The following is a 72,089-nucleotide window of genomic DNA, read 5'->3' as shown; positions in this document are numbered from 1 at the left end:
TTCTTCCTCAGCTGGGATCATTTAGAGCCCTTTTAAGCTGCATTTCAACTGCATTTTAGAAATTCAAACTCGGGGGCACCATAGAATTCTTTTATATCATCCTGAAATGTTTTCCTCAAAAAACACCATTCCTTTACGACTGAAGAAAGACAGACATAAACATCTTGGATGACAAGGGGGTGAGTACATTATCTGTAAATTTTTGTTTTGAAAGTGAACTACTCCTTTAATTACTGATTGTGCCCCCTGTTGTGTTTAATCAGGTTAATCATCTGAACGTGCTCCTCCCTTTGTTAATAAAACATCATATGTGTACTATTGATTTTCAAATATCGTCAATACCGGTATATTGCGACAACCCTATTTCCAATAAGTCCAAAATGAATGTGATAAAAAGTTGACATTTGCATTTGGTTTGCGAATAACTATGCAACAGCTATGCACAATAATGTCCAGGCCATACTGGAAATTAAACAAAATTAAAAAAAATAAAGTATTGTTTTGTAATGACATGTTTTATAATTTTAAAATATATTCTAAGATCATTACAATTTATATACATTAAAAATGTTAATTTGTGTGGGAGTAATTTTCTCTCAGAAATTTCTAGTAAATTTCAGAATCATTTATAAATTAATAAAAAAATTTAAATATAAAGACTGAAATAGTATTTTCTTCCAATAATCTTTTTTTTTTTTTTTTTTTTTTACAACTTTAAAATAAATAAATAAAAATACAGTGAAAAACTAATATGAAATATATAAGGTTTTAGACTGTTTTAAAGTCATTGTATGGCCTTGCTATTAAGGTTATAAAACAAACTTTGTCATCATTTACTCAATTTAAAAAAAAATTTAATTAAATGACACATTTCTTTCACCCCAAATACTAATTAGTTGTAATTTGATCTAAATTTTGACATTTTATTCTCCAAAAACTTATGTGAAACTTTAAAAGTAGACACTTTTCTTACATTTAATTACATTTGCTTTCTATGGACATAAAATCACTTTGTAAATTTTCATTTGACATGGACATCTATCCCCCCCCTCCCACAATGTTGTTTGTACAATCATTGACTTTCAAAATATCTTCTTTTGTTTTTCATGAGAAATAATGATTACAGATTTTTCGTTTTTTCTGGGTGAACTATTCCTTCAAGTGTTTTAACATACTCTGAATACCTTTTAACATGGCAAACTTTGTCAGAACCATTATTTCATCCCCTACAGCACTCACCAGCATCTAATAAACGACTTTTTCACACATGCATGCTAACACATTCACTCTTATTCTGAATCTATTTAACACTGTTTCTTGATGGGAGGTGTGTTTCCTGAAACAAGGGGAGGTTTATTCAGTTCCATCTCAAAGTCAAAAGCATTCTCCAGATCTGCTCACGTTCACGCATCCCGGAGCAGTTCAATGTCCCTTTTGGGAATTCAGAACTGATTCAAACTCGAGTTGGATCCCTCTCTTGAGAGCCAAAACTGCCAGTATCTGAGTAATTGGATGCAGGTGTGAAGATATAACGCAGTTCTGTGTATTTTTGGCGGAGGAACCTGCGTAAGAGAGACCCCAAGAGGAAAACGTCCAAACTTAGAATTTAAAAAAGTCAGAAACAAACTCAGAAAAGGCCGTGGGCTGTGTGAGTTCTCCTGGAGAAACACTAAGTGTCATAGAGTGTTAAACTGGTTTTTCTCCATGCTTTAATAATGCGAACAGAACAGCAATGTCTCTCTCACACACACCACATGCAAATACACAAAGTGCAATCATGAGAATCTAAATCTATGATGGGTTAGTAATGATGTCTACAGAGAGCTGAAAACTCAATCAGAGCCTCAGCATGTGCGTGTGTGTGTATATTTGCATGTATAGTCTTTGCAAATGCGACCAGGTCTGTCTGCCTGCGTTTTTCTCCATCATTAGCAGCTCTCAGGGGGGCAGTGGCCCGCGGGGTGTGTGTGCTGATGACATAGCACCCCTTGCGCTTACTCCTAATAGCATACTTTCCTCATAACTCATTAAATCTCTCTTCGTCTCTGTGAGTTCTGTAAACTAGCCTTTGAAACCTCTATAATATTGCATTAATTTTCAACTATAATCTACACAAATCAGTATGTACTTCTAAATGATCTTTGTGACATTTCACTCACTATCTATAATGAAACCATAGACCGGGTTAGTGCTGTATTTATTTTTTGACAGGAATGAAAATGAGGTTGTGAGAAATGGAAACACAGTGCATTCTTGTTTATCAACATACTAAGGTTCAGCTGAGGAAACGTATTTCTGAAAAAAAAAAAAACTCCAAACTCCACGGACAGAAACTCATAAAACAGTTTTGAGAGTTTTGAGAAAATTGCGTGAGCTAGGACCTTTATACATTGCGTGTCATTGTAAATAGCCTACTGTAGGTCTATCCCTCACACATCCTTTTTTCATTCACCCACATTAAATTCATTGATGTCTATTCTATAAGGTCAGCTGTGTTTATTTCACAGCAAACAAACAAAAAAAGAGGCCTAAATAGGAAAGTTTGTGAAACACGCTGTACAGTCATGGCCAAAAGTTTTGAGAATTACATAAATACTGGAAATTGGAAAAGTTGCTGCTTAAGTTTTTATAATAGCAATTTGCATATACTCCAGAATGTTATGAAGAGTGATCAGATGAATTGCATAGTCCTTCTTTGCCATGAAAATTAACTTAATCCCGAAAAAAACTTTCCACTGCATTGTTAAGGCGGCTTCAGGGCGTCCAAGAAAGTCCAGCAAGCGCCAGGATCGTCTCCTAAAGAGGATTCAGCTGCGGGATCGGAGTGCCACCAGTGCAGAGCTTGCTCAGGAATGGCAGCAGGCAGGTGTGGGCGCATCTGCACGCACAGTGAGGCCAAGACTTTTGGAAGATGGCCTGGTGTCAAGAAGGGCAGCAAAGAAAAAAAACCATCAGGGACAGATTGATCTTCTGCAAAAAGTATGGCGAATGGACTGCTTAGGACTGGGGCAAAGTCATATTCTCCGATGAAGCCTCTTTCCGATTGTTTGGGGCATCTGGAAAAAGGCTTGTCCGGAGAAGAAAAGGTGAGCGCTACCATCAGTCCTGTGTCATGCCAACAGTAAAGCATCCTGAGACCATTCATGTGTGGGGTTGCTTCTCATCCAAGGGAGTAGGCTCACTCACAATTTTGCCCAAAAACACAGCCATGAATAAAGAATGGTACCAAAACACCCTCCAACAGCAACTTCTTCCAACAATCCAACAACAGTTTGGTGAAGAACAATGCATTTTCCAGCACGATGGAGCACCGTGCCATAAGGCAAAAGTTATAACTAAGTGGCTCGGGGACCAAAACGTTGACATTTTGGGTTCATGGCCTGGAAACTCCCCAGATCTTAATCCCATTGAGAACTTGTGGTCAATCCTCAAGAGGCGGGTGGACAAACAAAAACCCACTAATTCTGACAAACTCCAAGAAGTGATTATGAAAGAATGGGTTGCTATCAGTCAGGATTTGGCCTAGAAGTTGATTGAGAGCATGCCCAGTCGAATTGCAGAGGTCCTGAAAAAGAAGGGCCAACACTGCAAATACTGACTCTTTGCATAAATGTCATGTAATTGTCGATAAAAGCCTTTGAAACGTATGAAGTGCTTGTAATTATATTTCAGTACATCACAGAAACAACTGAAACAAAGATCTAAAAGCAGTTTAGCACCGGCTTGTAAGAGACATTTGTTTGGAAAACAGGAAACGCTGGTTAAGCTGTGTTTTGAATCACCAGAATCGGCTTATAGGAGTCATTTGTTCGGAAATCGGACTGCAATTTTAGTAAACTGATCACTAAAAATAACCAGCTCACATAATTATTTGGAAAATCAGGCTAAACTGGTTGCGTTGCATGTTATGATTTACTAAAATAATCTGCTCATAAGCGTTATTTGGTCAGGAAACCGACTGAATCAGGTTGCACTGTGATGATTCACCTAGTGAATCGACTCGTCAATAAGAACAATTAAATACACAAAGTGTAATCGTGAGAATCTAAATCTATGATGGGTTAGTAATGATACAGAGAACTGAAAACTAAAAAGAACCAGCTCACATAATTATTTGGAAAATCAGCCTAAACCAGTTGCGTTGTGTGTTATGATTCACTAAAAGAATCTGCTCATAGGAGTTATTTGGTCAAGAAACCGATTGAATCTGGTTGCACTGTGATATATGATTCACCTAGCGAATCAACTCCTAAATAAGAAAGATTCGTTCGGTAATCAAGCACTTGTCATACTGTATGTTTCTGATTCACTAAAAATAACAAAATAAAGAGTCATTTGTTCAGTAATTGAACTACACTGGTTTGATGTGTAGCTTATTTTTGATTCCATGAAAAGAACTGGCTCATAAAAGTAATTTGTTCGTGAAACGGGTTGCGTTGTAGCCTATTTTGTTTGGAAGTGGTGCTGGTCGTGAGAACAACACATGCTTCTTGGCATTATTTCAGTGTAGGCTATAGAATGTTTTCATTACATTATATGCAAAACATCATTCACAACTCGGGTAAAATATGATTTGTTTAGCTGGGGCACCAAAGATTCCCTGCTACTGAAATGCTGATTTAAATAGGCTTCTGTGACATAGATTAGCATCATAACTCAATAATATAGGCTATCTGCTAAAAGCATTGTGATTGATGCTATAAAAATGACACATAAATCTGCTTTTCTTTCATTTGCTTTCTACAATACCTCTGGTCTGTCCATCTATGGTATTTCTCCAGCATATCAAGACTCGGTTCAAGTCTTGTCAAATGAAACATGTCCATTAGCAGTATTTACATATCATTTGCATAACCATTATCACAGCTGACTTGAAAAGCATTGTGGGTATTAGACAGCAGCAGCGCCAGGCTGGAGATCCTCATTTCTGCACAGTATGTGTTTAACTGATAAAGAGAGAAAGAGGAATGGCTTTGGTGTGTGTTTAACCGATAAAAATTAAGTTGATTTTTGCAGGGTTTCACTGAAATAATGACTTCTCGATTTGCAGTAATAATGTTCTCCCTGAATCAATTACTGACGTAGCCAGTGAAACCCCTTTCTGACACAATATGCATTAACACACACAATTAAATTTTTATGTGAAATCTTGAATACACAATTAATGTGATTTCAAAATAATTTCAGCCTATAAAACATACTGTTTTAGCATTGTATATCGAATACCTGAACTGAATATAACATCAAATGCACATTGTTCAACACACACACTTACTTGATCTCAATATATGAAGCCAATCACAGACCAACAAGAGGCTTATCCTGGATCTGTCTGAAGATGATTGTCTCTGATCGCTACAGTGATGAGTGGGTTGGGGTTGCTGGTGAAACGCATTATGGGAGCAGATAGAGATCAGGCAGGACGTGCCTCATGACTTTATCTAAAGGAGCACAAAGATGAGATCATCAGATATTCTTTCTCCTCACACTTATCATCATTATCTTCCTCTATGCCTTTTTTCTCAAGGCCTCGGACAGTGATGTGAGGCGCTGCTGTGCTTGACCTTGACAGGATTATGGGATCCAGCAAAGAGGCTGAAGAAGGTAATAGAGGTGAACATCTCCACCAGGGCACACTGAGAGTTTTATAAGCCAACCACAAACGAATGACAAAGAGGGAAAACAGAATCTGGTGACTTCCAACTTTTGGTTGATGAATGGTGTTCATCTCAGTTGGAAATGGCATGTTTTTCCCAATAAGCCTATTTTGGAAATATATTTAACTTTAAAAAATATTGAGAGTGAGATGAAGATGGGATTAACCCTTGTATTATGTTGGATGTCTATTTGACCTGAATTGATGGGGTTTTTGGAAACTCTGGTAAAATGAGAAAAGTCGCAAGGTATCAAGAAAAAAAATCTTTATCTTGACAGCTGAAGTCAGAAGTTTACATAAACCTTGCAGAATCTGCAAAATGTTAACTATTTTACCAAAATAAGAGGGTTCATACAAAATGCATGTTATTTTTTATTTAGTACTTTTGCATAAGATTCAGGTCCCACAAATTCTTTGGTTTTACAGCATTTTTGTGTATTTGAACCCTTTCCAACTGTATGATTTTGAGATTCATCTTTTCACACAGAGGACAACTGAGGGACTCATATGCAACTATTACAGAAGGTTCAAATGCTCACTTATGTTTCAGAAGGACAAATGATGCATTAAGAGCCAGGGGTGTAAACTTTTGAACAGAGGGTTTGAACCTTCTGTAATAGTTGCATATGAGTCCCTCAGTTGTCCTTAGTGGGAAAAGATAGATCTTAAAATCATACAGTCATTGTTGGAAAGGGAATGCACAGAAATGCTGAAAAACCAAAGAATTTGTGGGACCTGAAGGATTTTTCTGAAGAACAGCGGACAACTGATCAGGACAAACAAGAGACTCATGAACAACTATCACTAAACAAAAAACACAGCTGTGTATGATTCAGGTAACAACACAATATTAAGAATCAAGTGTATGTAAACTTTTGAATGGGGTCATTTATTTATTTATTCTCAGTTATTTTCTTTTTTCTGGACTATATGTAAATGTCTTTTATGTGAAATATCTTATTCAGGTCAGTACTAAATAAAAAAATAACATGCATTTTGTATGATCCCTCTTATTTTGGCAAAATAATATAAATTTTGCCGTTTGTTTGAGTTTGAAAGTTAAAATGTAATTTTTTAAAAATGTTTTAAAATAGTTGCAATTCTGTTTATAAAATGTACAGCTTGTAAAAAATAGTTTAAAAATAGTTGTTGAATTTAGCTTTAAAAATCTCACTGGTCTCTTTTTTGTGTAATAGCCAGTAATGTTAAATGTTTGCTGTTTTACATAATTTTTCAATAGCATAATTTTTGGTCAATTATATTGACTGCAATTAGGATACCATTAAATTGTACCCAAAAATTAAACATGAATTAAGCAAATAAAGGACAGACCAAAAGAAGGCAACATTTACGTAAACAAGTGTCACGTTGATGTCACGTTCTCCTGAAGGGTGAAAAAGAGGCAGACGAGGATAGGTGTGGAAGATAAATGATAAATAAATAATCGTGGAAGAGGAAAAAGGTGGGAGGGAATGGAGGGTGAGGGATGAGGTTCCTCTGTTCAGTCTCCATTGTTGTGCTGTCTGTGTGAAGGAGGCCATTACCCTCACAAAACAGACAAAGACCTTTAATTCAGGCATTCAAGCAGACAATGCAACCACTGCTGCAGGAGCCTGCTGATAGAACGCCTCTTTAACCCTGAAGCCTCCCACACACACACACACACACACACACACACACACACACACACACATACATATGTAATCAAAACATACAAACAAAATAATTGGATATGCACACATACAAACTATAAGCATTAGCAAACATACAAATAAATAACATCACCAACTCATATTTCATACCATCATGTCTTATACATGATCAATATTTGATTCCAGAAAGTATGTATTTGTGTGAGTAGGCTACCACATGCTAATCATCCTTTTTATCGTCTGAAGCCATGAATAAAACCATCATCTTTCACAACAAAAAGATGCTTGTGGCTGCTGATTAGAAAACACTTTACCTGTACTTTCACGGTCACTGATGCACACACACACAAACAGATTGTGCTGAAAGATCATCTGGCTGATAATGTTTGACAGACCTAAATATGTGACTAATGTGTGATTCATTTCATAAAGTCAGCCATGACTCAAAATGAGAAGAATATTGAGCAGAACTGTTTACTGTGTGTGTGTGTGTGTGTGTTTGCTTGCTACAGAGTCATTTATCTTAGATATTTATTGATTAAAGTATTAAGCTTCTGAGGGGAAACAGGGTCAGTTTAATGTGTGGTAAGATAGATTAAAGATCTCTCGACCTGCACACACACAGCTCATTAAATGCAATTAAACTTTAGCACTGCAATAAGAGCAATTAGCCTTCAATGGAGTTTGGAAACAAAGTTTTCTAAAAGTGCCCCGGGTGGGACATGAAAGAGATAAAGTGATACAAAGACCAGGGGTGGGCTGGCCATCGGGAGAACCGGGACAATTCCCGGTGGCCTGGCAGCCAATTTGGCCCGCTGCCATTTTTTTATTTATATTTTATTTTCATATATATTGTTGTTTTTGTTTCTGTTGCATGCCGAATGTACTAAAGTGATTATTTCCAACTTCGCCATTCAATAATAATACTCTAATAAATCGTAATCCGGTTCGTCTTGACTGAACAGAATGCAAGACTCAAGAATGGAGCGCCCAGGTGGAGCAGAGAGTCGTTCACATTGTTTTATACCACGTTTAGAGGGAGCTAAGGCTAACAACAATACAACCCTTACAAAAATTAACCATGTTTTCACTAAAAAACAAAAACCATTGTTACTATACTGCCCTCCAAAGGCAAATAGCAGTAACTACGCCAACACTTAAACTGAGAAAAATGCCTTTAAAGTTTTTACAACAGCTAGTCAAACATGTTGATGCTCTTGTTTCTCTGAAATGGGACAAAACAGAACCAGGAGACTTTGCCACAAGACAAAACAGTTGTCATGCACAAAGTCCATTTTATGCCTTAACTCAATTTTGACCAAATGTGTAGTTACTGCGCTTTGCCTTTGGAGGGCAGTATAGTTAAACTATGGTAACCACAAATTAACAGGTTTTGCTACACTTTATGGTATTTGTAGTAAAACTCTGGTTATACAAATTGTAATCAAAATGCCAAAAAAAAAAAACCACACACACACACACACACAAAAAAAAAAAAACACGGTTACTACTATACTTTTACCATCTGCCTAATTAATCCATGGTTAATTTTCCTAAGGACAAAACAAGACCCATGATCAGTATTAGGTTTTTACTAAAGATATATTCAAGATGTAGCTATTATTGTATGCCAACAGTTTTGACATTTAGGCAAGATAAAACAATAGCACATGGTCCTAATGTAATACTTACATTTTTTATAAAAAGGTAAATGGAAGTTCAATAGATAATCTTTAATTATTTTGCTTGGCACCAGCCAATGGATTATACATTTTTTATGTGATAATAATAATGGCTTTACAAAAAAAATATATATATATATTGTACATGGTTTCAGAATTTGTTGTGGGTTTTTGGGATGGCCTGGATGAGTGTGAGATTTCCTGGCCTGAAATTTTGTCCCAGTCCGCCCCTGACAAAGACATATTATATACAAAATGAAAGAGAGGTGTGCATGTTTGCAGAGTTGGAAATGTAAACTAAATAAATTATTCAGAAAAACATAACACTTTTAATTGCTCATTAAAAGTGTATAAGAGACGAAACGATCGTTTTTTGCGAGAAACCGAACAGTATTTACATAATTTTTTACCTTCGTTAAACAGCCACGTCCAATTGACCTGAGCACGAGCTCATCATTCTGCACGTTACCTGTGTACGCGCTCCGGCGTACTGTAGTATACGCAAACGCCGTAAGGGGAAATCTGTGAAGTCAACAGTCCCGGATGAGTTTGCGCAAGCAAACGTAATATTTTAGCTTAAAATCGGTTTGAACAATCAGGATAAGCGCAAGTAATTACCATTTTGAATAGCCGCTATACCCACAACTGTGAAAACAATGAGTGTCGTATACATGCGACAGATCGCTTCCGGCGTTTGCGTATACTACGCCAGAGCGTGTACATGTAACGAGCCAAATGCTGAGCACGCCCTCGGGACCTGTGTATCAAAGGTAAAAAATTATATAAATACTGTTCAGTTTCTCGCAAAAGCAGATTGTTTCGTGTCTTAGGACATCAATGTATCGTCACGAGTCGCAGGGTGTAATTTGGATTTGTCTGTGCATGTTTTTTGTTACTTTTAAAGGTTTGGTACCCATCCACTGCCATTATATGACTAACAGACTGCACCGTGTTGAGTTATAAATCTTTGTTTGTGTTCTACTGAGGAAACAAAGTCACCTACATCTTGGGGTAAGCAGATAAACATCAAATTTTCATTTTTGGGTGAACTATCCCTTTAATTAAGATATTAGCCTAATATTTCACCTACCTGACTGGAAATGATAAGATCAAGCATGAATGTTATCAAGATTCTTGCCCTGGAAATCCTGGTTCAGTTTGGCCAACCACAAACACCTTTCCTCAGTTTTGTGCTCTCTTCTCCTTGTTTTGTTATAACTTTTGGTAGTCTATAGTACTCCAAATGCTTTTCAGGGTCTGACCAATTAGTACAGCCCAAAACAACAATAACTGACCATTTTCAGCAGCAATAGTCAGCGAAATATGTCAGTTTCGTTCGGTTCAGTGGCATTGTTTACGTTCAGTGCCGCCATTATGGCCAAATAATGACTGCCGTGAAAACCCTCTATTCATGAAACAGTATATAAACAATACCCATTTACCTGCTTCATTTTGTGCATAAAGTATGAAAATTCGGGCACCACTTCAACCTGTTTAAAATATCGCTACATCCAAAATATCTCTATATTCTGAAAAGTCAATAGAAACAAGTGTCCTAAGAAGTCAAACCTGCCTTTCACTCGTGTGTTAGCCAATCAGAAGACTTGATGCCGAATTTCTACCCATGACGCGATGTTAGAGGCGGGGCTACATGTTTACCTGTCCTGTACAATGGCAGTATTTGTGGAAACCTGATGTGGTTTAGCAGAAATCGCTTTAAAATGCTATCTCCTACGATTACAGTAAGACTCGTCTCGTAGTGTCTGGCATTTTGTTTAATTTCTTATTTAAAGACAGTGGCTAATTACATGACCTTTAAGTTAAGCACTGGACGTTCTGCTATGTTTTGGTTACTGTTAGCATTATCGGCCAACTTTAAACTTTAAAACGTTTTTCTCTCTTCCTACCCTTTTTAACCGTCATGCAGTTTATTTATAGATATTTATAAGAAGTAATCTAAGTGTGACTTGGAGTTCGCTCATGAATATTAATCCTGCAGTGCTGACGTTACTTGATAACTTTCCTGAAGCGTCCAGTCACGTAAACTAATTAAAATTCATGAGGCAAGCAGGAGCAGAAAGAAGTCATCTTGCAAAAAAAGCGATCGTGAGCTTGCAGAGGTGGTCAACACTTCCCTCTAGGGGTCAAAAGGCTAATAGCACTCTATTCAAATCTATTGACTCTGTCAGTCATCCACTGCAATTTCACCCAGTGCAATCTTACAGTGGCAGCTGCCATTTAGAACACATTCTTTATTTAGAATAATAGTTCTGTCCTCCTAAAGCACCTGGGGTTAAGTACCTTGCTTAAGGGCACAAAGGTAGCCTAGTATTGCTGGATTTTGATCTTAGTTACTCTGTCATAATGACCAGTGACTGGACCTTCACCCATTAATGATTTGGCAACACACAACTCAGTCATCTGCTTTTACAAAGTTCATATTTACAAAACTTTGCACCCTTTGCTCTTTTGTTTTCTGTGTCTCTCACACTCTCATTGGCTTTTTAACACACAGCTCATTACCCACCTGTCGACTATGACAGTGTTGTTCTAACAGTCCAATTACATCTCTTTCTCGCTATATCTCATACTGAGAGAAAACAGCAGGATATGGATCTTTCTGGAATTAAAGAACTTCTGGTTTAAACACATTAATCAGCTCCCATCACCCACAGTGATAACCCATTAGAAATCTGGATTAGACACACACATACGCAGAGGTGACCTCAAACAAGGACAGATGTTAGCTAGTGGCCATTGAACACATTACACACAAAAAAATCTATCAGTGTGATTTGAGAGCTAATAGATCATTGACAGATTTTGACTGACAAGCATTAATGTCTTGAAATCATATAAAATATGATTATAACATCATCCATTTGTGTCAACATATGGCTTGAGGCTTTGGAGGCCCCTGGCAATGCAAAGTACAAAGCCCACAAGGCCCAGTCTATACTCCAGCTTGTGTCTTAGTTAGAAAGCTATCGGAAAGTATCACAAAGCATGATTCACGCAGCAAAAACAGTGTCAGTATAATATGCTATAACTCATCCAAATCTATTACAGACAATACTTTAATTAATCTACATGCTGCTGTTTTTATGACTGATTTTAACATAAAGTCTTTCTTATCTATATCATTTTGTGAACATCACAAAATCTGACGGCAATTTGCGTACTGTGTACACTATCAGTCAAAAGTTTTTGAACAGTAAGATTTTTAATGTTTTTTAAATAATTATCTTCTGCCCACCAAGCCTGCATTTATGTGATCTAAAATACAGCAAAAGCAGTAATATTTTGAAATATTTTTACTATTTAAAATAGCTGCTTTCTATTTGAATATATTTATTCCTGTGATCTAAGATGAAATTTCAGCATCATTACTGCAGTCTTCAGTGTCACATGATCTTTCAGAAATCATTCTAATATGCTGATTTGCTGTTCAAGAAACATATTATTATTATCAGTATTTAAAACAGTTGAGTACAGTTTTAGGAAAGTTTTAGAAAGATCCAAAGATCATAATCTGACATAAAAACCTTTTTTTTTTTTTTTTTTGCGAAAGAAATTATAGAAATGAATACTTTTATTTAGCAATGATGCTTTGAATTGATCCAAAGTGATGATAAAAACATTTTTAATGTTACAAAAGATTTCTATTTCAGATAAATGCTGTTTTAAAATATATTCAAATAGAAAACAGTTATTTTAAATAGTAAAAATATTTTTGCTGTACTTTAGATCAAGTAAATGCGGGCTTGGTGAGCAAAAGAAACTTTAAACAAAACTTTTGACTTATAGTGTATTTGGCTGCATTCATGCATACTTATAATTTATCCTACGAAGATGATGTCTTTCCCTTAATGCATGTTGCTACTTGCATTGTTAAAAACACAATCCACGTGTTATTAATGTTTATATTGAACTATAACGTCTCTTTTGCACAACTTAACTAGCTGCGTGAGAAAACAAAAACTTCCACCCCGCCCTGAGTCCCGAGTCCCGACACACACACAGTCCGTGGGGGGAGAGAACTCATTGTAAACAGTTGCAATGTGACATTTGGATGAATACTGGAGTTCAGACGGGAATGCAGCACCTTTCCAGCTGACAGAGAAATAAATGAAATCATGAAGCTTACACGGTGAGAACTTTTTCTTCAGTAATAGTATATAGATTCCACATAAGTGCAGACGTCTGTTCTCCAACAAACTTTCGTTATAACCAGCTTAAAATTAATTATTATCCATGAAGTATTTAGTCAGCGTGGGAACCAATCCTTTCAGTGGGGGTCGAGAATTTCGGTCAGTATTTATAGCTGAAATTGTCTTTTTTGCCGATAATTGCACGTCAACTATTTTAACATCACCCGCTTAAAACAAAACGTTTTGTAATATAGTTTGCTATATAAAAATGTGATAAATCATCAAGTTATAAACAATGACATTACCCAGTACCAATGTTTTGTAACGTCCGATATGGAATCTAACTGAAAGCGGTATTGTTGCTATGGTTACCTTGAAGAATATTTATCGCGATCTGAATAACTTAATCTAACATATCTTGCTGAACACACCTAATAAACCCCCACTTGGCAGAATCTTACATGAATTAATTCCATTGTATTAAACTAACTTAATGAAATATTTGAACATTTTGTTTAATCTTAATGGTTAAAATGTTGAATTTGGTGATGTAGTTTAAATATAATGCCTTTGTACGCAGTGTTATTGTGATCTTGGCCCAGTGCATATGGCCCTTGTGGACTCAAGTCATCCACCTCACGGACATGTATGGCACCATCAAGTCTCCAAACTTTCCTGAATCCTATCCCAAAGAGATAGAGCTACAGTGGAATATAACTGTGCCAGATGGATATCAAATCCGACTCTATTTTATGCATTTCGACATAGAGCCGTCATACTTATGTGAGTATGACTACTTGAAGGTAAGTCAATATTTACAAATGTTTCAATATTCTTTTTAACAAACTCACCTCCACCATTTCTTGTTTGATATCTTGTATGATATGTCCATGCACTAAACAGTAGTTTATGAGGCATTCTACAGAACTGGTCCAAAGTCACAGTTGGAAACATCTTGAAAAAATGTGTATGTCTGCAAATTGTACAATATACAAGCTACACATTTCTAGTAATTGTGCAGTTTATTCTCATGTTGTATTTTCAGAAAGTTCTGGAATATTGTCCTCTCCCCAATTTCGTCACTACCGAAACACAATAATAATAATTTAATTAAAAGGGTTATATTTACCTATTAAGATTTTGCTTACATCTACATTTGTAAATATATATTTTTGCTATTTTATTACATTTTTTTCATAGGTAAATCAATAACAATTACATTTTTAACAATATTTCAAGTGTAATTTAGAGATTTGTTGTATTTTAAATCCAATTCTTCTTTGTAAAAGGCAAAAAGGTGATCATACTGATTTCAAAGTTAAGGATTCATTAGTTTGAATATACATTGAACCAAATAATATCATAAAATCTTAGTGTTACGTTCATGTCTGTTTTCCACTTGGTTTCTTCCAGTTTGTTTCCCCCTGTAGAGCTGTGTCATTTGGTTTTACCCTCGTTATTGTCATTCCCTGCACCTGTCTTTGATTATTCCCGTCACCTGTGTTTAATGATTAGTTGGTCTTTAAAAGTCTGTCTTTGAGTTCAGTGTATTGTTGGTCCTTAATGTTGTCTGAAGTGTGTGAAGATCTCTGTTCCTGCCTTGTTCCTCTTGAAGATTGATATTAAATATAGTTGTTTGTTTGAATACCGTCTATCGTCTCGTCCTGCACACACCCGTAACAGAAGGACCGACCGAAACCGTTCACGGCGTCTTCCCCTGCGTTTCTTTTCCGTTTTTTGTAACAGTGTTTTATTTATTTTTTTTCCCTCATGGATGACCCCAACGTCCTCATTATCCTCCTGGAGCAGGGGAACCGCTCTCTCGAGGACCACACAAGAGACTTTGTGTTCCTCGCACCGCTGACACATTACCCGGACAGCTGTCTGTCCACGTTCTACCGTAAGGGACTTAACACCACCACCAAAGCGCAGCTGTCCGGGGAGGGTCCTCGAGAGCGCATCGCCGAATACATCGAGTGGGTGCTGGCGTCCTGTAGATCTTCCTGGACTGTCGGCTTCATCGAGGAGGACGTCAGCCCCACTCTTGACCCAGAGAGCAGCAAACCACCACCCCGACACGCAGAGCACGAACCCGAGCACACCGCGGAAGAGGGACTAGAGCCGCGAGCGACAGAGCCAGAGCCCTCTCCGACTGATCAGGTGCGTGAGCCGGATTCTACATCTGCGACGGTGGATTGCGACGTGGAGCAGGTGAGGGAAATGGAGAGCCCTGCCCACTGCAACACCGCTGGGGGTGAGCTGGAAGACATCTCTGGGGACATAATTGACTTCTTCTCCGAAGTTATGGAGTATAACACGCCTGATTTAATAGACTTTTTCTCTGAGTCACTGGCTGGCATGAACTTCCCTCCCACCCGCCCTCTTCTGTCTGAATCTGCCTGGTCCCCGCTGGTTCCGCCCAGCCGTCCTGAGTCCCCGCTGGTTCCGCCCAGCTGTCCAGAGTCCCGGAGTTCATCAGCCAGTCCCCTTGCTCACCCTCAGCCCACCATCCATGCAGTGGGCTCGCCGCAGGGCTGCCATTCAACATCGGTGGCAGGGCTGGAGGATCCCTCATCTCCACCTCCAGCCTCGCAACCCAGATCTCCACCTCGGACCTCCGACCCTGTGGCTCCACCACGGCTCTCTACGCCCTCAGCTTCACCGTCGCCCGTCGGCCCACCAGCTCCACCGGGCTCCATCGTCCTTCCGGCTCCGCCTTGGACAGTCGTCGACCATCCGCCGCCTCGGGACTCCACTCCTCTGGCTTCGCCTCGTCCCTCCGGCTCTGTCAGGCTCCTCCCTCCCTTCAGCGTCGCCTTCGTCCTCTGTCGCTCCGGCTCCGCCGCGGACCTCCGGATCTCCGCCTCCGCCTCGGCCGCCAGAGCCTCCTGTTCCGCCTTGGCCCTCCGGATCCGCGGTGTCACCCTGGTCCCTCAGCTCTCCATCTCCGCCTCGGGTTCCTTCACCAACTGCTCTGCCTCTGTTGGTCGGCCCCCTGGAGTCGGCGGTCCTCCCTCCACCATGGCTCCTCCCTCCGTTGGCTCCACCGTGGGCTGTCATCCTGGCTGCGATCTGGGTCCTGCTTCAGGTCCCTCCTGTGTCTTCCCTGCTCCTGCCTCTGTCGTCGCCCCCTTGGACTATGTTGACTTTTGTTTTGGTCCCCCTCCCGGGGTTGCGTCCTCAACCCAAGCCTCCTCCTTTATTGACTCTGTTATCCTGTTTTGTCGTCCCTCTCGTCTGTTTTGTTTTCTGTCTACGGCGCGAGGACGCGCCTATGCGGAGGGGGCGTAATGTTACGTTCATGTCTGTTTTCCACTTGGTTTCTTCCAGTTTGTTTCCCCCTGTAGAGCTGTGTCATTTGGTTTTACCCTCGTTATTGTCATTCCCTGCACCTGTCTTTGATTATTCCCGTCACCTGTGTTTAATGATTAGTTGGTCTTTAAAAGTCTGTCTTTGAGTTCAGTGTATTGTCGGTCCTTAATGTTGTCTGAAGTGTGTGAAGATCTCTGTTCCTGCCTTGTTCCTCTTGAAGATTGATATTAAATATAGTTCTTTGTTTGAATATCGTCTCGTCCTGCACACACCCGTAACACTTAGTTGATGATTTAGTATACTTTATTTTTTACAAAATATTCGGTGTTTCTGTAGTGACTGCACATTTTCGGTAGTGACAGTAATGCTTTGGTAGCGACCACGCCACATTACAGAATTTTAACTTGCATACTAAAACACTATTAAAACATACTAAAATATGAAAAATTTGCATAACTGTACTACAATTTAGTTTATTTCCCCCAGTTATGAGGATTATGTGTTTCTTGGTTATCTAGCACATTTCAAAAGGTGTTCATTAGTGACGTTTCTTAAAGTTACACAGATTTTTCATACTATTGAACACATTTAGCTCAAAATTATGGGGCTTATCTACTTACCATGTAACTACGAGAGAGAGTGACACATGCATATTTCCTCATCTTAATTTACAAAAAAATAAATAAATAGATTTTTTGAACTTTACTTTTTCAAAGCATCAAAAAGATACTTTTAAAAACAACAATGGAAAAAAATACAAAAATGAAATGAAAATTTCATTTTCATAAGTTGAAATTTAGAGGTTAGGGTGTGGGATAGCCACCTCCCAATTGAAAGTACCCAAGAAATGATGATTTTATATATATTAAGCTTACTAATATTTTAAATATTATTGTTGGTTTCAATAGATAATAGAATGATCTTAGTAAACATCTAAGATTTGAATACTTTAATGCTTTTTAAATGTATTTTTGGTTGTAGGATAGCAGTTTGGACCAAATCTGTATAATGCCCTTATATATGCTAGTGTTTCTAAACTATAAATGACCCTTTTATCACCTTTACTTGGTTTCGAGTTCAAAAGCTCTTCATTTCCAACAGTTAAAGAGCAACTCGATCTGTCTAGACATTCTCACAGGCCTTTTGTAACTTTTATTATAAGCATCTTATTTCCAGTCTCAGGATCTCATTGTTTAAATGGGCGAGAATAGCGCTTGACGGACAGGTCTGTGGCAGATGCCCTGGTACCCCGGGCGAATGGAGTTAACAGCATTTATTTCACAGGAGCCAATGTGTTGCCCACACCACAGGGGGGCATATTCATATTCAAATACCCCCAGTGGGTGCCACAGCAACCTGCTATGGTAACAAGCCACGGCAGCGAACCAAAAACTGGGTGGCAGACAAAAAACATAGAGCACAGAGATAATGACCGTTGCACACACATAGATATAAATGCATTTGGGGATTTAATGTATAGGGTTTCCATGCATTCTGAGTGATGTTGCAGCGAAATGCAGCTTGTCCTGAACTTGAACTCTTTTGTTCTTTTTATATGTGTTTTTAACCTACCTGCTTGTGCAACCATTTTGCTTGAGGTGTGTCTGGTGGAATAGTTGAGCAATTAGGATTCTTGCATTGGCATAAGCACGTCTTCCACACATATTTGATTTTAATTGCTGTATCTATCAAGTTCTTTGTGTGTTTGTGAGGATGTTTGTCTGTGTATTGTGCTCAGGAATTAATTGCCTACGGACATCTTTGGTAACCGTAGGTTACCCTCCGTTCACTGACACGGGTAAAGTAAACACTCAAGCTGGGAGCCAGATAAGAGACACATTTATGGCTGTTTGTGTGTATGTGTGTTTCTAGAAGCACAATGAAGATTTAGCTGTGGTCTCGGTCTGCGGTGTTTGTGTATGACTTTGGTTTGATTGACAGTTTGGCTGTCTGCTGAGTGTAATTGTGTTCATGTAGATGCCAGTTTTTGTGCTTGTGCAGATATTTCTTAAATTGAGGGTTTGGCAGCATTCTTTAGGGTAATTTGTGTGGGTACGTTCAAAGCAAAAAGCTGGGAGTGTTTGAATTGTGTGGCTTTTTATATGTTCATGCAGGTATATTTAGAAAATGAGAACATTTTCAGTCGTCTGGTTGTGTCATTTACACACCCTGATGTTGTTCTTAATCTGTTTGACTTACTTTCTTACTGTAGAAACATGGGAAATGTGTAAAAAGCAGCATGAACATTCTGTACAATCATGACGTTCCAAACCCGTAAGACCTTTGTTTATCTTCAGAACACAAATTAAGATACTTAGGGGTTCAGGTGCGTAGCCCTGAAACTCTATTGTAATTGTTAGAATGGCCAAGGATCAGCAATCTCCACATAAAACTGTTTGAACGGACCAAACCGTAAGTCATGAATTTGAAACTTGGAGGGATGGTAGTACTCACACCTTCTACAACGTCACCAAGGCTCGTCCCAATCGGCCTGATGGGGCAATACATGATCAAAAGTGCGAAATCGCTTGTAACTCCTAAACCGTCACAGGTTGAAGTGTCTTAAGTCATTGGAATCCTTGGTTCACATTAGACAAAATGCACGCCTCAGATTTGTCCATCAGCATGGCAAATTTTTAGGATTTTTTTTTTTAAAAACCTACTTTTGTAAACTAGTCCTAGGTTTTTCACCCGATCAGAACCAAACCAGTGCAGTAAGATTCTCTGAAGAATGAATATCAATAATTATTTAAAAAGTGTGAACTTTTGACTCTGTTACATAGGGATATAACTTTTGAATGGAGTGAGGTATCCCAGCCAAACTCACAACACGTAGGTAAGAGCTGCATCTAGGGTTGCCACCCGTCCCTTAAAATACGGAATCGTCCCGTATTTGAGAATGAAATTGCGCGTCCCGTTTTGAATCAATACGGGACGGGTTTTGTCCCGTATTTTTTATATTTTTTTTTAAAGCAGAGTCTCATGCAAATAATCACTGCGGTAAAGCCAGCCGCGGTTCAGAAAAACACGGTCAAGCCAGCCGCGATTGATTTTAAGAGTGCGCGCATATTACAGTGATTACGGTAGTTTCAGAAACAACACAGAGAGAACGCGCTTGCAGAGCGCTTTTCATTTAGACGCCCAGGACTGAGAGATAATACTACAAAATGCTCGTGAATTTTTACTTACTTATTTATTTGCATTTCTGCTTTAATATCCGTTTTATTTATTGGTGTACTTGACGGTTCTTTTCTGAGAAATGGGACATTATTAGACTTTAGAGTCTAATAAGTAGAAAAAAAAACCAATGATCAGTTCTTATTCAGGACGTCCCATATTATATGCAAAACTCATATGAAACCTTTTTACTGCAGCATTTTTGAGATATGGGACATGATTACATTTTAACGGGGTATATAGACCCCATTTCTAAAAAGTAGAAAAAAACAATGATCAGTTCTTATTCAGGACGTCCCATATTATATGCACAACTCATATGAAACCTTTTTACTGCAGCATTTTTGAGATGACCCTCCCCCCCCCCCCCCCAGACGGTTCTTTTCTGAGAAATGGGACATTATTAGACTTTAGAGTCTAATAAGTAGAAAAAAAAACAATGATCAGTTCTTATTCAGGACGTCCCATATTATATGCAAAACTCATATGAAACCTTTTTACTGCAGCATTTTTGAGATATGCAGTGGCGGTTCTAGACAAATTTGACTAGGGGGGCCAAGAAGGGGCCAGTGTTTAACCAGAGGGGCACATTAAAAAATGACAACAAGTGATATTTAAAGATTATAAACTTTATTTTACTTTAAAATCATACAAACATTTTAGGGATGCTCATATTGACCGTTCACTGTTAACCGACAGTAAGAATTTTAACCGATTTTTACTATAAGTTAAACGGTTTAATTTTTTTTTTACGTTTGCTGCATGGTGAAAAAAATAATGTTTACTCACGGGCGCGTGTTGACACGTGCGCACTGCGACTGTTTAGACATATTTTGATGAGTAAGCACCTGCTTTACCTTCTCTTAGTTTGTGTAACTGATGTAGTAGCCTATGTGCTGCACGATAGCAATGGCGATGTTGCGTTATCAGAGAGTGAATCCGTGAATAAATGTATTCAAATTCTGAATTAATTATAGTCTTAAAAGTGCGCGCTCCCCTTACAATCACTGGAAAGCTGTCACTCATACATTACTGTAGTTCATCGCAATCTCTCAAAGTTAATAAAAGGTAATAAAATCACATTTACACAGTACAATTAATCTCTTATTTACATCATGTCTACACTTTCTTTGTTTTAATGAGAGAGTTCTCAGAGGTGTAGAATTTCAGCAGAACTGAACCGGCACTTTAAGTGGTGAGTGGATCGTAACATAGCTGCCTCTGATTGGCCACTGCGATAATGACATCAACAGAAATGTCTGTGATTGGCTATTGAACGCTGTGAGAACACGTTTATCCACATATGACCAGTGGATGAAAAGACCCCAACCGCAAATTGAAATGATTTTTGTGATGTGTTTTTGTCGCGGATCTAAGAGTTAACTGACAGCGTCCCAGTCTATCTGTACAGCATGTCAAAATAAGTAAAAACTAGGTACACTGAGGGATAGGCTGGCCTGCTATATATTTTTATGTCCAACGAGAAGAATAAGAACGGTACCGTTCTTCAAAGTGCATAGAAAGATTCAGTGTGTTTTAGTTTTGTCATCCTAATTAGGTAGTTATTTAATTTATAAATATTTAGTGTAGGCCTGTTTAAATTATTCTTTTTTTTTCATTCTGATTTTCTCTGTTCTCAGAAGCGCAGCTGATGCGTATCATTTGAGTATATGAATGCAGTTTTTGTTGCTGCTCTGTATGCTGCTGTTTGCACGTTAAAATAAAACATTTGCTTGTATTTTTTATGTATCATCACAGATAATCGTGCATTCTATTTTTTATTTTAAACAAGTTTATTATTCTAATTGTATCAGTTAAGGTTAATGTTCGGATAATGAGCAGCGGTCGACGGTCAGGAAAATTAACTGAAATGAGCATCCCTAAAACATTTATTAAATGATAAATACAGTACAGGGTACAAATACAGTGTGTCAATTCAATGTGAACAAAACTCCAGGGTACAACAAAGGGTACAACATTCTTGTTTACTGGGACAAAAAAGGACGCTATGTCCCTTCCTCGTTTCATGATAACTATTAGAAGAAGAAGAAATTTAGGAGCATGCATTGCCTTTCGTTTTTTGCTTAGATATGATTTTCAGATTTTCTGTAAAGTTTTTGGTAACACATTACAATAAGGTTCGTTAGTCAACATTAGTTAACTACATTAGTTCACATGAACTAATAATGAACAGCACGTATACAGCATTTATTACTCTTTGTTAATGTTAATTTCAACATTTACTAATACTTTATTAAATTCTTGTTAACATTAGTTCATGCACTGTGAACTAACATGAACTAACAATGAACAGCTGTATATTTTTATTAACTAACGTTAACAGATTTTACAAAGCCATTTACAAACTTGATTTAATTATCAGTGTGAAAAACAAAAGTAACACGGTTATGTGCAAGAACAACAAGTCACTCAAGAAATGAAATTGTTTTGCTTACCTTCGACTCTTGCAACAGGAGAAATAAATCGTAGCTCCTCTATCCAAGAGTAGTTCTAATTGTTGCTGCAGTGTTTGTGTGCGCCGCTCTAATTTACCCATGTAAGTAGAACGATGCGTCGCATTAGTTCCGCTTTTGGCGCTCGTGTGTAAAACCATAATTAATTATTTTTTTTATTTGGTCAGCACGGGGGGGCCACAGGGGTGGCCAAGGACATGTCTACAGGGGCACGGGCCTCCCTTGGCCTCCGTGTAGAACCGCCACTGGAGATATGGGACATGATTACATTTTAACGGGGTATATAGACCCCATTTCTAAAAAGTAGAAAAAAACAATGATCAGTTCTTATTCAGGACGTCCCATATTATATGCACAACTCATATGAAACCTTTTTACTGCAGCATTTTTGAGATGACCCTCCCCCCCCCCCCCCCCCAGACGGTTCTTTTCTGAGAAATGGGACATTATTAGACTTTAGAGTCTAATAAGTAGAAAAAAAAACAATGATCAGTTCTTATTCAGGACGTCCCATATTATATGCAAAACTCATATGAAACCTTTTTACTGCAGCATTTTTGAGATATGGGACATGATTACATTTTAACGGGGTATATAGACCCCATTTCTAAAAAGTAGAAAAAAACAATGATCAGTTCTTATTCAGGACGTCCCATATTATATGCACAACTCATATGAAACCTTTTTACTGCAGCATTTTTGAGAATGCGTCCCTTATTCTTGGGTATTAAAAGTGCCAACCCTAGCTGCATCTGAGGTTGCGTGAAAAAAAAAGTCACAGAGCTTGGCCACTTAATGGCACTCCATGAACGTTCTTCAGTTAAAGGAGTAGTTTACTTTCAGAACAAAAATGTACAGATAATGTAGTCACCCCCTTGTCATCCAAGATGTTCATGTCTTTCTTTTTTCAGTCGTAAAGAAATGGTGTTTTTTGAGGAAAACATTTCAGCAAGAAAATAACCCATCATTTTGCTAGATAAGACCCTTCTTTCCTCGGCTGGGATCGTTTAGAGCCCTTTAAAGCTGCATTTTGGAAGTTCAAACTCAGGGGCACCATAGAAGTCCATTATATAGAGAGAAATCCTGAAATGTTTTACTCGAAAAACATAATTTCCTTACAACTGAAGAAAGAAAGACATGAACATCTTGGATGACAAGGGGGTGAGTACATTATCTGTAAATTTTTGTTCTGAAAGTGAACTACTCCTTTAAGGTATGCAATCTATAAGAGGGAAAAAAACATAAAAATGGCCATAACTACGCATTGATTTGTTCGCATACAACCATTTGTTAAATGATTGCAAAAATATAAAAAACCTACTTACAAACTAGTTCTAGGTTTTTCGCTCAATCTGGGAAAAACACTGTGGTGCAATTCTCTGGACTCTCTAGGTCAATAATTATCAAAAAATGTTGAAATTTACCCTTCGGTAAGTTATAAAGGGGTAATTTGGAAAAGAGGCCTGTCCAAAAATGCCTATAAAGCCTAAATGAAAACTCAAAACTTCACAAATCCTGGTGAGCACATGCGACAGGTGATTCTAAGCAAGCATGCAAAGTTTAAGGGAGATCTTACTACAACTGGAGCTATAACAGTCATAAACATTAAAAACATCATATTACTATGGTAAATTACCAGGATTTGCCAATAATGCCTTTTTTATCATTGATATCATTGAACCCTGGTATTCGCTACTTGCTATATTTTTGATGAAATTTGCTTCATAATTACTCAACATGAGGGTGAGTAATTAATGTATATTATTCTTGTGTACAAGTATACAGTATCTTTCGAAAGTTGATGTCGGTAAGATTTTTTAATGCTTTTGGAATAACTCTTACCGAGGTGTGATTTAATTAAAAATGTAGTGAAAACATCGATACTGTGAAAAGTTATTACAATTTAAAATCATTGTTTTCTATTTTAACATATTTTAAAATGTAATTTATTCCTGTGATGCAAAGCTAAGTTTTACAGCATCATTACTACATCATTATAGTATAGTCTTCAGTGTCACATGATCCTTCAGAAATCATTCTAATATGCTGATTTGCTGCCCAAGAATAATTTCTTATCATTATCAATGTTGAGAACAGTTGTGCTGCTTAATATTGTTTTAGGAACTGTGATACATTTCTTTCAGGATTTTAGGATGAATAAAGCATTACTTTAAAATAGCAATCTCTTGTACTTCTTCACACAGTTATACTCAGAGACTGAGGTGTTGGCTGTGTTTTGTGGAAAAGAGAATACAGACACAGAACAGGTCCCCGCTGATGATGTCATGATGTCCCCCAGAAACGTGCTCAGTGTGGCCTTCCGTTCAGACTTTTCCAATGAGGAACGCTACTCTGGCTTTGAGGCTCACTTCAGTGCGGTTGGTGAGTGTTTGGAGTAACAAAAACATTTCAGTTTCCAACATCCTGTCTTTATTCCATTCTCTCTTTTTCTTCCTGCAGATGTAGATGAATGCAGAGACAGAAATGATGAAGATCTTGTCTGCGATCATTTCTGTCATAACTACATCGGTGGCTTCTACTGTTCCTGTCGTTACGGCTTCCTGCTTCATTCTGACAACAGAACTTGCAAAGGTAACATTTAAAAATAGCAAAGTTGCAGTAAAACGTGCAGTAAATGGTAAAACTGTTTGCACTACAAACCAATGTGCTCATAATTAAGATAATACATTAAAAAAGTAGGATAAGACACATCCATTTGCAATATTAAGCAGCAAAATGAGCTGTTTTGTACAGCTAAAAATAGCTGGATGTGGATGAGATTGGTAGCCAAATTTACAAATGGGCGCGCCCACTCTTACAGAAAGAAAAAGGTGGATATTTGATCAGAACAACCTCTTTTGTGTTTCATTACAGTTGGATTTTCCTCTCATAAAACAAACCTGCATGTTGAATACATGTTCATGTCAACCTAGTGACCCACTTGTTGCTCCGTAACAGTCATAATGGGCCAATGCCAAATGGTGCCCTCAGTTTTCAGTAAAACAGAAGTTTGACCCATTTCTTTTTCTCTTTGGTGCCAAAAGGTGGTAGAGTTTAAACATTGTTTATATGTGGCTTGATGAGGTAAATCCTTTAAGTCCTCTAATACTCCTGAAAATGTTGGTTAGTCAGTTAAGCTCATGTCACAACTAAAGAGATCATTCCCTTTGTATATGTCTGTGTGTGCACGACTGTGTCACCTAATGCACTTACAAGCTGTATACTCAGTTTTAACATCAGTCCAAACAGATTTATTGGATTACAAGTATAAAAACCAAGTGCAATATAGCTGTGTAGGTGGGTTCTTCTCAAACATTTGCTCTAAATTATATTTTTGTTAGAAATCTCGTACTGTTGGATTATCCAGGATTAGTTGCTGGAATTCCTAATTATGAAGCAGTACTTTAGTTAAACCTTGTAGCAGGTTGATTTAAGACCGTATTGTGTTGGTCAACTAATTACAAATGTACACATATTTATATAATGTTGGCTTGCATACGATTTAGCAATTTTATCATGATTTATGTTGCTGTAATGTGTTGTTGTGATAGTTAATGTGTGTGTTGGAGTGCCTGTTTTATGTCTAGCCTTTGCCCCCTCCTCAGCTGATTGTAGCTAAGCACCAACGACTAAATATTTACATTGTGGTGGTCAGTGAAATGCGGATAAACTTGTGAACTTCAAAATACCCGATTAGAATGGGAGCAAGTACCACAGCTTCTATGCATTTCAATGCAAACATGTTTGAGGGATTTTAGCAGAAGATTGAGAATTAAAAGACTTTTTAGTTGTTTATGATTGCTGTTCATGTGTGCATGACACTTTTGCTTGCTGAACTGATTGATAGTAAATTATACTGTATATATGTGTGTGTGTTTTGTAATCATTGCAGTGGAGTGTAATGAAAGCGTGTATACGGAGCGCTCTGGAGAGATCACCAGTGCTGATTTTCCGAAACCGTACCCCAAAAGCTCTGACTGCATGTACCGAATTGAGCTGGAGGAGGGTTTTCTAATTACTCTGGAGTTTGATGACACTTTTGACATCGAAGACCACCCTGAAGCCACATGCCCCTATGACTTTATCAAAGTGAGAATACTACAGCATGGCTGTGTTTGTTGTTGTTGTTTTTGCAGTGTTCTTTGAAATAAACAAATACACAGTTTAGCCATCATTATACAAAAATATTGATAGAACATTGCATTTGACTACTTACAATGAAGTATTATAACTTATAATTAGTTCACATATTTAACCCTTGTACGACCTTATGGACATTTTTATCCATTTCAGTTTAGTTTTTTATTGAAATTTTAATATTTCACCCTCATTTCCTTTAAAAAAATCAATTTTACCCTAAATTTCTCACACTCAGGACCTTAAGGACTAAAATGTCCACATTAAAACCGCAATTTTTTAACCCAGGGCCATTTGACTATAAAATGATGCAATATTTGCTAATAGGCATTCTATCGGCAAGGCTTCAAATTTTACATTTTTACCTTTTTTTACTAGATTGTGCCTTTTTTTCAAATTTGGCATAGACATTTTTTTTTTTTTAAATCTAACACTACATAACAAATATAAATGCCTCAAATTAATGTTGTTGTTCTTCACTGACACACCCAAGAAGAATCTAATAAGCAAAGAAAAAAATTCAGCTTAGCATTTAGTATATAGAAATGAACTATTTTTCATTTTTTCATAAAAAAACACCTGTGGCATTATGCAAACAAACCAGCATTTAAAGGGTTACAATTCTGAAAATGAACGAATGTTTGGTATCTATGGATAGAACAGATGCTGGTTAAAAAATCGAACTTTTTTTTTAATGCACAAGGGTTAAATATAATTTGTTATATGTGACCCTGGACCACAAAACCAGTCATAAGGGTCAAATTTTTGAGGATAGGACAATATTTGGCAGAGATACAATTGTTTAAAAATCTGGAATCTAAGGATGCAAAAAAAATCTAAATATTGAGAAAATCTCCTTTAAAATTGTACATATGAAGTTCCTAACAACACATGCTACTAATCAAAAATTAAGTTTTAATTAGGGCCGGGACTTTAACGCGTTAATTTAGATTAATTAATTACACAAAAATAACGCGTTAAAATTTTTTAACGCATTTTAATCGCACTAAGTTTTGCACCGCGGAACGTTTCTCACTGGATGAGATTCGGCGGACCGATTATACTGGAGCACAAACTATCGTTCAGACAAGCCAAAAAACTTATACAAAAGAAGCTGCGTCCGTCCTAAATAGTATTGTATGTCCCAAATCGTAGTATGTTTAAAAAGTATTCCAAAGATTCCCGGATGGTCTACTACTTAACGATCAATACACACTCTTGATTGCTAATATTGCCCGCAACACACTGCGCCGTGAACGAGGATTCGATTAGAACTACAAACACGCATAAAAAGTGTTAAAAAACTACAAACATGGAGGATATGCGCGACCTACGGACAGGTAGAGAAAGGGGTTTGAGTGATAAATAATCAGTGTGTAACCTGATAAAAACTATTTTTTAAATGTTATCCGCGTTATATTCCATGTGCAGCAACATTTATAATGATAGGTTTGGTCATCAACGTTTAAATGCACAATTAAGCAAACACAAGAGCAGAGTTCTCGGAATGAAAGACTCGTTGAAGAACGTGCCTCTTGCTACACTTAATGGCAATATTGCACTGGTCTGTTGGACTTGGTTGAACAAAAATAAACAATATTTTGTTGCTTAAGCTTATGTATTCAGTCATTATTCAATGGTATACTAAAAATCCATGTAAAAATCTTAATTCTCACTGTTCTCAGGTCAAATATTTACATGCGATTAAAATGCGATTAATTTCGATTAATTAATTACAAAGCCTCTAATTAATTAGATTAATTTTTTTAATCAAGTCCCGGCCCTAGTTTTAATATATATATGGTAGGAAATTTACAAAATATCTTGATGCAACATGATCTTTACGTAATATCCTAATGATTTTTGGCATAAAAGAAAAAGTGATCCCATACAATGTTTTTTTGGCTATTGCTACAAATATCCTCACGCTACTTAAGGCTGGTTGTGTGGTCCAGGGTCACATATTATTAAATTAATATAAAAAAATATATGCTCTATAACCTGTACGTTAATGTAGCATGTAAAAATGTGATATAGGAACTGCCTCATGTGGTATTTATTTTTTATATACAACTTGAGTATTGAATATTAAATAGATTTGATCAATTAATAGATATAGTAATAAATACATTTTCTTTGTCAGGTTTTTTGCTTAATGAAAACTTTGCTTTTCATTAAGCAGTGTTTCATAAAAAAAAAATTCAGTATATCACTAATCGTAATAATTAAATATTATGATAAATAGTTCAAAACACAGTCCATGAATCCAGTAATTCGGAGTGGATATAAAAACACAAAAGTGACATAATTTCAGTTAATGAGGCTTCATTACATCACAACTGTTTTAAAATTTTAAAGATGAACCCATGTCTATATGGTTTTTAATGACACAATTGTATAATAAAAAAAAGAATTGTAGCATAATCTTTTATTGGCCTGATCAACCACGCTTTCCATAAAACAAACAAAACAAGCCTTACATATTAATGAAATAATGCATATTACACAGACACTTCATATTTATTGGTATTAGAAGTATTAGAAGTTTTAATAAAACAGTTGGACTTGGTTTGAGCGCTTCGAAAATGTAAATCACTTTGTGCAGCAATTTCTTAAATTGATTCAAAGTTTCTAAAAGCTTAGTTTCTCCCATCAATAAAGATTAAATACTAAATTTTTAAATGGATAGTTCACCCAAAAATTACAATTCTGTCATTGATTACTCACCTTGATGTCGTTTTAATCCCATAAAATCTTCGTTTATCTTCAGAACACAGATATTTTTTATGAAATCCGAGAACTTTCTGACCAGGGTTGCCAGGTTTTCACAACAAAACCCACCCAATTGCAACTCAAAAGTGTCCCAATCGCGTTCTGGGGAGTAAAATGAACATTTTTAGGTAGGGTTCCCCTGGCGCAGTTTGCATTTCAGGGGCTAAATATAACATTATTGGGGTTGATTCAATTTGCGGTCTTGAAAAACAACCTGCGGCCGTGGACTTGGCAACACTGTTTCTGACCCTGCATAGACAGCAACACAACTGACATGCTCAAGGCCCAGAAAGGTAGCTACAAGAATACATTTGTGAGCTAAGAAAACAACCAAAAATGTTTTTTTTTTTTTTTTTAACAATGTCTATACTGCCTTTCTGGGCCTTAAACGTGGTCGTCTATACAGGGTCAGAAAGCTCTCAAATGTCATCAAAAATATCTTAAATTGTGTTCCAAAGATGAACGAAGGTCTAATGGGTTTGAAACGACAAAAAGGTAAGTAATTCATGACAGAATTGAATTTTTGGGGTGAACTATACTAGATAAAATGCATTATAATAATGATCCTTTATCTACAGATTAATGCAGGAGACAAGGAGCTTGGCCCATTTTGTGGTGAGCGGTCACCAGGGAAGTTCCAGATAGAAAGTAACATAGTCAACATCCTGTTTCACAGTGACAACTCTGGAGAGAATCTTGGATGGAAACTCACTTACACCTCCACTGGTCAGAGACTGACTGATGCATAATATTGCTAAAATTAATGACATTACATTACATCAATTACTTTGTGTGTATAACTTTTCTGTGTATGGTGCAGTGGCAAAGATGCAAATGTTGTTATCTTCAGGTTCTGAATGCTCTCCTCTGGCGGCGCCCCTTAATGGACACCTGGAGCCTCTGCAGTCTAATTACATCTTCAAAGATCACATTACGTTGACCTGTGACCCTGGATACTTGCTGAGACAGGTCAGGGAAAGGTCGCCATTCACTTGGGCTGATAAAGCCAGGGGCTGATGCAAGCTAATTGAAAGAAATCAGTACTGTTTTACATCACACAACTGACACTCACATTCTCTCTTACAGGGTGAACAAGAATTTGAGCATTATCAGATTGAGTGTCAGAGGGATGGGAAGTGGAGCAGTGACGTCCCGCTGTGTAAAAGTAAGTCTTTTAAAAGAGACTCTGTAATTCTGTTTTCCTCCTGTCTTTTTTTCTCACTTGCCCTTTCTCTTCTTATTCTTCTTTTCCTTGCTGCCGCCAGAGAAGGAATCTCAAAGGAGGCATCGTTCCCTACCAAGCATTTTAACCAATCAGATACTGAGTTAAAATCTAAAGGGATTGGCTGGTAGCCAATTACTTTCAACTACGAACTACAATGCCCATAGTACATTATGGATGTAGAGCTTGAAATATACACTACTGATGAATATATATATATATATATATATATATATATATATATATATATATATATATATATATTTGTTTCAATTAAATTGATCAAATGTGACAGTAAAGACATTTACACTACCAGTCAAAAGTTTGTGGACAGGACGATTTTTAATGTTTTTTAAAGAAGTGTCTTCTGCTCACCAAGCCTGCATTTATTTGATTCCAAAGTACAGCAAAAACAGTACAATTTTGAAATATTTTTAGTATTTAAAATAATTCTTTTCTATTTGAATATATTTAAAATGTAATTTATTCCTGTGATTTCAAAGCTGAATTTTAGCATCATTACTTATTTTAAATAGTAAAAATATTTTACAATATAACTGCTTTTGCTATATTTTGGATCAAATAAATGCAAGTTTGGTGAGCAGAAGTGTATATTGTTACAAAATATTTCAAATAAATGCTGTTTTTTAACCTTTTACTCAAATTTATTGTGTTTCCACAAACATATTAAGCAGCAAACTGTTCAACATTGATAAAAAGAAATGTTTCCAAATCAGAATATTCTAATGATTTCTGAAGGATCGTGTGACACTGAAGAGTAATAATTCAAAAAAATTCCGTTTTCTTAAGCAATATTAATTTTTATACTGTATTATAAATCAAGTAAATGCAGGCTTATTGCGCATAAGAGACTTTTTTCAAAACCATTTAAAAATCAAATTGACCCTAGCATTTCTCCAAAAGTAGTTTGCTGTTTCGATGGGTCTGCTAATGTTTGAAATTAATTAGCATCATGCTAGTTAATGTACATCCTGTATGTTTTTGTTATTTTACTGTCCCTTACACAGCTTTGTGTTTCTTTTTTTAGTACTCCAAAGCATTCAGGTATTATTCCTCACCCATATTTTAAGTATCTCATGACAAAAATTAATTCTTAAATCTCTGTATTTATACTAGGTTTGCTTCCCAGTCTGTTACCCAGATTAAGCCTAGTCCTGGACTAAATTAACATTTTGTTTGGGGAACATTTTGTTCTGTGAATAGTTTGTTCTCTAAAATTAGTTTATTGTGGTTTGAGGTTTGGCTCTGTTGTGAAAAAAGGCAAAAACGCATTTAATAAAAAAGATTGAATAAACTGATGAGTTAAATAAATAACACTCCGTTTTCACTCAGTTCAGTTGTCTATGAGTATGTAAGATGCATTTTTATTTATAAGCACATATTCTGATTAATTCACAGCTCTAAAAGCAATTGAAATTGTTTTGATGTGATTAAATATTATATATTGCATTTTGTCTGTGCTAAACATTATCAATAAGTTCACATCCTCAATGCCCAAATCTAATTTTGTTGTTCTGACAGTGAAAGTGGTGTAGTTTGAAGGCCACTCTGAGTTTATGTATCATGGAATGTCTCCATCTACTGGTCATTAATGTTATTTCATATGTATTCAGGTCTCTAAGGTGAAACAAACCAGTGAGCATGTACATGTATATATATAACTATACATCCCTTCAGTCAGTAGTACATATTCCTTTCAATACTTCAATTTAAGACAGAAATACATACACAAAAATGCACTTAGACTTTCAAACAGGACTACAAAACTGCCTCACCTGTTGGGAACGGACAACACATGTTGAAGAGAGGACACTTAATGTTTGGTATGATTGTGATCTTCACTATTTAAATGGTTTATGTATTCATCAAATTAAATCTCTTCCATCATGAATCCTCTCATAATATGCATGGCATGTCCAACTGTAAAATCCACCAATCACCTTTGAGAATTCCTGTAATTATTTTCTAGAATATATGATTCATTCTTAACATCCATACAGTTTTCACCTCATCCTGCTCAAATAAATCATCCCATCTTATCCATTAAACAAATAATGCCATACTTATATTCTGTCAAGATTCTAAAGATTTTTATGTAATCTCTTCATTCAATTGTAATAATAAAAAAAAACATTCAAGAACTAGAGAAAAGAATCAAATCAAATCAAAATATAAATATAAATAAAACCAAAACCTTCACCCAAAGTATCCAAACATGACTTTGTTAGCTCTTTAATTTATTTAACTTCTTTCTCATTATCTTCTTTAGTCGTTGACTGTGGTCCAGTGGATGTAGTTCTGGGTGAGGTGGTTTATGAGACTTCTGGAAACACTACTGTGTTTGGATCCAAAATCCAGTACAGCTGCCGAGACTCTCCCCACATCAACAGTAAGTATTTCACTGTCAGTCATTGCTGCGTTTAAGTCAGTTCATATTAGATGTCACTGTGTATTTGACCCTGACTGGCCTTACAGACACTTACACATGTCGTCAGAGTGGGGAATGGGTGAGCGAGGATGGGACGCCACTGCCCACCTGTCTACCAGGTAAGGTGTGTTACCAAGAGTCAATTATTTTAAAATCACTCTTGCATTAAATAATGTTAACTCTGTTTTGTTTAATTGTTTTATAATAATAGGACTTATTTTTTGTAGTTTTAGCATAACTTAGTATTAACCTACATGACTAGAGTATCTGCCACTGTTGTTGATGTGTTTACTGTAGGAGATTTCGAAGAAACCTTAAGTACCAATCCTGAATCTCAGCGTCCCACTCCACTAGCAAGCACTCCTCTTGGTAAGGCTTAAACTTTAAATGTAATGCTTTAGATATGGTAAAGAATGAATTTTTCAGGACAAGACATTGCAACAAAAATGCGGGGGAAAAAAGATGACAAGCATTTGAAATCTAATCAATAAATGACATTAATTTCTTTAGAGGGCACGCTGGTGAACACATCACGAAATGTAACATCTGAATCACAAACAAATGACTCTTATGATTCAGTTCTTTGAATGAGTCATTCATAAAGATTCACAAAACAGTCTCAAACATGCACAAGAGTTGGCATTTCGAATTAGACTCACTCAGTCAGTGAAAATCATTATGCAGTTCACATCTCTTTCCCCTCAATGAACCTCCAGTAGTTTTTTGTGGTTCAAGAAGAACCAGGTATCAATATTGTGAGTTAATCATGTGACACTGCTGAGGTCAAAAGCTGATGTTCATAAGCAAACATAATGAATTTAAAGATCAAAATAAAGATTGTACTTATTTAGTCTTCTGTGAAACATGTAAGTATCTTCTGTAGCTTCTGAATGGCAGTACTAAATGAAAAAAATATGATATTTTGGCAAAATAAGAAAAGTGTATGCGTTTTTATTCTGTTCAAAAGTTTACACCCCTGGCTCTTAATGCATCATTTTTCCTTCTAAAGCATCAGTTAGTGTTCAAACCTTATGTAATAGTTGCATACTGTATGAGGCTCTCAGCTGCCCTCAGTGTGAAAAAATAGATCCCTATTTTTTGTATGATCCCTCTTATTTTGGTAAAATAATTATCATTTTGCAGATTCTGCAAGGTGTATGTAAACTTTTGACCTCAACTGTATTTCTATATTAACGGGTGCATTTTTGTTTCAGCATGTGGTGAACAATCACAGCTCTTCCCAGCCATCCAGAAGCGAATCGTTGGTGGCAGAACAGCATCTCCTGGTCTGTTCCCCTGGCAGGTTCTCCTCTCAGTAGAGGATGTGTCCCGTGTCCCTGAGGACCGCTGGTTTGGCAGTGGCGCTCTCCTCTCCCCCACCTGGGTTCTCACAGCCGCTCACGTGCTCAGATCTCACCGTCGTGATCTTTCCGTCGTCCCTGTTGCTTCTGAACACATCCGAGTCCACTTAGGGTTCACGGACGTACGGGATAAGCACTTGGCTACCAACCGCTCCGTAGTGAAAGTCATCCTCCATCCTCAGTTTGATCCTCAAAACTATAACAACGACATTGCTCTTGTTAAACTCAGCCAGGAGGTGGTGCTGTCTGAGTTAATAAGACCCATCTGTCTACCGAGGCCAGGTGTAGAAGGTCATGCCCTGACACCCCTGCCCAACACATTGGGCATAGTAGCTGGTTGGGGCATCAACACGGCCAACACTTCTGCTTCCACCAGTGGCCTGACCTCGGATTCAAGCACTGTCTCTGAGCTGCTCCAGTATGTGAAACTCCCAGTTGTGCCGCAGGACGAATGCAAAGCTAGTTATGCATCCCGCTCTGTCAACTACAACATCACCAGTAATATGTTCTGCGCTGGATTCTATGAGGGTGGTCAGGATACTTGTTTGGGGGACAGTGGAGGAGCGTTTGTCACCCAGGATGCCCGCAGTGGGAGATGGATGGCACAAGGACTGGTGTCCTGGGGCGGGCCAGAGGAGTGTGGCAGTCAGAGGGTGTATGGGGTGTACACTCGGGTGGCAAACTACGTTCACTGGCTACACAGGCACATGGATGTGGGCCGCTGGTGGTGAGGGAGTTAAAAAAGTGCAGTATTCTTGTCATCTTAATTTGTCATTCTTAACATTTTCCACAAACTAAATTAATGTGAGGCAAGAACTACACCCAAAGGTGTTCATTATTGTATTTTGTTAGATTCACTCTTTTATTATGGACTTTTTATATTTTATTTGTCTGTTTTTTTAAGACTTAGGCTAACAGTCTGGGAATTTATTTGTAGTACAGATGGCATGAATTTGCGCCGGACGCTTGGATCAACTAGAAAGAACCATATTTTCATATTCATCAAGACAATAGCATTGTACTCACCTCATATTTGGCCCTGTGCTTGGATCCTTCATCGTTTTTTATCATCTGCTGTTGTTTAAAACTTACACTAAACAGTCCTAAAAGCTTATCGCATTACACTAGCGTTCAAAAGTTTGGGGTCAGTAAGAGTTTTAAGATTTTTTTATTTTATTTTTAAACAAATTAATACTTTTATTCAGCAATGATGCATCAAATTGATCAAAAGTGAAGTAAAGACATTTATATTTTCAAAAAGATTTCTATTTGCAATAAATTACTTTCTTTTGAAGTTTATATTCATCAAATAATCTTGAAAAAAATATAACTGCTTCCACAAAAATAATTCAAAGCCATTTTCAAGATTGATCATGTTTTTTGAGCACCAGTCCGCATATTATAATGATTTTTGAAGGATCATGTGACACTGATGAACTGAAAATTCAGTTTCTCCGTCACAGGAAAAAATTACGTTTTAAAATATATTCAAATAGAAAACAGTTATTTTAAATTTTAATAATATTTCACATTATTATGGTTTTTAAAACCATTCTTGGTGAGCAAAAACATTAAAAATTCTTACCAATCCCAAATTATTGAATTACACTATATAGTACATAAGTAAAAATATAATATACATCTTTATATTTATGATGATATAAATAGCATTTGTAGTTTTATACACATACATAACATCTGTGCACAAATTTAAAATACTATACTTTATAAAAACGCACTCCTATTAAAAGCCACTAGACATTTCTATATGAAATGCACTGCTTTTTTTATACTGTTATATTTGCACACAATGTAATTTGAATGAAATAAATGTTTTAAGAAACCTGATGCTTTAATTGATGTATTTATCTAACATTGTGTATTGCCTTTATTACTAGTACTTGTCTTTGTCCACATATTACATACAAACTAAGAGTTTGCTTTCAACATTGTCACCTATTCCTTTAGTAAATATTTACTATACTATATCTACACTTAACATGGGTGACCAATGGGATCAACACCAACCAGGAATCAACAATCATATAAGTTCACTAATCAGCAGAGCACCGGAATTAAGTTACAATCTCATTTATCCTGCAAATATTTTAGCAGCTTGCATTAATACGTTAAAACAAGACAGACAGGTTGTAGATTTTCATCCGTTTTATTGTCAAGGCTGAACAGCCTCCAGTCAAAGTGAGAAAATGACAATAGTTATGTATATTATAGCAAGCGAGAAGTCGTGAGGCACTGGAGTAAATATTGAGATGTGCAATGGAGGCCATGAGCAGAGTCCTCTCTGATTGGTTAATGCTTCTGACATCAAACTCATTTCATGAATATGAATATGCAATACAGTTTAGATGTTGAATTTATATGGTGAAGAATCACAACTGGAAATAAACAGTTTGAGAAAGAGCAGCGATGAGTAAAAGTGTGTTGAGAACGCTGGGATCGTTCAGTGGTTAGTGAGTTGTGTCGCCTGGTGTGCTTTTCATGCATATCATCTACCTGCGATATTACTCTCTGTGGAAAAAGAAATAAAATATATTATATTCATATATGGATTTGAATACAATTTGCAGTATATCATTGCTGTTTTTTATCGTTTAATACATCGAACATAAAAGCCGACGTACCTGTGTGTCAGAGGCGGAGTCTATCCTCGGTTGCTGGGAAGACGGCCTACGCCAATCCGGTCAATCGGTACACTGACTCGTCGCCGCGGCAACTCAACGACCTTCCTGCAGACATAACGTAAAGAAATCAGCCATTTCCTGTTAGTGATGGATGGGATTTATGGCTCTTTGAGGGGATCCGGATCTTTGTGATCCGTTCCTTTCAAAGAGCCGTTCAAAAGAACGGCTCTTTTGGCTCTTTTTAAATATTAAGTCAGTTTTATGAAGCCAGCTTGGGGGCATCTCAGTTTATCCTTGAAATAATCACTGGGAGGAATGATGAGGTGAGATTTGTAGTCAAATAATTAAAACTCAGATATCACACCAATATCTGAGTTTGAATTATTCTGAAATATTGATTATTACCTCATTTGTCATGTGTGGACTATATAGGGTTGCACAACATCCCTCTGCTTAGACAGTGACATCACTATTTTGGATCTACCTTTAGTACAAAGTGTGTTGCTGCGTCCCAATTCGCATAATTATACTATGCCCTTAAAGTATGTACTCTTTTTGTGAGGAAAAAGTACATACTTTTGAGTATGTAGCAGAATAGTAGGCAAGCTTTGGGACATACTACTTCGTCTGTTGCTTAGTTACCTAAATCCTGTCACTGTTTAAACTGCCCTGTCAGTTAATATTATCTACATTTCGTTTAATTTGATTTCCTACCGTATTAGAGAGAAATGAAAAGGCACATTCTTGTACGAGTCTTTTAGGCCGAGAACTTTGCTCGTGTATGCATAATGATGCATTTAAAAGTTAATGACCATACCTATCATTACAAAAGTTCATAATGTTGCTGCACATGAAATATACCATGGATAACATTAAATAAATATTTTTCATTAGGTTACACATTGATTATTTATCACTAAAACCCCTTTCTCTACCTGTCCGTTGGTCGCGCTTATCCGCCATGTTTGTAGTTTTTTAACATTTTTTATGCGTGTTTGTAGTCCTAATCGGATCCTCGTTCACCGGGCAATGTGTTGTGGGCAATATTAGCCGTTAGAGTGTGCATTGATCCACACTTCGTAATCTTAAATTAAGTAGTAGACCATCCGGGAATAATTTGTGTGCATCTGTGTGAAACACGCATAGGAAAAAAGAACGACAGAAAGAACGGCTCCCACCCAGCCGCGAATCGGCTCCCGTCCCATCGTTCATGTTTATGAGCCGTTCAAAAGAATCGGTTCGTTCACGAACGTCACAACTCTATTTCCTGTAGATTACTGGTTAGTTGCTCACTCATAATTGTGGATTACTGTTTTGTCCCTTTTCCTTCACATAGTGCTGAGTGGAAAGACAGGCTGTCGGTCATTAGAAATCAAGCTAAGGCGAGTATCATAAGGAATGGAAATGTTCAAAAATAGCATTTAACTTTTTTTTAACTTGAAAAGACGCCGGCGGTGGCATCTAAAAAGGCTCATGAGTTTTTTGAAGATACGGTTTACTCCATAGGATTATAACAGACGCTGACAGTTTCAAAAAAGACACCAAGTGTGAACATAACCTAACATAGGACTAGTAAAATTTCTGTGGTATAACGTTAGACATTTTTCCTGAGTAAACGATGAGCGCCGCCATTACGAATTCTAACGTCAGATTGGATGCTCTTCTGTTCTGGTCTCCATAGGAACCCATTCAAATGGCGTCCGTCTGTTTTTAATGTAGCTAATGTCGGCAACTTCGTGTCATTTACACACTTATTAAACTTTGAGGAGTAAGGCAATGACAAATGACGGTCATTACGCAGAGCTGCCAACTTTTGAGTTCAGCTTGGAGTGAGAATTCCCACAGCAGTGTCTTTAGGGGGGTCCGGGGGCATGCTCCCCCGTAAGAAATTTTTGTACATTTAACAGTTAAATTCATCTATCTGGTGCACTTTGAGAGTTCACAATTCAGAGCTCCAATACAGTTTCAGTGTGCAAACTAAACAAAGAAAAAAGCTGGTGAATTGACTTGATCTTGAGGTTTAAAGGGGACTTAATCCTCTTTTTAGTTGTGATATGGTGTCTCAGTCTAAATTAGAATAAAAAATAATTCGAAAAAATAATAATTATAATAATAATTTTATAGTATTATTCCAACGACAGTAATATTGGAAAACAATTCTGTAAAGTAAATAAAAATGAGTATTTTACTAGTATGTTATTTTATCTTATTCTACAGTAGGGGAATTACAATACTTTTGTTGTAATTTCTACACTTGCAAGCAGGGCCTAAAACGTTTTGCCATATCTGCCATTTTATTCATGATACAAACAATTTTTTTTGGTGATTTGAGAGAATTTATCAGCCATAAATATTTTTTTGATTTATTTGAAATATTTTTATGAAACTGTTTTTGCAGTTGCTGCTACTACAACTAAACATTTTTATAAACAAAAAATAATAATAATAAATTGAAAATTAGAACTAAACACAGCATTTTAATCATGATACAAGATGCTACACACATGTTCGCATGAGCAGTTTTTTTTTTTTTTGGTCTGACTTCAGCATTGTGAAATTATTTGTTATTTTTTAATATATTTATAAAAATGTCATTCTGTGTTTTCATCATAAAATGACGTAAAATAACTATTGCAGTGCTGCAAAACTATTTACTTTTCTTGTTGTGGTAAAAAGTTATGTACAGTAAAATTCCTAGATTTAGTCATTATAAATAATTGCAACTGCATTAAAAAATATATTTTGACACGAAAATTTATTTATTTTTCTGTAGTCTGCTGTTCTGAGAAATTATATTTTTCTCATATTCGAAAAGTAATCCTTCATTCATGAGGGATTTATCATTCCCGAAATTTTGCTTCTTGTACCGGGTATACAGCCGTTAGCAGGACGAAAAACAAAACTTTTATTCAAATTCTAAACGGATTTGTGTAGCCTTGGAGTGCGCAATAGCCCTTCCTTGATAATCACTAAAAACGTGTCGCTTCAGTTAATCGCAAAAGTCCCTTTATAATCAACGAACCGCTTACTATACTTACAGTGAGAGGACTGGCAGTGGCAAGTGTACCTCAAGTGTACAGGGAAAAAAATGGTGTTTAGTGGTGAGTGAATTCAGGACGCAATGGCCAATCACAGGCGTTCTAGATCAACAGAAATGTCCGTGATTGGCTACACTGCTCAGCGCTACGAAAACACTTTGTCTGTTGGCGATTTCCAGAGCACAAACACAAATACGCCCTGGAGCTTTTACCAAATCTGTTTAGCCAATATCTTATATTATTATAGTTTTAACTGAGGGTGCTTTTGTCTGCGTGAGAAAATGGATGTGTGGCGTGAGAGCGTGTGAAAAGTGTCAATTGCGTGAGTCTCACGCTGAATGCGTGAGAGTTGGCAGCCCTGCATTACGACACTGCAAAGTGATGGCGCTATAGAGCCATGTGCTTTTTAAAAACATTTTAATAGGTTTAAAGGAACACTCCACTTTTTTTTGGAAATAGGCTCATTCTTCAACTCTCCCCGACTTAATAAATTGAGTTTTACCGTTTTGAAATCCATTCAGCCGTTTTCCTGTTCTGGCAATATCACTTTTAGCATAGCTTAGCATAGATCATTGAATCCTATGAGATCAATAGCATCGCCTTCAAAAATGAATGATATTTTTCCTATTTAAAACTTAACTCCTCTGTAGTTATATCGTGTACTAACACCAGCGGAAAATGTAAAGCTGCGATTTTCTAGGCCGATAAGATTAGGAACTACACTCCCATTCCGGTGTAATAGTCAAGGAAATTTGCTGCCGTAATATGGACCTATGCGCCTGAAATTAGTTCCCAGCTAGGTAACTTCCAACGAGGAACGCTCCCTGTGCATGCAGTTTGTCACGTTGTGCTGTGTGATATTACTGCGCCTGCTTCGGCCATGTTAAGGCAGCAAACTTCCTTGACTATTACGCCGGTGTGGTGAGAAATTGAGTCCGCCCCGGAATCGGCTCCCCTTTAGGATCCCGGTGGTAATGCCTGATCAAAAATGTTTTATATTTTTATTAAAAGCAACATACATATAGTACATTATAATAGTCAAGGAAGTTTGCTGCCTTAACATGGCCGAATTGATGCTATTGGTCTAATAGGATTCAATGATCTATGCTAAGCTACGCTAAAAGTGATATCGCCAGAACAGGAGAACGGCTGAATAGATTTCAAAATGGTAAAACTCAACTTATTAACTCAGGGGGAGTTGGAGAATGAGCCTATTTCCAAAAAAAAGTGGAGTGTTCCTTTAACATTAGATTAACAGCTCGGAATATATGATAGAAACACTTGAGACCGGAAATGCAAAGCATTCTTCAGGTTAAGAGTCAGGCATGACTTCTGCTTTCAAGAAAAAGGTCTATATCCGCGGCCATTTGTAACTTGAATGTGCGAGGCTTCCGGTATCATTGGCTTCCAGGTATTTTTATATACAAAACAACTCATTATGCTGCTTAATATTTCCGAGAAACTGTTATTTCATATTATGTTATTTTAATGTATTGTCATAATTATAAACATCATTAATTGGCCATATTTGCGCCATTGAATGTAAACAATGCCACTGAATCGAACAAAACGTGTACATTTAGCTGATTATTGCTGAAAATGGTCAATTATTGTCCTGTTTCAGGCTGTACTAATCGGTCGGACCGGGAAAAACATTTAGAGTACTATAGACTGTCAAAAGTTATAACCAGTCAAAGAGAAGAGTGCAAAAACTGAGGAACAAAAGGTGTTTGTGGTTGGCCAAACTGAACCAGGATTTCTCAGGGCAAGAATCTTGACAACATTCATGTGTGTTCTTATAATTTCCGGTCAGGTAGGTGAAATATTAGGCTAATATCTTAATTAATACTGCTTGTATTTTAACTTTAGTTTGTCAAAATATTGTGCCCTTTCCTACTTACTAAGTCCTTCTGTATATGATTTGGTAGCTTCCACATGTTTTAGATGACTTGATCAGTCACATACATTATAAAAACAATGATGCCATTGGAACATATGTTACACTTAGTATTAAAGTGAAAAAAGGAAAACAGCATTCTAAAAAAGTCCATAAAAATATGTCCCAATATACAGTCGTGGACAAAAGTTTTGAGAATTACATAAATATTGGAAATTGGAAAAGGTGCTGCTTAAGTTTTTATAATAGCAATTTGCATATACTCCAGAATGTTATGAAGAATGATCAGATGAATTGCATAGTCCTTCTTTGCCATGAAAATTAACTTAATCCTGAAAAAAACTTTCCACTGCATTGTTAAGAAGGCTTCAGGGCATCCAAGAAAGTCCAGCAAGCACCAGGATCGTCTCCTAAAGAGGATTCAGCTGCGGGATCAGAGTGCCACCAGTGCAGAGCTTGCTCAGGAATGGCAGCAGGCAGGTGTGAGCGCATCTGCACACACAGTGAGGCCAAGACTTTTGGAAGATGGCCTGGTGTCAAGAAGGGCAGCAAAGAAGCCACTTCTCTCCAAAAAAAAAACAAACATCAGGGACAGATTGATCTTCTGCAAAAAGTATGGCGAATGGACTGCTGAGGACTGGGGCAAAGTCATATTCTCCAATGAAGCCTCTTTCCGATTGTTTGGGGCATCTGGAAAAAGGCTTGTCCGGAGAAGAAAAGGTGAGCGCTACCATCAGCCCTGTGTCATGCCAACAGTAAAGCATCCTGAGACCATTCATGTGTGGGGTTGCTTCTCATCCAAGGGAGTGGGCTCACTCACAATTTTGCCCAAAAACACAGCCATGAATAAAGAATGGTACCAAAACACCCTCCAACAGCAACTTCTTCCTACAATCCAACAACAGTTTGGTGAAGAACAATGCATTTTCCAGCACGATGGAGCACCGTGCCATAAGGCAAAAGGGATAACTAAGTGGCTCGGGGACCAAAACGTTGACATTTTGGGTCCATGACCTGGAAACTCCCCAGATCTTAAAACTTGTGGTCAATCCTCAAGAGGCAGGTGGACAAACAAAAACCCACTAATTCTGACAAACTCCAAGAAGTGATTATGAAAGAATGGGTTGCTATCAGTCAGGATTTGGCCCAGAAGTTGATTGAGAGCATGCCCAGTCGAATTGCAGAGGTCCTGAAAAAGAAGGGCCAACACTGCAAATACTGACTCTTTGCATAAATGTCATTTAATTGTCGATAAAAGCCTTTGAAACGTATGAAGTGCTTGTAATTATATTTCAGTACATCATAGAAACAACTGAAACAAAGATCTAAAAGCAGTTTAGCAGCAAACTTTGCGAAAACTAATATTTGTGTCATTCTCAAAACTTTTGGCTAAGACTGTACTGTTAATATGAAGGAATTTTCCATATTGATTTTATACGGGTGGTTTACACATTGCATTGTGTGTTGTTTTAGAGTTCAGAGTTAAAGGAAATGTCCATACATTTACCATATTCTTTTTTACTTTTTCCATATATTGTTTTACAGGTTTTTGTTAAAGTGAGTGTATACTGAAGTGTTTTTTAAATAGTAAGCTAGTTTTACAGTACTGCTAGTAATAGTTGCTACCTAGGGTCAGAGGTTTTTCTCAAACCCACATTTGTTCTATGATCATATGTCTGGAAAACTTTAAAGATGTTTAAAATTTCTTGAGAAAATGTAATAGTTAAGTAATAAAATCCAACATCGGCTATCAAGGTCTTTGCTGAGGAGCCATGAAACAGTCACCAAGCTACGCAGTGGTTTTCGTGAGCTTTCATGTGTTTATCAGGCTCATGACAGATAGATTCGGGTGTTGAGATTTGATAATGCATGGCGTGGTGCTTTCGCTGCTGTTCTTGGCTTCTGTCCTGATCTTATCAAGTGCTGAGAATCATTTAGATAGAGCCTTGTCAAAGCCTCAGGCCATGCTGAGTTACTCTGCATGTTCTGTCCAGCAGGGAGATCAAATCATTCACAGAGATAAAACAGTTTTGATCATTGACTGGAAGTCCGATGCTGCTACAGTCATCGGCACAGTTGGACTGTTCGTTCCCGTAAATCAGCATCAGACACTTATGTCACACAAAACCTCAATCCACACCACAGTGACTCCACCCAAGAAATAGAAGTAACTTTAACTGTGGGCTACAGACAAAACATTAATTGCACTTAGTGAACTGTAAAAGCACAAACAGGCTCACACACAACTTTCAAGCTGTGCACGACAGACTTCAGCCAATAAAAACTGTATATATGTGAGCCACGGCCAGTCAAAGCTACCTGTGGTTCATCATGTGTTCGAGATCATAGCAAATCAAAAGTGTGTTTTGTAGGTTTTTCAGACTAAGGTCAGAGCCGTCAATAAGATTTACAGTGCAATGATTCAATTAAGACAAAATGTGTGACATAAAAACAATTATTGTTAAAGAACACCAATAAAGAACCAAGGTATCAGTTTGAAAATGTATTACAAATTGTAATTTTTTTTTATTAGTTAACCAGACTAAAAGAAGAGTGTTTTCTTTTTTCTTGTTTCTTACCTCTGCTTGTTGCTTTTGGGATCCATGGTGCTGATTGAAAGGCGGTCGAGAGGTGTGTTGGATCCAGGGAAGCTGCGTTTCCTCTTGGTCTCAATGACTTCATTCTCCAGTTGGACCAGCTGGTCGTGCAGGAGAAGTTTAGCGTTCACAGCTCCTGAGATCTTCTGCTCGGTTTGGCCTCGCTGGACACTGTGGCTCTCCACGACAGGTGGTTCCACATACTAGATTAAAAAGAAATGGAAATGTAGGTGTAATGCAAATTGTTTTCAATGTTTTCAAGGGTTAGTTTACCTAAAAATAAAAATTCTGTCATTGATTACTCACCCTTATGTTGTTCTAAACCCATAAGACTTTCTTTTATCTTCGGAACGCAAATTAAAGAAGTAGTTCACTTTCAGAACAAGAATTTACAGATAATGCACTCACCACCTTGTCATCCAAGATGTTCATGTCTTTCTTTCTTCAGTCATAAAGAAATGGTGTTTTTTGAGGAAAACATTTCAGGATTTCCTTCCATATAATGGACTTCTATGGTGCCCCTGAGTTTGAGCTTTCAAAATGCAGTTTAAATGCAGCTTCAAAGGGCTCTAAATGATCCCAGCTGAGGAAGAAGGGTCTTATCTAGCGAAACGATCTAAAAACATTTACAACTTATATACTTTTTAATCTCAAACCCTCGTCTTGTTGAGCCAGACAAGACTAGCATTTGAGGTTAAAAAGTATATAAATTGTATATTTTTTTTTTAGAAAGATAAGACCCTTTTTTCCTCGGCTGTGACTGTTTAGAGCCCTTTGAAGCTGCATTTTGGAAGTTCAAACTTGAGGGCACCATAGAAGTCCATTATATGGAGAGAAATCCTGCAATGTTTTACTCAAAAAAATAATTTCCTTACGACTAAAGAAAGAAAGGCACGAACATCTTGGATGACAAGGGGGTAAGTACATTATCTGTAAATTTTTGTTCTGAAAGTGAACTACTCCTTTAGGATATCTTTGATGAACTCCAAGAGCTTTCTGATGCTTTACAGACAGCAACGCAAGTGGCATATTCAAGGCCTAAAAAGATAGTAAGGACTTCGTTGAAATAGTCCATGTGACATTAGTGGTTCAATCTTAATTTTATGAAGCTCTTCTTCTCTTTCTTGTCAGTTTTCGGCGAGTGTTCATGAGTGTCGTGGTCCTCTTGTGAATGCATGCCGAAAACTGACGGGAGAGAACAAATTGTTGAATAAAGTTATTTTTGTTTTCTTTGCGCACAAAAAGTATTCTCGTAGCTTGAATTTTTTTAAATTAAGGTTGAACCACAGATGTCACATGGACTATTTTAACAATGTCCTTACTATCTTGCTGGGCCTTGAATGTTTCGGTTGCGTTGCTGTCTATGCAGGGTCAGAAAGCTCTCGGATTTCATCAAAAATATCTTAATTTTTGTTCTGAAGATGAATGAAGGTCTTTATTTGGCCTTCCAAATAAAAGTTTGGAATGATATGAGAATTTTTAATTTTGGGTCAACTAACCCTTTATTCAATTGCACTAGTTTTCAAATTTTTCCTAAAAAACTTTCTCTCTGATGGACAAGTCATCTAACACTATTTTAAAGGTGGTAGTCTGGTTTTACATGGTGTAGTCCAAGCAATATTTATGTGTGGTCCCAAGTTCACTGGGTCCAGTAGGTGGATATGGTTTTAACCTTAAAAACAGCAGCTTGAGCACCTTAGAAAGACCAACTCAAGACCATCTAAAGGGTTAGTTCTCCCAAAAATAAAATTCTGTGATTAATTTCTCACCCTAATGTCATTCCAAACCATAAGACCTTTGTTCATTTTCGGAACACAAAGAAATTTTTGATGAAATCTGAGAGCTTTCTGATCCTGCACAGACAGCAACGCAGCTACCACGTTCAAGGCTCAGGCCTAGTAAGGCCCTGATCACACCCGAACACGTCTTTTCGTTCTAAAAACGCGAGGCGCACAGCACTGCCTTTTTTTTGGTGACTTTTAAAAAAAGAGCAGTGTGCTGCGGTTTTTTATGTTGCTAGGCAACGACCAAAACTGCTGTCCTGTCAGTCAAATCAAAGGATTATAGCGCGAGTTTTTGCTGTTAATTAAACTGTCATATTAGAAGAAACCCCCCAAAAAAATACAGCTCCGGTTTACCCACGACAGACACCAAAAGTTTCTCCTCCATTTCTTTCAGTCTCCGGACTTTTTAAGCAACGGAAAACTTTCGTCACACCAACAGAAGGCCCGCCTCTCCATTCATTCGATTGGACAATGGAAAAAACGCGAATGACGGCAGGCGTTTTTCCGCTCAGAGTTGCTTTTTTTTTTTCAACTTCAGGCGCTCAGAGCGTTTCTGCAAAAACGCGAGGCGCAGCAGGCGGCGAAAACGCGAGGCGCCCGGGGCGCATAAGCAGCGCGCAGAACGCTCACTGCCAACAGAAAACCATTCAAAAAAGGCGCCTCTCACTGCAAAAACGCGTTTGGTGTGATCGTGGCCTTAGGTTGCATTTAATTAAAGTTAATTTTAGGAAGCTAAAAAAAACAAAACAACTTTATTCAACAATTTCCAACAATTTCTTCTCTTCTGTGTCAGTCTTCGACGCACGTTTGTGAAAGTTCTTTTTGTTTCCTTTGCGCACAAAAAGTATTCTCGTATTCATACTATTATGGTTGAACCACTGATGTCAAATGGACTATTTTAACAATGTCCTTATTACCTTTCTTTGCCCTGAACGTGCAGTTGCGTTTCTGTCTATGCAGGGTCAGAAAGCTCTTGGATTTCATAAAAAATATCTTAATTTGTGTTCCGAAAATGAACAAAGGACTTACGGTTTGGACTGACATGAGGGTGAGTAATTAATGATAGAATTTTCATTTTTAGGTTAACTATCCCTACAAGGCTCAATAATAAAGTTTGTTCTATTTGATATGGGAAAAACAGGAAGAGTGACAGACTGGGTGACCCAGTGGGTCAGTTCTCAGACAGGTAGCTCATGTTCATAAGAAGAGGGTGATGGTTGCCTCCTGTGGAGGCTCTCAAGGGGAATCCCCACAGTATTTATAGAGTGCTCAGACTGATGACAGTTTATCTTCTCTCACTTGTAGCGGTTCATGAAGTCATGCACATGAAGTCTGTTTTTGTGTTTCTGTAGACAGGCAGAGTGAATGTCCATCATAAAGAACATATTATAACCTTATTTTCTGTCTTTCTCTCTCTGTCTCTCTCTCTCTCTCTCTCTCTCTCAAATACAGTATATTTATACACCAGTGAGACCTGAACTCACCTCTGATCTTTCTTGGGGAACATGAAGGCTTTCCGCACTGCAGTGGAACAAGGTCAGTGTCAGCAAACCAGAGAGCAGCACACATCCACAGCCCAACATCTACAATACAATTAACAATATGTTTATTGACAATTAAATATTATATAAAACCATTATAAAGTTTGGGGTGTTGGAGTCTCTAATGCTCAGCTGTGCATTTATTTGATCAAAAATACAGTAAATGGTAATATCACAATTTAAAATAGCTGTTTTCTATTTTAATATGTTTAATATGTGTTCCTGTAACGGTAAAGCTGAATTTTCAGCATCATTTCTTCAGTCTTCACTGTCACGTGATCCTGCAGAAATCATTCTAATATGCTGATACGGTACTCTAGAAATATTTCTTATGATCAGTGTTGAAAACGGTTATGCTGCTTAATATTTACTTTTTTTTTTGTGGAAACCTTTTTTTATTTCACTTTTGATTAGTTTTATTGCATCCTCGTTGTGTATACACACACCACACACACAGCAATGTAATTACAGTGATTACAGTTCTTATGTCTCCATGTCAGTGCATTGTCAATTGAGCGTGCGCACACACAGTTCAGCTTCAGCACCGTGTTGAATTACTGTGATACAGGGCGGTGTTTACATTCATCCAGACTCCATCTGTGAAAATACACTCTGACTGGGCGGTCCTGCAGCCGCGAGAGTGTGAGAATGCTTCTAACACACACCCTCTACACAAACACATGAACTCAGCCCAAACACACACTCTGACCTGCACCCCTACCTGTGTGTCCCCAAAACACACTCTTAACCGCACTCACAAAAAAACATCCTCACTGCGGGACTGCTCTTTACTGTGGTTAAGCATGGTGGTTAATGTTTTACAGTGATGATTAATTTATTTACAGTAAATATTGTATGAGAACACCATTGTCTTAACTCTTGCAGTTTTTTGGATTTCTAAACCAATGTATTCAAATTATAATGCTGCACTGGATCCTAAATTTGGACTGCCGTCTGCTGGCGGATGTGTTAAATTGCAAGTATAGAAATTATATTCATTTTAGTGATATTTGTGATGTTTCCTTTAAACATTATTTATTTTAAAACTACTTATATATAAATGCAAAATCCAATGACTGGTGAAAACCTTCACCCCATCTTATAGATATGCATAAATGTGACCCTGGATCACAAAACCAGTTGTAAGGGTACATTTTTTTGTTTAAATTGAGATTTATACATAATCTAAAAACTGAATAAATAAGCTCTCCATTGATGTATGGTTTGTTAGGATAGGACAATATTTGAGATACAGCTATTTGAAAATCTGGAATCTGAGGGTGCAAAAAAATCCAAATATTGAGAAAATCGCCTTTAAAGTTAAAATAAAGTTTATTATAACTTTATCTGGACTTTAAAGCAGTGCATATTACTAATCAGAAATTAGGTTTTGATATATTCATGCTAAGAAATGTACAAAATATCTTTATAGAACATGATCTTTACTTAATATCCTAATGATTTTTTGCATTTAAAGAAAAATAGATCATTTTGACCTATGCTATGTATTGTTGACTATTGCTACAAATATACCTGTGCTACTTACGACTGGTTTTGTGGTCCAGGGTCACAAATGTAAATGTAGATAGATAGATAGATAGATAGATAGATAGATATATGCATTCTAAAAAATGTTTTCGAGATTGGACATAAAACAAAATAATAAAATAAAACAGTTTACTAGCAATTTTAAGTAAAAAAGTTCTACAATTACTTTTTTAGGATAGATAGAATCAAAACTGATTTGAGAAATTCTTTAAATAATGAAAATTATGGATTACATGATCCATTATTAGTTTTGTCCTTTCATTAATTGTTAATTTTAATTTAAAAAAAATTTATAACTCATTTTCTCACCAAATATGAACACCTGCCACAGTATTTCTCCTAGAAATTGTTCAAAACTCTCAGGATTGTAGTGTATCTTCCAAAAATGCCCAATAATGCATTTTCACCTATCATTTGACCCAGAGTGTCCCGTCCTTGGCATTTGAGGTCTGGTGTGCTGAGCACCGGACCAGATGCGGCCCCTCTCCTGCCCTACGACTGGGGAAATGCATTGTCCAGCAACATGGGCTAACTTTAGCATTTTCCGTCCCCAAAAATAAACAACTCCAGTCATCTCCCATTGCCCACACACACTTCACTGGACACCCTGCATGCGCACACACACACACTCGCTCTCTCAAAGACACTCTCAACGGTTCTCCGATACCAAACATGATTTCACACCTCTGTGTCACTATTGCAACAATGCAACATCAACAGGGTGTTTCTGAAAGTGGTTCGTCTGTAACCCTGGAGCTCAAACAAATTCACAGTTGCTTATCAAAGAGCAGCATTATTCTATAAAGGTCTTCAAATACATCTTCAACACCTGTCTGCTCACCTTTCCTCCCAGACACACTCACACAGCCCTGTAGGAACATGCAGGTTGGTCTTTCTCCAAGGCTCCTTACCCTTAATCTGATTCGGTTTCAGTCACACGGGGACGGACGGATGGACACTGTGCAGTTCCTGGAATTTCTCACGTTCTCTGCCTTTGCTGGTTCCTGCTGTTGTCTTTCCCGGTTTTATAGGCTCTCGCCGGGAATCTCCACTCCAATCGGTGGTCGCGATTGCTCTGACATCATTTCTGCAGGTTTTCCACTGTGGCTCGCCCTGAAGCCGCTCTCCCCAACTCTCTCATCCTCATTACGATTACAAACTAATAGCAACCCGAGGGAGCAGCTGGACACGTTTGAATGTACGTGTCACTTCTGTCTCTTTCTGTCCTTCTTTCTCGGCCAAAGGTGGCTGGAAGGTCATCTTCTAACTCAGAGCCTGCTGTGTTTGCACAGGTTTGAGAGTGCGTGTGTTGGAGGACAGCGTGTGTAGGTGGTTTATCTCTCTCTGGCGTACAATCCTACCTCTTGTGTATAAACTACACTGGATTGTGTATTCGTGGTCGTTGATGGCCTGCATCTTGTAATTCACTCAACTTTCTCTCGGTCTGAGAAAGTTAGGTGCAGGCGTTAGGTTGTGAAGAGTTCCCCAGCAGACTGCCTGTTCTCACACTATATTTATCTGCACACACAGAGCTCATCTCTCTTTACTCCCACTGTTAAATAAAGAGCAGACCGGGCAGGCCTGTCTACCACACCAAAATTTCCACAGAGACCCTATGATGATCCCTCTCTCTCTTTCTCTCTTTCTCACTCGCTCCCTCACTAAGATGTTTTGGAAAATCAGAGGACACCAAAGAGAGGAAGCCAGGAGACGTGCATGTGTGCGTGTACAGATACAATCAGTGTCTTTGTCTGTACCAGAGAAAAATTGCATTGCTCTTTCATCGCGGGGTTCACAGTTAAGCATGTTACTCTAGCGATTCCTTAGGAGAAATAAAAATAGAAAGAATGTTAATTAGACAATAGACCAATAGACAACAATTGACATTCAACATACAGTACAGAAAGAGCAGAGAGCTAAAATGTGGTTTACATAGCTCAGATTATTTAGTTTTAGCATGTAACTTGATCAAATCTTTGATGTTTGATCGCAGACTTTGAAATCACTGATAATCTGAGCATAGTTTGAGACTTCAAACTCAGATCTTTTCTGAAAATCTGAAGCCAACGTATGAACTTATAGAGTATTTTCTTAGGAGAAATATCTGAGAAGCAAGAGACTTCAATGTGACCACGGACCACAAAACCAGTCATAAGGTTACTTTTTTTTTCCTGAAAAGCTGAATAAATAAACTTTTCATTGATTTGTGGTTTGTTAGGATATGACAATATTTTGCCTAAATAGAACTATTTGTACATGAGGGTCCAAAAAAATCTAAATTTTGAGAAAATCACCTTTAAAGTTGTCCAGATGAAGTTCTTAGCATTGCATATTACTAATCAAAAATTACGTTTTGATATATTTATGGTAGGAAATTTACAAAATATCTTTATGGAACTTAATACTTATAATACTTAATATTCTAATGGTTTTTGGCATAAATAAAAAATCAATAATTTTGACCCATACAATGTATTGTTGGCTATTGCTAAATATACCCATGCTACTTAAGACTGGTTAGACTGGACATATAGTGGTTGTTGATTGCATTGAGGCAAATCTAAATGCGATTTTAAAGTCAGGCAGAGGCTTAAGCAGACTAAATGACTAGAGAAGTCTGGCAACATTTAGCATTTAGATCATTTCATACCAACTTTCAAGCAAATGTGCCTATTTGATGTCCATAGGCTGTCTAGAAGAACTAATTATAATAGTAATAGCCATGTCTAATTCTTGTAAGGTGGAGTTTTTTTTTCTTTTTAATCAAATGTAAATTTATGTGCCAGTCTCATTTTCTTGGTTAAATAAACATTATGTACCCTATTAGGAATAAACAACTATTTTATATTTTATCATTAACAATGCAATCAAAATTCTATTCATTAAAGCCAAGTTTGAATCTCTAGTGTTTTTAAGCATTTTACATTTATGTCAAAATAATAACCTAAGGCAGTACAATTTAAACAATATATTTTTATTTGTGAACTTATGTTCAGCCATTGTTTTTGATAGTTAACTTTCAACTATTTCAGAAATTTTCGGATCATCAGTCATCAAAGCTCCGTAAATATTAGTCACAGACAAGGAGATTTACTTTACTAAAAACTCCCACTGATCACGTTTTTATACCATTTTAAGTCTTATTTTGTCGTAACAAAGTGATTATATCTAAGGGTGTGAGTTGTTTACTTTTTTAAACACCATTATGTTGTTCATTCAGACTGATTTGTAAACGTGGAATGTGCACAAATTTATTGCATGAATCAGTCACAGCCGAACATAACCAGTCATATCCAGTCAAATCGCAATAGAGTCATTGCCTCCTCTCATGTGACTTTCCCCCATTCATTCTCAGTTACCCCCCACCAAACTCACCGGACTCTTTAGGGTTGTCTGTTAAAACTCAATGGGCTCAGGGGAGGCGAGAGAGATGCAGACTTCTGCTGTAAATTTACCTGCTGGTTTCGCTGTCAGACAATGGTTCTTTAGAAAACAAGTGATTTATACACTTTTTAACAATATATTTTGTAATACTGGCATTGTTGACTTTTCTCATCCAATATTTTGAGGAAACACTGCCTCCCTTGCCTCTTAAGAGGAAACGCCCCTGGTTGTATTTGTGAATCATTCTTTTGAATACAATCTTTTCAATGAATCGCTTGATCTAGTATGCAAAACCTGAATGATTCACCAGTTCGTTCACAAATCAGACTGAATCAGTTTTCAAACTCACTTACTCAGTGATTTGGTTTCAGCCCTTTAGAGGTGAAAATGATCAGGAAGTATCAACTTAAACAATATTGTACAGCTTTAGAGGACTTAAAATATAGCACACACTATTTTATATTGTATTTGAAAGCTCCTGTCTCCAGTTGCATTTCAAAATCTGTCCAAAATGTTTTCTTTTGTGTTTCACAGAAGTAAATAAAAAGTCATACTGGTTTGGAATGACATGGTGGTGAGTAAAAGATGACAATGTTTTCATTTTATAGGTAAATGATTCCATTAGGAATTTGTTTTCTAGATTGAAGAGCAAAATCCGTTAGGGCATGAGAAAAGTGAGAGTGAGAGATTGAAAGAAAGAAACGGGATGAAACGAGAGAATGAGAGAGAGGAAACCTGTTTCTACACTTATTGAGATGTGGATCTGCAGTGTTCCGTTACCCAAAATCCTTAGGGTGAGGCCAGATCTGTGTGTATAGCGACCAGACTCAACACAGCCCCATTTAACTATAATCAGACATGAAGATGTGTGTGTGCGTGAGATCGTATCTCTGTTTTTGATTGCTTATCTTCAAGTCCATCGGTTGGCAAGCTTCTCGCCGAGACTCTTACATCCAGGTGGTTTCGAAATGAAGAACACCTCTTTAATTGCACGCATTTGCTGTTGCGTGTGTGCGTGCAACCGAATATCTCTTGTGGCTCTGCCATTTAACGTTGTGTGGTGTCGGAAGCGTCTCCATGACGATGCTCTTTTAAAAGAGGAAGACCGTCATGTCTGGCCCGAGCTTTCAGGATCCCCATGCTCTCTTGAACATGATAGCTTTCACAGTGATCCAGAACTCGCATGAGAGTGCAAGTGATTTGGGGAGTTTTGAGAATACCCAAAATTAGACAATTCTTGGGTGCACTGACGTACACAAGCATAGATCGCAAGATCTGAACAATGACCAAACATTATTTTGAAGAAGAAGAATCCAAAACTAATATGATTGATTCATATAATCAAATCTGTAATCCAATCATGGCCAATAAAATTAGATTTTAGAATTTGTTAGAAGTTAGATTTCGTTATGATGATACATGTTTAGATTCATATATAAAATGTTTGAATATTTGGTTTATTTGGCTTTCTCATTCGCTAAAATTGACTAAAAAGAATGAGCAAATGACAAAACACTAACTAAATATAAAGGATATTTTAATATATATTAATACCAGCATACATGTACATTTTATGTCACCAATAATAAAGCTGTGAAAAAAAATTATGAAAACATACTGTGGATGAAAATATGACAAGTAAAAACTGCTATATATATATATATATATATATATATATATATATATATATATATATTTGTATAATCAAGTCAGGATTTTGTATACTATAATATTCATTTTAATTTTTGCACTTTCTCATAATTTGTCAAAAAAAATGACAAAAATATAATGGATATTTTTATCAACACTATGGCTAAAAACTATGACTATGAAGTTTTGTTTTGTTTTGTTTTTTTATAAAAATGAATACTGGAGTACATAAATGTACATTTTGTGTCACCAATAATGAATACAAGATGGACCATAATGAAAAATGTTAATAAAACCAAACTGTTGACCAAAATATTAATATTTTGAAAATGAAAATAAATAATAAAATCTAGAAAAAAATAGAACTGTTTTATTTAGTCATAATCAATAATGTCAGAAATTTGTTAAATGTTAATACATGTTTAAAATAAAATGTAAAAAGTTTGAATATTCATTTTAATTTTGCACTTACTCGTATAAAATTAAATAAAATTAGTTGCTATTTTATTAAGATATAAATGAATGAACATGAAATGACAAAACATTTATCAAATATAAAGGATGGTTCCATCAACAAGAAAACTATGACCAAAACTTTTTCTTTTAATCAAAATGATTACTGTAGTACATAAATGTACATTTTGTGTTACCAATAATGAAGATGCAATGGACCATAATGAAAAATTGTAATAAAACCACACTGTTAAACAAATTATTAAATATTTTGAAAATAAAACCTAAAAAAATAAAACTTTTATTTAGTTATAATCAACAATAAAGTTAAGAATTTGTTAAATGTTGATACATGTGTAAAATAATATATAAAATGTTTGAATATTTATTTTTAAATTTGCAGTTTCTCAAGTAAACTTTTATTTTTGTTAAATGAAATTAGTTGCTATTCTAATAAGATACAATTTGATGAATATGACATGACAAAACATTTACTAAATGAAAAGGACATTTATTACAAAAAAAAAAAAATTCTTTTAAATAAAAATTAATACTGGAGTACATAAATGTACATTTTCTGTCACCAATAATGAAGATAAGATGGACCATAATGAGAAATGTTAATAAAATCATACTGTTAACCAAAATATGAAATATATTGAAAATAAAGATAAAAAATAAAATTTAGAATTAAATTTAGTCATAATCAATAAAGGTATTTGTTAAATGTTGATAAATGTATAAAATAATATATAAAATGTTTGAATATTTATTTTAAATTTTCACTTTTTCATCAAGTAACATAGTTTTTGTTAAATGAGTAGTTGGCTATTTTAATAAGATAAAAATTAATGAATATGAAATGACAAAACATTTACCAAATATAAAGGATGTTTTCATCAACACATAAAAACTATGACTAAAACAGTTCAATTCAGTAAAGTAAAGGAATTTGTTAAATGTTGTAACATGTATAAAGTAATATTAAAAAATGCATTTTAAATGAGCAATTTCTTGATTTCTTATCAAGTAAAAGTTTATTTTTGTCAAATGAAATTAGTTGCTATTGTAATAAGATAACAATCAATGAATATGACAAAACATTTACTAAATATAAAGGATATTTCACCAACACGCACGAAAAAAACTAAATGGCTAAAAAGAAACTATGGCTAAAACTTTTTTTTTTTTTTATAAAAATTTACACTGGAGTACACAAATGTACATTTTGAAATATATGAAATATTTTGAAAATATAATCTAAAAAAAAAGTTTAGTTATAATCAATAATCAAAGTTAGGAATTTTTATAAAATAATATATAAAATGTTTGAATATTCATTTTAAATTTGCAGCTTCCTGTCAGATGAAATTAGTTGCAATTTAAGTAAGATAAAAATATGAATATGACATGACAAAACATTTACTAAATAGTTTCATCAACACACACACACACACACACACACACACACACACACACACACACACACACACACACACACACACACACACACACACACACACACACACACACACAAAACTATGACTAAAACAATTTTTTGTATAAAAATTAATACTGGAGTAAATAAATGATCATTTTGTGTCACCAGTAACGAAGACAAGAGATGGACCATAATGAAAATGTTAAAACACTTTGAAAAAATAAAAAAATAAAATCTAGGACAAATATACTTGTTTTGTTTAGTTAAATGTTAATGTATAAAACAATATATCAAATTTGAACTTTTTCGTCAAGTAAAATGTACTTTTCGTCACCTGAAATAAGTTGCTGTTTTAGTAAGATAAAAAATGAATGAATATGACAAACATTTACTAAATATAAAGGATATTTCATCAACACGCACGAAAAAAACTAAATGGCTAAAAATAAACTATGGCTAAAACTTTTTTTTTTTAATAAAAATTTATACTGGAGTACACAAATGTACATTTTGAAATATATGAAATATTTTGAAAATATAATCTAAAAAAATAACTTATTTAGTTATCAATAATCAAAGTTAGGAATTTTTATAAAATAATATATAAAATGTTTGAATATTCATTTTAAATTAGCAGTTTCCTGTCAGATGAAATTAGTTGCAATTTTAGTAAGATAAAAATATGAATATGACATGACAAAACATTTACTAAATAGTTTCATCAACACACACACACACACACACATACACAAAACTATGACTAAAACAATTTTTTTGTATAAAAATTAATACTGGAGTAAATAAATGATCATTTTGTGTCACCAGTAACGAAGACAAGAGATGGACCATAATGAAAATGTTAAAACACTTTGAAAAAATAAAAAAATAAAATCTAGGACAAATATACTTGTTTTGTTTAGTTAAATGTTAATGTATAAAACAATATATCAAATTTGAACTTTTTCGTCAAGTAAAATGTACTTTTCGTCACCTGAAATAAGTTGCTGTTTTAGTAAGATAAAAAATGAATGAATATGACAAACATTTACTAAATATAAAGGATATTTTTCAATAAAAAAGAGACTAAAATAAAAAGACATTTATACAAAAATTAATACCCGTGCACATTGTGTTTGCCGCATCTTAGATGTTGCCTTCGTGAACTCGATTTGACTTTTGTAGGTTCACGGCACATTTGCGTTCGAGAAGAATCTCGTGTCGGCAATGCGGCGCCTTGTCCCATCTCGGTCTTGGCCCACATCGTGTCTATTCAGAGCAACGAAGGGTTTGCTCACTGTGAAAACACACCTGGCCTAATAATGACACTACTAATACAACAATAATGTGAGAGTAATGTCAGAATAATGTCGGAAAAAACAGCCAATCCCCCAGCTCGTCATTAATGGGACCCTCTCCGATGGTGATGTCATCCATCCCACCTGCCGTAGGGAAGAAAGGACTTCCGTGCGCTCCAAGGAGACGGGGGTCACGGGGTCAACCACTTAGCGTTCGCGTGAAAGGAAGGCTAAGAGTAGCCAAGGTAGTCGCCAGAGTGACGTTCCCGCACACAAACACGCTCACGGTAGCCCGAGCTGGAAAAACTGAGCGTGTGGCCGTGTCGTTACGTGCTACGCTAAGCATGTAAAGGTGGCTTTCTCTCTGGGCTTCTGCCTCCCGGCTCTTCGCCGTGTTGTTTTAGTGGTCTGATCCTAATCTCCTTTGAAATGTCAATTTTCACGTAAGCAAAACACCATCTATATTTAGTTTCCTGCAGGCGGGCCATTATGTTTTATGTGCTATGCTTGATAGCCTAGCCGGACACACTCATTCGGACATAACCTCAGCTTTAAAAACTATTAAGAGCTTGTCGTTTGGATGCACTCCGTAGCAACCTTTAAGAAAGGTCTCGGTGGTATATTTGAGTCACTTCGGAGGCAAATTTCTTTTAAAGTTCACTGTAATTGTGGCAACTGACAGGATGTTAGCGCTAATGCAACTAGCTAGTTTCTATGGTTATTCCGACCATGTGTTTACAATCACAGAGATTTTTTCCTTGATTTCAATTGGTGTTTTAAAAGTCCTGGATTGCATCTATGGGATTCTCTTTTAAAATATGCTCTGTGTTTTCCTGGCGATCCTTTAAAATACTGATGATAGCGCTGTGTGTGTGTGTGTGTGTGCGAAAGAGGTGGATTAAAAGAAGCGCGCAGCTGTGCAGAGCGACTCCGGGAGGGAAACCCGATCGGATGAGAAGTCCGGACAGAAGACGAAACAGGGTGCAAGGGTGCCGAAAATGAGAGAAAGAAGCCTCTTTTTTCAGTCCGCAGATACAGCAAGATAGTTTTCTCAGGCTGTTGTTTTAGCCACTGAGAGAAAAACCATGTGTGTGTTTTTCCATTTTTGTGTGAGAAGACCCTGAGAAGCACAGAAATTCCCACTCTCTACTTAATACCTTTGTATGATGGGACTTGTCATTTGGCCGGCCGCAGGGTTCTGTGCACCTGTCCGAAGCTTAAGATACAAGAAAACGTCATGCTGTAGAGCAACGGTGCACCGTCTGGTCTGTAAGGGTCATGGATAGAAGAACAAAAGCAACAATCAATGCAAAACCATAAAATGCACCTTGCAGAATCTGCAAAATGTTAATTGATTTACCAAAATAAGAGGGAACATACAAAATGCATGCTATTTTTTTTTTTTTTAGTACTAACCTGAATAAGATATTTCTTATAGTCATAAAAGACGTTTACATATAGCACACAAGAGAAAATAATAGTTGAATTTATAAAAATAAAACCCCATTCAAAAGTTTACATACACTTGATTTTTAATACTGTTAAAACCTCACTGATCCACAGCTGTATTTTTTTTTGTTTAGTGATAGTTGTTCATGAGTCCCTTGTTAGTCCTGAACAGTTAAACTGCTTGCTGAATTCTTCAGAAAAATCCTTCAGGTCCCACAGATTCTTTGGTTTTCAGCTTTTCTTGTATTTGAACCCTTTTCAACAATGAATGTATGGTTTTTAGATCCATCTTTTCACACTGAGGACAACTGAGGGACTCACATGCAACTATTACAGAAGGTTCAAACGCACACTGGTGCTTCAGAAGGACACAGGATGCGTTAAAACTATCTTCTGTAGCTTCTAAAGGGCAGTACTAAATGAAAAAAAAAATGATATTTTGGCAAAATGAGAAAAATGTTCACATCTTCTGTTAAAAAGTTTTTTTTTTTGGCAAGTGTGTGAACAGGGTCATTTTTATAACTTCAACTACTATTTTCTCTTGTGGACTATATGTAAACGTCATTTATGTGAAACGTCTTATTCAGGTCAGCACTAAATAAAAAATAACATACATGCATTTTGTAGGATCCTTCTTATTTAGCAGATTCTATATATGGGCGTTTCTTCAACTAGGTGCACATTTAGCCTTGAGAATTTGAAGAAAAAAAATTGTTCAAAAGTCACATAACACAGTCTCATAAGTTTAAATAATTTGTCTAGTTTTAAGGTCTGTAAGAGGACAAACTTAGATTACAAGAGAAATGGTTAATATTTTACATTTTGTTTTCGACCTGCAATGAACAAATGTGCATATCATACAGCTGTTATTTAAAAAATAGAATAACTTTGGTTTTTATATTAAGTAGAGCATGATTCTTAAATTGTGGATATTTTTTTTTTAATGTGTGATGAGAACTCTTTAAATATTTTTTAAAAATGTGTTTGTGGTGGAAATGACATGGTGGTGGTGGAAATGACAGCGTATTGTGGAAATGACAAGAAATTAAGGTAAATGTAGGGAAGCTTTATCCCAATGCAGGAACATGACTGTTTCTGGATTGAAACATTTGCAGTCATTTGCAGTAGGCTGCTCTTTCAATATTCAAAGTGCAAATAGAGACCGAATTTGCCATCATGATACAGAGCTATCTACACAACTACACAACTTATTATAGCCCACATACTAATAACTGCCTAGATATTTTATGTAGCCTAATTCGCCCGCATTGGGGAGTCGATCTCTAAACGTGGGGTATTAAAATTGCTTTTGAATGTGCGTGCGTTTTACTTTTGGTTTTTAATGATCGTTCGAATCAGCGGCGCTGAGCGTGCATTCTACAATACAAGAGATTACTTTTACAAAACCATTTGAAAGTGGGAGGACACAAACAGGATTTTGAAAAGTCCCAAGTGGAAATTTCGCCCCTGCGTGAGCTGAACTCTGCCGCTGAGTTATCATTTGTGAATGTATGCTGCGTTGTACAGTATACCGAAACTGAGGCGTCAGAATGCCGCAGTTCAGCGGAGCGCAGTGTCAGTGACATCTCTGCTGGACGCGACAAAGCGACAGTTGCAAATCATTTTAACTCTGAAGCCGAGAGCAATTATACCTTGTCAAATTTTCTGCATTGAGCTTTTGAATGACCAGCACCTGAATGGGTCTGTGTGAATTCATCTATGGTTTTCTCTTCTCTTTCACACAACGATCCATCTCCCATTCTAAGTTACGTCCTTTGGCTGTTTACGTTTTTATATTTATTTTTCTGCCGATGGCCCGCACCCCCCCCCTGCAATACTCGTGCGCCCCCCACTTTGAGAACCACTGTATTATAACATGAGAAAAATTTAATTTTTAGGGCGCGTCTAAAAAGAGCTTGTGTTTACACACTACCAACACACATTGAAGAAATAGTTCACTTCCGGATCAAAAATTTACAGGTAATGTACTCACCTCCTTGTGATCCAAGATGTTCATGTCTTTCTTTCTTCAGTCGAAAAGAAATTATGGTTTTTGAAGAAAACATTACCGGATTTCTCTCCATATAATGGACTTCTATGGCGCCCCCGAGTTTGAACTTAGAAAATGCATTTAAATGCAGCTTCAAAGAGCTCTAAACGATCCCAGCCGAGGAAAAAGGGTCTTATCTAGCGAAACGATGAGAATGGAGGTTTTTTTTACATATTCTTGTCATGAACCAGAGTACATGCAGAGCTAGACAAGATGAGCATTTGAGGTTAAAGTATACATTATTATTATTTTTTTTAGAAAATAACCGATTGTTTCCCTAGATAAGACCCTTCTTCCTTGGCTGGGATTGTTTAGAGCCCTTTGAAGCTGCGTTTAAACTGCATTTTGCATTTGAAGTTTAAACTCGCAGGCACCATAAAAGTCCATTATATGAAGAGAAATTCTGAAATGTTTTTTTCTTAAAAAAAAACAATTTCTTTACAACTGAAGAAAGAAAGACATGAACATATATTGGATGACAAGATGGTGAGTACATTTTCTGTAAATTTTTGAGCTGGAAGTGAACTCCTTTAATGTCCAAACACTATGTAAGTAGATTTTGCATAATACTAAATACTAAAGTCCAGTTGTGGTGTAGAGATTGAAATCCTTGAAAATAAAAATAAATGACATTAGCATTGATCATTTAGTATTGTTTATTAAACACACTTGGTGTAAGAAAGAGTACAAATACTGATGCATTTCTTGCGAACAGTTATAAAGGACATGAAAGAGAAAGAACAGAATGAAGGATAAGTGTAGTGACAGTTTCAATAATAAGACAGCATTTCAGAGGAGCAGAGTGAGAGAGAAGCCATGTGACATTGCTAGAATGGGAAAAAAAGAAGCAAGCGATTAGCGTGACACACTTTTTCCCAAACTGAACTCATAATCACTTGCTCCAAACCACTGGGGACTGAGTCCACCTCACAGACAAGAGAGAAACAGAACGAGAGAGCGAGAGAAATGATGATGACGCTCGTCACCCTGGAAACGGGCAGTGGTTACCTCAGTTTAAGGTAAACTTCCCGTCCACCCACCTCCCCACTCCATCTCTCTGCTTCCCTGGGAGGAAATTGGGGTTACGCTCTCACCAGAGGGCCAAATCTAAAGTTTCCCCACATTTATTCTGAGGGGAAGCAAAGCCAGAGCAGTGCCTCGGGTTACGGCCCAGACTGAGAGAAAGACACACAGAGGAGAGGTAAGGACGGAGTCGAGGGAGAAGATGGAAAAATCTGAGGATCGTGCAACAAAACGTGTGCAATTTGTGTCCTCAGAAATCTAAAAATTATTTTAACCAATGATTATATGTTCTTACAGTCTTCCAAATTTTGAGGAAAACAAACAATGGCAATTAAATATAAATAGCTTGGTAGGATTTGTTAATGTTTTTGAAAGAGGCCTCTTATGTTCACTAAAACTGCATGTACTTGTTTAAAAATACAGTAAAAACTAATATTGTGAAATATTATTACAATGTAAAATAATACATTTTTAAATGCAATTTATTTCTGTGATGCAAAGCTGAATATTTAGCAGCCATTACTTCAGTCTTTAGTGTCACGTGATCCTTCAGAAATCATTTTAATATGTGATTTACTGCTCAACAAACATTTCTTATTATTAATAATGCTGAAAACAGTTGTGCTGGTTAATTTGTGGAAACCATGATTCTTTGCTTAATAGATAATGGTGTCTATTTGGAATAGAAATCTTTGGTAACATTATAAATGTCTTTAATGTGACTTTTGATCAATTTAATGCTTCAATGATGAATAAAAGTATTAATTATTAATCTGACAGGATGTTTAAAATCTTACGAAGGTCATTAAAGCAGTAGTTCACTTTCAGAACTAAATAAGATAATGTACTCACCCCCTTGTCATCCAAGATGTTCATGTCTTTCTTTCTTCAGTCGTAAGGAAATTATTTTTTTTTTGAGGAAAACATTTCAGGATTTCTCTGCATATAATGGACTTCTATGGTGCCCCCGAGTTTGAACTTCCAAAATGGAGCTTCAGAGGGCTCTAATCGATCACAGCCGAGAAAAGAAGAGTCTTATCTAGCAAAACGATCGGTTATTTTCTAAAAAAAATGACAAATTATATACCTTTTAACCTCAAATGCTTGTCTTGTCTAGCTCTGTGTGTACTCTGTTTAGAGATAAAAAAGTATATAAATTGTCAATGTTTTTTTTAGAAAATAACCAATTGTTTTGCTAGATAAGACCCTTCTTCCTCGGCTGGGATCATTTAGAGCACTTTGAAGCTGCATTTTGGAAGTTCAAACTCGAGGGCACCATAGAAGTCCATTATATGGAGAGAAATCCTGAAATGTTTTCCTCAAAAAACATAATTTCCTTACGACTGAAAAAAAAAGAAAGACATTATCTGTACATTTGTTTTCTGAAAGTGAACTACTCCTTTAACTTAAAAAGGCACCGATTAACAGAATGACCCAGGAAGAAGTGAATGAAAAAGAGAGGGAGCTAAAGGTGCAATCTGAGGTTCGTCGAGCCGTTGAGGCGTGTGATTGCGCTCATTGTTGAGTAAACATCGGCTGACAAGGAAAACAGTAATGCTTCCTCTTTCCCAGAAACCCACTAGGGCTCCTTAAAAACACTGAAGGACCGCAGCGTGTGGCTGCAGAGCCAATCAGATAACTCACAACGTGTGAGGGGAATTTTGAGTAGAGTTTCAGGATAGAGATGTGCACATGATCGACGGTGGGCTTGAGAGAGAGGAGAAATAAATAAAGTTTCTCACAAGAGGTGAAACTAATGACTAGTGCTGAGGTCTAATGCAGACGGATTATGATTGCATTCAATAATAGAGGTTTTAACAGTATGTTTATGATTATGACATACAAATTAGTGTTGCTTAGTGTAAATACAGATGTAGCACTTAGAATCACATGATCTTTCAGAAATCATTATAATATGAGGATTTGGTACTCAGAAAGATTTCTAATTATCATCAATGTTGAAAACAGCTGTGCTGTTTAATAGTTTGTGGAAACTGTGATGCTGAGATTCAAAAGTCTGAGGTAAGATATAAAAAGAAAAAATAATACTTTTATTCAGCATGGATGCATTGAATTAATCAAAAGTGGCATGTACAATGTCACAAAAGATTTCTGTTTCAAATAATTGCTGTTCTTTTGAACTTTCCATTAAATAATCAACACAGAAAGTATTAAGCAGCAAAAACGGTTTTCAACACTGATAAAGCAAGATATTTTAAAATAATTTTAAAAAGTTCTTTATTATTACTTGACAATATTGCAGTCTTACTGTATTTTTGATCAAATAAGACAAAAATGCAGCCTTACTGAGCATAAGAGACTTCTTTCAAAAACAGTTCTTTAAAGATTCCAAAATGTTGTGTTTGTAGGTAAAAATAATCGTAAATTTTCAGATACTGTATATCAAAATGGTCAATTTGATGAGGTTTTTGTTATTTATAGAACTCAGATTGACACTGATAGGAAGACCTGAAATCATATAGAAGATACAGTTGAGGTCAATAGTTTACATACACCTTGCGGAAGGAAGCACAATGCATTAAGAGCCAGGGGGTGAAAACTTTTTGAATTTGAAGATCAGGGTAAATGTAACTTATTTTGTCCCTTGGGAAACAAGTATCTTCTATAGATTATGAAGGGCAGTACTAAATCAAAAAATATATATTTAGGCAAAATAAGAAAAATGTACACACCTTCATTCTGTTCAAAAGTTTACACCCCCAGCTCTTAATGCATTGTGTTTCCTTCTGAAGCATCAGTGAGCGTTTGAACCTTCTGTAATAGTTGCATGAGTTGTCCTCAGTGTGACATAATGGATCTCAAAATCATACAGTCGTTGGAAAAGGGTTCAAATACACAAAAATGCTGAAAAAACTAAGAATTTGTGGGACCTGGAGAATTTTTTTTAAAGAAAAGTGGGCAGTATACCTGTTCAGGACCAACGAGACTCATGAACAGCTATTACTAAACAAAAAACAAACAATAAAAACAGCTGTGGGTCATTCAGGTAAAAACATAGTATTAAGAATCAAGCATATGTAGGTTATTTTTTATAAATTATTATTATTTATAAATTATACAACTATTATTTTCTTTTTTGGACTATATGTAAACGTCTATTCTGTGAAATATCTTATTCAGGTCAGTGCTAAATAAAAAATAACATGCGTTTTGTTTGTTGATCACTCTTAATTTGGTAAAATAAATAACATCTAGCAGATTCTCAACTTTATATAAAGTTGGAGAATCTTAACTTTAACCACCCAAAGCACACCAGCAACAATCTAGCATCCACCTAAAACATTTAATTGCATATAACCTTACATATATGACTACTACCACCAAATACAGCTTAGCATTGTAGGCATTTTCTTAAGCAAATGTTAAAGAAAATGTAGTTTTGCGAATGTGGCTAGGATTCTGTCTGTGTAAAGGCCAGGCAGGAGTTTATGTGTGTGTGTGTGTGTGTGTGTGTATTAGCGTGTCTTAAATCAACATGTACATCAACTTTAGATGGTCTATAAGCCGGCTTCCTGTTGGCTCTTTACTGGCAGGACTGATTTGCATTGCAAACAGTGAGAGGCCGCAAGGCAGCTCTCTGAATCACAGCCACAATCAGCTGTAAACAGCTTTACTGACACACGGTATAATTTATGAAGTGTGTTAAAGCCCTCAGCGCTGCCAATCATTCTCCCTCAGTCTCGCTCACACGCACAAATGCTCACAAATACTTAGAAGATGTAAAAAACATGGATGTTTCATTCAATATATGCGACCCTGGACCACAAAACCAGCCCTATGTAGCACAGGTATATTTGTAGCAATAGCCAAAAATACACTGTATGGGTCAAAATGATTGATTTTTCTTTTATGTCAAAAATCATTAGGATATTAAGTAAAGATCATGTTCCATGAAGATATGCGATTTTCTCAATATTTTTAAATTATTTTTGCACCCTCAGATTTTCAAATAGTTCGGCCAAATATGGTCCTAACTAACCATGCATCAATGGAAAGCTTATTTATTCAGACGTATAAATATCAGTTTTTTTAAAAAAAAAATTACCCATATGACTGGTTTTGTGGTCTAGGGTCACTTATCAAAGCTAATGTCAATAAATAAATGGTTTTCTTTGACAACTCTCAGTTATAGACCTGTTTAAACTAGCAAATTCTGGAGGAGATTTCAATTTTAAAAATGTAAAAAGAACGAAAAAATAGTCTACCAATTATTTCACAAAAAGAAAGACTAAATATTTTGTAAATCAAAAAGTAATGTCCTGCATGTCCCAAAGTGGTATTTTTGTTATTTACAAACCACTATGAGGCAATTAGATTTGTAAATTACTGCAATTCATTCAACTTTCAGTTTAGAAAATGGCGCCCTTTTGGCGCCCTCTAGTGGTGACAACTATAAAATGGTTACATATTTATGGGGGTTATCTAACCATAAAACAAACACTCATAAAGTAAAGATAAAGTATAATAATAATAAACCGTATTTTTTGCAGTGTTGCCAAAAATTGGGCTACTTAAACACTGTTGCTGCTGGTTGTTTTCAATGTCCGCGGGTTTAACTGACCTCAATAACGTGATATTTTTTAGTCCCTGGAATACGATTTTTTGCAGGGGAACCCCCCAAAAACGTGTATTTTACCACTCGATTTTGACCGAGGATCCCCTCGAAACGCGATTGGGCTAGTTTTGGGCTAGTTTTGGGCTAGTTTGACTAGCAATTTTGAGGGTTTTATTGTGAATGCGACTTTGCTAGCTTCTGTTTTTCTTTTTCTAGTTTCTTTTAAGTTATGGTACAGTATAGTTCATTTATATTAAAACATTTACACCACAACCTTCAATAATATTAAATTGGGGGTTTCAGAATTGTTTCAAAACCCCCATAATTCGTAATTTAAAACCTAACAAATGGATAAGAGAAGTATTCATTGTTCTCTTTCTATGCTAATATAGGTTGACACAGTCTAGTAATAACATACGCCTGATGATCAGAGGCGGACAATCCAAGTGCCATGAGTAAAAGTCCTCCCCAGATTTGCTAATCAGCACAGTTTTTCAGCCAGGAGGTCTGATATTGGACCAAGTCATTCTTTTTGAGTCTCAAGCAAGTCTCAAGTAAAATCCCAAGCCCCTAAAGAGTTAAAGTTAACGAGATAATTGAATGATGATTGAAAAACTGTGCTAATTAGCAAATCCAGGTGATTGGAACAAAATACTGGGGAGGACTTTTACTCATGGCACTTGGATTGTCCGCCTCTGCTGATGATAGTGTCTACTAAATTTCTGAACGTATGTTATCCTCTTGTTTTGTCAGGAATTTAGAGACAGAACTTGTTTCCACCAGCAGATGGCGCCATATCACTGCTGCCTCATAGGCTACTAATGGCATTTCATTCATGTAATGTGAGTGTGTGTACGCCTGCATGCGACGGGAACGCTTCCCATAAGGTTTGTAAAAGGCTTGTAATTTCTGGATTGGTTCCTTTTTCCTTCTTTGAATCTTTTTTGTCCTCTTCTTTCTCATGTCACCCCTTCAGGCTTGGCTCCTATCCAGATCTAACCCTTTTAAATCTGGCACACTTGGCGTCCAAGACACACACACAAACACACACAAATTTTAGGGTCCAAGCCCTGAAAAAACAAACATACACAGACACACACACTACAATTTTACAAATTCAAATTCTAGTACACAACTTAGACATACACATTGTTGTCCAAGTTTATAACATAAATATGCATACACTGAACACCTCCAATTTAGTTGGACCTGCACATCTACAAATCTATCAATAGTGTTTATTTCAGGCGTTTGAATCAGGCTTTTAAGTTGAAACAATCATGCAGATTGAGGCACCACAATTGAATGAAATAGTCTAAAAACTATGCTATGCATTATTTTGAAACTATTTTGCCTTACAGATTATGTAATTTAAAGTGTTTGAAAGGAATTGTTTTGAAGATGTTGCAAACTAGGACTTATCATGACAGACTTAAGGTAGCTCAACACTGAAGGTGCTCCAGTTGGGATGGTTGAGATTTGGACTGGTTTTGGGTCTCATTATGGACTGGAGAGGGGGTTATTTCTTGGGCTAATGGGGGTGCAGCTGGGGTCCATGCCAGGGCCCCCTCGAAGCAAGAAGTGCACAACAATCAGGAGCTCTGATTGGACAATAGGGTCATCATCCGAGCAACGGCAAAGAGCCATACGCACACAAACTCCCTGTGTCCTGCTCTCTATGTACCTTTCTTTTTTTCAGTCATAAACAGGATTTATTTAAATTTAAATTATTTAATTTGCTGAAAAAGTGACATATTATGAGTATAAAAAACATTATTGTTTTTAGTTTTTCTGTGTATGAAGCTTTAGGATTCTTGAAGAGTTAAATACAAACAATCACCCACCCACCACCCAACCACACACACAAACACAAACTCTGTTAAATTGGAAAAAAAAAAAAATTCCAACTACACAAATTCTGTTTGTATGTTCAGACAAAAGGGGAACAGACCCCCTCAAAAGACCCCCAAAAGTCTGAACTCTCTCAACTTTCTCCCCTCCTCTCCTCTACTTCCACTTCCCAACACACACACACACACACACACACACACACACACACACACACACACACACACACACACACACACACACACACACACACACACACACACACACACACACACACACACACACACACACAACTATAAAGTGATAATACTTGAATTTATAAAAAAAAATGACCCTATTCAAAAGTTTACATCCCTTTGATTCTTAATACTGTGTTGTTACCTGAATGATCCACAGCTCTTTTTTTTTGTTTAGTGATAGTTGTTCGTGAGTCCCTTGTTTGTCCTGAAAAGTTAAACTGATTGCTGTTCTTCAGAAAAATCCTTCAGGTCCCACACATTCTTTGGTTTTTCAGTATTTCTGTGTATTTGAACCCTTTCCAACAATGACTGTATGATTTTGAGATCCATCTTTTCACACCAATGACAACTGAGAGACTCATATGCAACTATTACTATTGCTCAACGTGTATTTCAGGGTAAATTTAACTTATTTTGTCTTCTGGGAAACATGTAACATGAAAACATCTCCATTCTGTTCAACAGTTCTCAACCCCCGGATAATAAAAACATTTTATTATCCTCCTTTTTCGTCAACGCGGAAGTAAGTCTATAGGCAAGACTTTCGGTTTATTAGCCACAGTAGGGAAAGAGCGAGAAGAATAAAAACGTGCAGTAAATGGTAAAACTGTTTGCACTACAAACCAGTTTGTGCATATAAAGATAATATATTAAAATAATATGGTAAGACACACCAATTTGCAATATCAAGCAGCAAAATAAGCTGTTTTGTACAGCTAAAAATAGCTGGACGCGAATGAGACTGGAAGGTAGCCCCTTAAATTTTACAAATTGCTATGTCCACTCTTACAGGAAAAATAAAGTGGATAGTAAAATACAAAAAAAAAAAAAAGGTTTCAAAGAGGAGTTTTTGCATGATGCCATAAAATAACCTTTATTTTAAAGAGTGTAATAATAAGCTTTTTTTTGGTCTGTTAAAGGACCTGTTTTGGTCTCAGTACTTAAGTTGTTTAAATGTCTATATATATATATATATAGCTAGTTATGTAGGAACACTCTCCAGTCTCTAAATAGGTTGTTATTGTGGTGATGCCATAGAAGAACCATTTTTCGTTCCACAAAAAAACCCTTTAGTGAACAGTTCTTAAACCATTTTGAAAATCTAAAGAACCTTTTCCACTATAAAGAACCTTTTCTGCATTTGAAAGTTTCCAGGGATGCTCGAGGTTCTTTATGGAACCATGGAAAATAAACTTTTTCACTATAAAGAACCTTTTCTGCATTTGAAAGGTTCCACTGACGTTCAAGGTTCTTTATTGAACCATCAATGCCAATAAAGAATCTTTAAGTCTATTAAATGTAGGACCTTTTAGATCACCATTTAGACAACTTTAGAAACATTATTAATCCTGCGCTTTGTTCCAAACCCTTCCCATCTCAAAACATTATTCTGTTATGCCAACAAATCAATGAAACATATGATCCATAAGAGGTGTAACCTAACACTTAAGAGTTAGTTTTATATTTCAAACATCAGGGTGGAGTCCTTCCAGAATTATAGAGTCGTCGTTGTTCAAAAGCACTTGTCGTTTACCTCTCATTAACTGCCGGTCGACTGTGGACGCCACGTGTGAAACCCAAGTTCCAGTTCTCCAGCATAGCATTTACACTCAAGACAAACGTTCAGAGGGTTCAGTTCATAGAAAGTGATGGAGAAGAGAGAAAAATAGAAACAGGCTGAGCCAACAAGGATGCTGTTGGAAGAACAGATTAGAAAGATGAGACAGTTAAACCCTCATCCTCCCCCTGTCAAGACACATTCTGCATCATTTGTTTTGCTTTAATGTTCAGTGATCAGTACAAGTGTGTGGGATTCACCAGCTATCAATTATGTGATCATGTTTACTCTGAGGCTTTCAATACGTGCAGTCTGAAATCTTTTTATGTCATGTCAGATTATCTGATTGAAGGATTTCTCTGTCATTAGGTATCTGAGACACTCCCGGAGATCAGATAAATGACAGGAGATCATCCCAAGTGCTGACGTCCCAAGACGGTGTGTATGACCATTCAGGAAAAACAGACTCTTCAACAAGTTGCTCAAATGGCAAGGGTTGTTAAAAGGTTAACTTCGATAAAACAAACCTCAGAAGTAGTGCAAGTCCTCCCCATTAGGGTGAAAAGGTTATCCTTTCAAGTTGAAACAGCTCATCGCTCAGGACAAAAATCAACATCTGAGGATCCTGAAAAGACACAAGAAAACCCAAATTCATGCTCCCAGTAAAAAACAGCAATATTGAAGTTTGCAATACAATCTTAAAAATAAAGAACCTTTAACATCCATGGAACCTTTCAATTTAACAAAAGTTTCTTAATAGTTAAAAAGGTTCCATAGATTCTACAATTGTTTTTTACACTAAGAAAATAATGCTTCTTTTAACTGTTCACTAAAAACTACCAAATATGGTTGTTCTTTGGCATCACTATTGAACCTCTTTTTGAACCTTTATTTTTAGGAGTGTACATGGGTCAAAGACAAAAAAAGGGTAATACTGCTTTAAATTGTTGTTTTATTTTTCCAAAAAATATTACAAAGTTTTCTGTTTAATTTAACTTAATTTTGTTTTTTTCTGAGCAAAAAATTAATATGTGACCCTGGACCACAAAACCAGTCATAAGGTTAAATTTGACAAAACTGAGCCAATATTTGGCCGAGATACAGTTATTTGAAATCAGAAATCTGAGGATGCAAAAAAATCAAAAAGACTGAGAAAATCACCTTTAGAGTTGTCCAAATTAGGTTCTTAACAATGCATATTACAAATCAAAAATTACATTTTGATATGTTTACAGTAGGAATTTTACAAAAAATCTTCATGGAACATGAACTTTACTTAATTTCTTAATGATTTTTGGCATAAAAGAAAAATCACAAATTTTGACCCATGCAATGTATTTTTGGCTATTGCTACAAATATACCCCAGCGACTTAAGACTGGTTTTGTGGTCCAGGGTCACATATGATAAATTTCTCCCTAATTTAAGCCAGAATAAGCATGTTGTTTGAATTTTTACATAAATATTGTCTTACACTGAATGACTATGTAACATTATTTCAACCAATTCATGACATTTCATTCTGCAAAAACGTATTTGAAATGTTAAAAGTAGACACTTTACTTACATTTAATGTGCTTTGTATGGCCATAAATTGACTTTGGGAAAATTCTTTCGATGTGGACATCTTAACGTCTTTGACCCACTTGCAACATCCATAGTATTAACTTCAATCTAAGATTATACAGTGACTTCTAAAGTATTTGGACACTTAAGCCACAAATTAAAATACACTACGCAACAAAATATCAAATCAAGTCAAATTTATTTTAAAGAAGGATAGCACAAGCACATTTTTAATTTGTGGACTGGCAACAAAAACATTATATATTGGCTCTAGCCCTATATTATGTGTTAGAAACTTTAAGCTGTTTGAATTAGTGGTACATTTATTTTAAATTAGCTTTTGTGTCTTTGTTGGCATGGTGATCTAACAGCTAGTTCATTGCCTGACTGTTGCCGGTTGCAACGACAAACTCATTGTCTTGTTCAGCATCACTCCATTTCTGAACATTACAATGAGCAACCGTTG

General features: G+C 36.4%; 2 protein-coding genes across 3 annotated transcripts; one reads left to right on the top strand and one right to left on the bottom strand.

The window, feature by feature from the left end:
• Positions 1 to 13,007: 13,007 nt before the first annotated feature.
• Positions 13,008 to 35,893, top strand: masp1 (MBL associated serine protease 1). Of its 2 annotated transcripts, XM_073818032.1 has the most exons (12): positions 13,008 to 13,140; positions 13,722 to 13,944; positions 24,309 to 24,486; positions 24,565 to 24,696; positions 25,997 to 26,193; positions 29,592 to 29,739; positions 29,864 to 29,982; positions 30,100 to 30,178; positions 32,526 to 32,645; positions 32,732 to 32,803; positions 32,982 to 33,053; positions 33,899 to 35,893. In XM_073818032.1, exons 1-12 carry the CDS (start codon positions 13,127 to 13,129, stop codon positions 34,774 to 34,776), a joined length of 2,232 nt encoding a protein of 743 aa, XP_073674133.1. In that variant the 5' UTR covers positions 13,008 to 13,126; the 3' UTR covers positions 34,777 to 35,893. The 2 variants fall into 2 exon arrangements, with proteins under 2 accessions (XP_073674133.1, XP_073674134.1); XM_073818033.1 differs by lacking the exons at positions 32,526 to 32,645; positions 32,732 to 32,803; positions 32,982 to 33,053; positions 33,899 to 35,893 and adding an exon at positions 30,279 to 32,477.
• Positions 35,894 to 36,213: 320 nt separating this feature from the next.
• ostn (osteocrin) lies at positions 36,214 to 50,085 on the bottom strand. The gene is made up of 5 exons (XM_073818497.1): positions 50,004 to 50,085; positions 47,488 to 47,586; positions 44,202 to 44,422; positions 36,688 to 36,792; positions 36,214 to 36,574 (listed from the first exon to the last, which is right to left on the bottom strand). The coding sequence occupies exons 2-4, from the start codon at positions 47,584 to 47,586 to the stop codon at positions 36,708 to 36,710; spliced, it is 405 nt and encodes a 134-aa protein (XP_073674598.1). The 5' UTR covers positions 50,004 to 50,085; the 3' UTR covers positions 36,214 to 36,574; positions 36,688 to 36,707.
• Between the last annotated feature and the right edge of the window lie 22,004 nt (positions 50,086 to 72,089).

Source organism: Garra rufa, chromosome 14 (genome assembly GCF_049309525.1).
Source record: "Garra rufa chromosome 14, GarRuf1.0, whole genome shotgun sequence".
NCBI classification, from domain to species: Eukaryota; Metazoa; Chordata; class Actinopteri; order Cypriniformes; family Cyprinidae; genus Garra; species Garra rufa.
This window is presented reverse-complemented; position numbering and strand designations above follow the sequence as displayed.

Excerpts from the sequence above, each read along its gene's own strand:
- ostn (XM_073818497.1), bottom strand. The coding sequence starts at position 47,586 with ATGTTGGGCTGTGGATGTGTGCTGCTCTCTGGTTTGCTGACACTGACC. Across the intron at positions 44,423-47,487 it reads TTCCCCAAGAAAGATCAGAG|TATGTGGAACCACCTGTCGT; the intron begins GTGAGTTCAGGT and ends TTTTTAATCTAG. Across the intron at positions 36,793-44,201 it reads CCCAAAAGCAACAAGCAGAG|GAAGGTCGTTGAGTTGCCGC; the intron begins GTAAGAAACAAG and ends TTATGTCTGCAG.
- masp1 (XM_073818032.1), top strand. Across the intron at positions 29,983-30,099 it reads CTGGATACTTGCTGAGACAG|GGTGAACAAGAATTTGAGCA; the intron begins GTCAGGGAAAGG and ends TCTCTCTTACAG. Across the intron at positions 33,054-33,898 it reads ACTAGCAAGCACTCCTCTTG|CATGTGGTGAACAATCACAG; the intron begins GTAAGGCTTAAA and ends TTTTTGTTTCAG.